The 70620-nt window shown below is 40.0% G+C and overlaps 6 protein-coding genes and 1 pseudogene across 7 annotated transcripts; 5 read left to right on the top strand and 2 right to left on the bottom strand.

The window, feature by feature from the left end:
* The first annotated feature begins 20882 nt into the window (after positions 1-20882).
* On the top strand, positions 20883-35014 carry chrnb4 (cholinergic receptor, nicotinic, beta 4 (neuronal)). The gene is made up of 6 exons (XM_085450922.1): positions 20883-21199; positions 24989-25134; positions 26025-26069; positions 26296-26405; positions 30437-31490; positions 33633-35014. Exons 1-6 carry the CDS (start codon positions 21151-21153, stop codon positions 33795-33797), a joined length of 1569 nt encoding a protein of 522 aa, XP_085307048.1. The 5' UTR covers positions 20883-21150; the 3' UTR covers positions 33798-35014.
* LOC146718370 (uncharacterized) lies at positions 26697-28260 on the bottom strand. Its single transcript, XM_085464363.1, has 3 exons — positions 27812-28260; positions 27594-27774; positions 26697-26723 (listed from the first exon to the last, which is right to left on the bottom strand). Exons 1-3 carry the CDS (start codon positions 28258-28260, stop codon positions 26697-26699), a joined length of 657 nt encoding a protein of 218 aa, XP_085320489.1.
* Positions 35015-35692: 678 nt separating the features above from the next.
* Positions 35693-42191, top strand: chrna3 (cholinergic receptor, nicotinic, alpha 3). Of its 2 annotated transcripts, XM_085450911.1 has the most exons (6): positions 35693-35768; positions 36206-36345; positions 38232-38276; positions 39660-39769; positions 40090-41290; positions 41403-42191. In XM_085450911.1, the coding sequence occupies exons 1-6, from the start codon at positions 35708-35710 to the stop codon at positions 41529-41531; spliced, it is 1686 nt and encodes a 561-aa protein (XP_085307037.1). In that variant the 5' UTR covers positions 35693-35707; the 3' UTR covers positions 41532-42191. The 2 variants fall into 2 exon arrangements, with proteins under 2 accessions (XP_085307037.1, XP_085307029.1); XM_085450903.1 differs by lacking the exon at positions 35693-35768 and having other exon boundaries at positions 36196-36345.
* Positions 42192-44288: 2097 nt separating this feature from the next.
* LOC146718367 (uncharacterized) lies at positions 44289-45696 on the top strand. The gene is made up of 5 exons (XM_085475953.1): positions 44289-44313; positions 44415-44450; positions 44555-44854; positions 44929-45249; positions 45341-45696. Exons 1-5 carry the CDS (start codon positions 44289-44291, stop codon positions 45466-45468), a joined length of 810 nt encoding a protein of 269 aa, XP_085332079.1. The 3' UTR covers positions 45469-45696.
* A 3299-nt stretch (positions 45697-48995) lies between these two features.
* On the top strand, positions 48996-50416 carry LOC146718366 (uncharacterized). The gene is made up of 4 exons (XM_085474718.1): positions 48996-49047; positions 49145-49180; positions 49285-49584; positions 49659-50416. Exons 1-4 carry the CDS (start codon positions 49023-49025, stop codon positions 49991-49993), a joined length of 696 nt encoding a protein of 231 aa, XP_085330844.1. The 5' UTR covers positions 48996-49022; the 3' UTR covers positions 49994-50416.
* Positions 50417-57864: 7448 nt separating this feature from the next.
* Positions 57865-61107, top strand: LOC146718365 (uncharacterized). Its single transcript, XM_085450880.1, has 10 exons — positions 57865-57919; positions 58017-58052; positions 58157-58456; positions 58531-58851; positions 58970-59062; positions 59220-59244; positions 59419-59486; positions 59818-59854; positions 59963-60033; positions 60636-61107. Exons 1-10 carry the CDS (start codon positions 57895-57897, stop codon positions 60752-60754), a joined length of 1095 nt encoding a protein of 364 aa, XP_085307006.1. The 5' UTR covers positions 57865-57894; the 3' UTR covers positions 60755-61107.
* Positions 61108-61523: 416 nt separating this feature from the next.
* On the bottom strand, positions 61524-64814 carry LOC146718364 (UDP-glucuronosyltransferase 2A1-like; annotated as a pseudogene).
* Positions 64815-70620: the final 5806 nt, after the last annotated feature.

The following is a 70620-nucleotide window of genomic DNA, read 5'->3' as shown; positions in this document are numbered from 1 at the left end:
AATTTTAATTTTAATTCAGACGATGTTTTTTTGTGCGCAACGCAGATTTTCTGTGCGCTGAGACCGTGCCAGCAGGGCGCAATTACGCGCGCAGCTTAGAGGGAACATTGCTCCCCAGGGTGGTGGAGAATGACCAAAATAAGGTCCTGTGGGACTTTCTGTTACAGGTGGACAAACTAGTGATGGCTAATCAAGTGGACATAGTATGATAGACAAGCAGAGGAAGGAGAGGGGCCTGAGAAGATGTGGAGTGGGAAGGCAACAATGGTTACTGTGGTAATTGTAGAACCCTGGGCAGTGACCCCCAAACTGGGTGAGTGGCTCCAGCAGATCCCAAGACAGAATGACATCTGAGATCTCTGTCCAGAAGAGTGAAGCCCTAGGAACAGCAAAGATGCTGCGTAGGTCCCTCAAGCTCCCAGTCATCTGGCAGAGGTCCTGACCTTGAAGGATAAAGACCACCCACAGGGCAAGGGGGGTTATTAATTTTATATGACTGGTCACAATACACATCAGAATCAGAATCAGAAAGGGTTTTATTGCCAAATGTTGAGCAGGTTTACAACATTAGGAAATTGCTGCGGTGCTTCAGTGCAAACATACTGTCATAAATTACGCTTAAATAGACATGAAAATAAAAATAAGAATAAGAATTAAAAGTGCTAAGTAGATAGATATATACACATGTCTTTACCATTCTATTTTTAGTAACAATAACCTATGAATAGGGAAAATGCACTGACTACACATACAGTCTATCATCAAAATAATCAGAATGCAACAAAGTTTAACCTACATTTTTATCTATTTATATAAAATGAGGTTAGTGGCAGAAAATGGATGGCTTGTTTCATTTATTTATTTGGAAACGTTACTGTTTAATCTACATACAATATGATAATGCCATACTGAAAACTTTGATTGCACATATGTATTTTAATTGTTACTTACAGTTACTTACAGTTTCAAGCACTATATGATACCCACTAGGGTGCAGTGTTGACTCAACATTTGAAAAACAAGGGTTTACGTTTGGAAGGGGCTAAGCTTAAAAACATACCTGCACTTTTGGATATACTTTCTACTAAATGTTTGTTGCTCTGTTACAGATTTACGGTTTAACTAATGGAAGTGCTGTGTTTAAATCTGTCGGTGTGCTGTGTTTAGACTGTACACGCACCTGCAATGCCTTTGATCACATTCTCTTTTTTTTTTTTTTTTTTTTTTTTAAATATTTGCCACATTTTTATTATTTAAATGTTTTTAAAAGGGTAAATGTAACAAAAATTTGTAAAGAATTACAACTTGATAAGTGGATTTCAATTTCAATTACTGACTTAAAAAAAAAATTAAGAGTTACACAAACGGTGTTCATGAGAAAAACAAAAATTTGCCTCATTTGTAATTTACAAATAGATCAGATAACTTCCAGCTGAGTCTCAAATGCATGATTATATCTACAATATGAGGTAGATGAGGACTGAGTCACATTTAACTCTATGTACATGAGACTTATTGGGCTGGGATTTTGATGCATTTTACAATTAAAATGCATCAGTTTACAATGAACAATTATGACCTTTAATTTGTAACCATTTTTTACTACATCCATCATTTTCATTCAGTTTTTGCTTAAAATGTTATTGTGCTGACAATGTAGCGTTCTCAAAGTATCACAAAAAGTATCAAGTAAGTATCAAGTAAGTATTCAACTATCAAGTGTGACACACTTGGCATCGCAGGGTTTTTTTTTGTTTTTTTTTTTGTTATTCTCTTTTTATTAAACAACCTATATAAACACAAATAATCCAAAATAAACATATAATCAAGAACAGACGTAAATAATAAAAAAATAAAAATAAGAAAAACAGACGGGTGTACCCTCTAGTGTGTATGTACTCGCACACACATATTCACTCACACACCCATATTCTTAAGCATACATACACATACCTACTTACATATGTGTTCACTTGTAGTCTCATACATACTAACATATACATATAAACACATAACGATTCAGAAATGTGGCATATATAGTTACAGAGATTCAAACAAGATCGGGTCTCCTTAACCGGATGTAGTGTTTCCATTTACCCCAAATTTCACTCAATATATCAAACTGGAGTCTTTTAATGAAGGTAATTCTTTCCATTTTAAACATCCCATGTACAGTCTCATGCCAATCACCCAGTGATGGAATTTTCACACTAAGCCATTTCTTGGTAATAATTTTACGGGCAGCCAAACTCAGGATACCATACAACTGCTTAGACATTTTATCTACATTTACTGAGTATAAATATCCAAACAAAAGTTCGTCCCAATTAAAGGGAAGCTGCATACCAAAAATAATCTGCAACTCAGAGTGGCCTTTGATCACATTCTCAAGGAAAATGTAGAGGCTAAAAATATTTTTATCTTTTCGATTTTAGGAAGCAGTCCCTGTAGATCTTGAATTTAATTAGACTAGATAGAGTTGGTTTTGGGGAGCATGCTTAACCTTAAAAGCAAGCTATAAAACCTATTCTCTTTGTAAGTTTCTTATCAGGAGAGATTTGGAAGCAGCAGACTGGCAAACAATAGTGCTGTGCTGTCACCTTTAATTATGCTATCATAAGGTCTTTCTTTCAACAGGGATGACCTTAATTTTGTTTAGCCTTCTTAAAATTAGTATTCCATGATATAGACAGTAGAGGACACAGACAGCTCACACAAACATTACTGACAGAAACTCAGTGGCTAGTATTAATTGTAGCCATATGTGCATATCTCAGTCACCCCAACACTTAAGCCAAGAAATTACTGTGAGCTGTGTTGCATTTTGAGGTTTTATTAGTCTAGAACAACATATGAACAACATATCGCAGACAGCTTGTCCAAACCTGCGTAAGCCACTGGCGATGTGTATGGACCTACAGCAGGATAAGCTTCTGTATCATAAGTTATCCTGACATTAACTTTTTTAATAACGCGTTACTGTACTAAATTTACTAATTACATAAATATATTCTTCCTGCTGCAGTCAGCTGAGCAGAGCTCTCTACACCTTTTCAGGAGTGAAGATATGAAAATTACTTTTTTTGCATAAAAGGACATGAGCGTGATGGTATAGTGCAAAATGCACCCAGGACAAAGACAATAATATTATACTGCTAACACAACTTCAACTCTTTGCAAACGTCTACACAGTCAGCATGCTAACAAAAGGTTTGTTAAGAACCCAGAATGATATTAAAGCCAAGTGTATGTTGAGCCCAGTCCACCAGCCAGATCCTGAATTTTACAGCAGTGGCATGTGGGGACATTTACAGAAATGCGAGCAGAAAAAGTTGCAATAAAGACTATGAAATCCTTAATACAGATAGAACTCTAATATTGGAAAATTGTGCAGAAAATATCAAAAGTAAAAATAATTACTCTACCCCCATCAGTGTTAAATGGATTATCCAGCATAAGATAAATAAATTAATCAGATGCAGCTGATTGAATGTATTACATTTAGTCAACCAGTTATTTCTTAGCAGCTATAGTCCTTTCAGATCTGAAAGGTCTGACTGGGCCTATACCTGGTCAATAAGGCAGTTTTATTAGCCTAGACATGGTCAGATCTGCCATGACCTCTCCGTCATTGCTAATGTACTGAAGAAGTTATTAAGAGTTTTTTTTCTCTCTCGCATGTTATCTTCTCTATGCCACACATGTTGGCTAAGGTGTTCAGCAAGAGGAAACTTATTTTACACTCATTTTACAGCAATGCTAATTGTGATTGCACACACAGCATAGACTGTAACTGATCTCAGAGCAGCTAAAGATAGAACTAGTGGCAATTTGCCTGGCATGCTGATTTTCCATCTGTTTGTTGTTAAAGGGTAGAAGTCAAAGGAGTTTGCAAAGAAAAGCGTCTGGACTTCTTTAAGTTACTTGAAGATGTTTCACCTCTCATCCGAGAAGCTTCTTCAGTTCTAAGGTCAAATGGTGGATCAGAGTCTTCTTTAAGTAACTTAAAGAAGTCCAGACGCTTTTCTTTGCAAGCTCCTTTGACTACGATGACCTGGATGACTGAGAACCTTCACAGACATTTTAAAGGGTAGAAGTTTATTCATGATGTGCATGTGCAAACATGTCTTGATAATGGGTGTTGGACACGTCCCTAAAATGGAGACAGCTGCAGTTTCCTATGAATACATTCCACAGAATACTCCGAGGGATGCAGTCGAACTCAGGACCAACCTCAACCTCGTCCCCAGACTCTGATTCCATTTCAGTGGAATTAAAGAGGTCCTTGAAGCTTCCCTTCCACTGCCTGACAATAGCCTCAGATGAAGCGAAGCATCAGCCTACGGCCCAGGGTGTCCTGGTGCCACGGGCACTTATGGACCCCCTTATGATCGAAGGTGGTGTTTGTTATGGACAACTGTGAAAACTGTGGTTTGCACAGAGTCCAGTAACAGAACACTGCTCGGGTTAAGATCAGGCAGGCCATTCCTCCCAACCACTCCCCTCCAGGTCTCACCTTTGTTGCCCACATAAGCATTGAGGTCTCTCACTAGAACGACGGAGTCCCCAGGTGAAGCACCCTCAAGAATCCTATGAGGGACTCCAAGAAGCACAAGTACTCTGAACAGTAATTCGACAGTTCCCCAATCCGAAGGTGCAGGGAAAACACCCTCTTGTCTCTTGTCCACTCTTGAAAAACTCTGATGTACAGGCTGCAAGTTGAAGGGTAACCAAAATACCCACCCCAGCCCGACACCTCTCACCGGGGCAGAGTCCAGCCCCTCGCCAGGTACCTGGTTCCAGAACTCAAACCACACACTGAAGTAAGCCCGAGTATATCTAGTCAGTGCCTCTCAACCTCACACATTAGCTCAGGCTCCTTCCCCACCAGAAAGGTGATGATCCATATCCCAATAGCCAGCCTCGCTAAATGTGGATTGTCTGCCAGGGTCTTCGCCCTTGGCTGCCACCTGCCGCTCATTGCATCCGACCTCTACAATGTGTCCTGTGGGTGGTGGGCCTACAGAAGGTTCTTTAAAGTTACAGTGTACAAAATCTCACTACTAGATGTCAATAGATTGCATATTTCAGTTATCTGAACTCTATTTTCTTTCTCCCTTTCAATTTAAGTGGATAAACCTGGCTGTGGTGCCCACTGTAGGACAAACAACTTTAACTGCTGTTAACCGAACTTTTCTTTTGGCAAGGTTTTTGGTTGCTTTGTTAGCTACTGTTAGTTGGCATTAGTGAAATGGATGTAACATTATTGGACTCTGACACAATGAATAAACTACCATATAATATGGAAATGTAATCAAACTGTTTATTAGCTGACATTAGTGGGCATAATTTTAGCTTATAACCAGCTGTTGGCCAGTCATTGTCAACTGTCCAAAGTCTGGCCTGCTAACAATAAATAACTATGACAACATTGGAAGTAAATAAGCATGTTTATGCATGTTTTTGTGTGTTAGAGCCCTGACTTCAGTCCAGGCAATGAGGCTTGAGGTGAAGAGGATGAAGTTTTTTTCAGATCCTGGTCACGTTTTCTCTTTCTTTCTCATTTTTGCTTCTTGTGAAGGGGACCCCTTCTCAGATAATACTGCTGGGCCTGAAGGTGCAAACATGAATTAAAACTTGTATGGAAACACTTATAAGTTATTTTCTCCTACACCTTTGGAATATTAGGTATGTGGCTGGTTTCTAACTGCAGACATAAAATGCTATTAGACATAAAGGTAATGTTGATCTCAGCAACGGTATTCAAACTGGTATCCACTCATGTATTTTCAATGAATTAAATCGAAGTTTATTAGAATGCATCAGTTTGGTGGAGTACATTATTACTCAATAATCAGTGTATATTTATGAGTACAATATTCAATAAAACAATAAAAAAATGACTGACTGTACCTTTATTTTTTTCTGTTCTACCCTCACTTGTCTAAATGTCAACATCTTTGTGTGGGTGGCAATTCTTAATTTCATTTTGTAGATTATTGCAAGTGGATGTAATATACTCTCACAATTTACCTGAACTCACTGAGTGTGCAGTGAGGTCAGGGCAATGTTAATGCAATGGTTCCTCAGGAAAGGTCAAGGTTCCACTCTAGCAAACATAATTTATTTTGCAGGTTTTGTGGCAGCTAGACTGGAGGTACTACTTTATGGGCAGGTGTTAGGAACATTCTGACGCCACTCTTTCTTGTTTTGTTTTGTTATTAAAGCACAGGCATTAAAGAGTAATTGTGTGAATAAGTCAGGGGAAATGGCCACCTCCCTTTTGTTCTGTTTGTGCTGCTTTGTTTTTTGAGAAATGATATGATTCTGATGGTAGGGTACTGTTGTAAACCACATTATATAAAAAGCTTCAGGCAAAAAGGGTAGTAAGCTCAGTTTTACCTGCAAATACATTTTTAAAACACATTTTATAATATCTATACCCATTTATATGTCTTAAAAGGTGTAATTTATTTCCATTAAGTATGCGATGAAAGTGTTGTTTTAAAGGTTACTTCTCAACATGTCTTAAACTTAGACCTAGTCAAATGACTTAATTTATTTCTAAGTTAATTTTGAAATTATCTAACCTATGCTAACTAAACTCATAACATCAGCATTGGAGAGATTGAACATCACGCATTGTTCAAAAGGAGTATATGAATATAGCCAACAAAGTTGCAAAGTTTATTGAATACTAATAACTTACCCTTAATATAGGAGCAAAAACACTTAAGACAAATAATTCCAAACACAGCAGCCAGAATGGACACAGGTGACCATGATGTGGAGCACACTGACTGGTAAACAGAGTGAGAGACAAGATTTAATAGAGAGATAGATTTATATACAGGGTTAATTAGGCACAGGTGATAAAAAACAGAACCTGAACACATAACAAAACAAAAAGCAAGTCATTAACAAAATGAAACAAGATTTAACTATAAAGAAAAGTTAAATGGGGGAGACACAGGGAGAGAAGCACAGGACATATACACACAAAGCTCCAACTAGAAACATGAAAAGTAAACCAGAGAAAAATTATAAATATGGCAGATCCAAATATTGAATCCAAGCTTTTAGATAAATTACAGTAATTTTTTTCTTCTGTTAAATTTTTATGAATACTAAATTAAAATTTATAGTAAAAGATACAATGCTGTCAATTATTTCAATCGAAAAACATCATGTTTCTGTCTGTTTTTCATGGGTGCAGGGTATTACATCCATTTCACTGGTAAAGAGGACAAACAACTGAAGGAAAAGGTGATGGTCAAATAAGACATGAAATGTTGACCACAGTGTTGTTTAGAAATTGGGCCGAGTGCACATAAAAACAATTTTGGCGGAGCATGCAGTCAAAAAAAAGTCACAAACCAAACACTAAGATTGTCAGGGGTAAACAAACGAGAAAAAAAAATGTTTAGCTTAATCCTGATTGTCTTTTCAGCCTTGTTTTATGACTGAGCAGCTGATGTGTGGTTAGTCTGAGCTCGTCTGTGTACGCTCTAATAAAGGGGCAGATTGCTGTTGTCCTCTGTGATTTATCCCACTCTTCTGTCCTCCATCTGCACAAGACGAAAGTTAATTAAAAGCATGCCTTGTCACCTCATTCCACCCCAGACAGCAAAAACAAATCATCTCCCACCATTCACATTTTTTATTATTTCTGTATGAGCAAAACAAGAACTGGTGTCAAAAAGGGCAGCATGAAGTGTCAAAAAATCTACTTTTTTTTAGCTTGGCCTCAGACTTCATTACAAGATGTCAATTAATGACTGTTACCATTTGTTTCCATTTGTCCTCTTACAAATTGTTTTGTGTTGTCAGTTTGTAACATCTTTTTCATTCAAATTTAAATGCCTGGCTTGTCAATAGAACTTCACACAGATTTAAATTGTATATTAAATTGTATATTGTGACATATAATTTAACGTCATTTGTAATCTACATCGTTGCTGAAAGCAGACATCTGCGTCTAAGCCACCATGCTGTTAAAAAGTGTATTGTGGGAAATTGGTGGCGTTTGGATGTTCAGCTTTGGATCACTGATGCAATTCCTCAACCACTTCTGCTGCTGATTCACCACATACGGCAGGGCTGTTTGTCAGAGGAGACAGCACCATTCTCACTGAGGAGGAGCAATATATAATTTTTCTCTGGGGAGCAGAGACTATATGAGCAGGGACTGAGATGGAAGTTCACATCCAGGACGCAGAGTCCTCATAAGTGTTTGTATGTCCTTGCATTATCCTCGCAACTTAGAGACATTCCAATTTAATTGCAGAGAATGATTATTTTTTCCATTCAGTGCTGGACAGCAGCCACCACTGGATTCACTCAGAACGCACATGTCTGATCTCTTTTGCTGGCTTATAGATGTTTCAGAGATTTTATGAAAAAGGGAAGGGTGCTGCTTGTGATTGGCTAAAGAGTATTGTTTTCTATGTCTCAGGTATTGCTCCCTTTGAAGAATTTAATTTCTTGTAGAAGTTTGTATAGTCTAAGTTTAATTAAGGTCAGCATGTTGATGGTAGTCCTGTACAGTGGACTCCTAATAACAACTTTTTCATTTTACAGTCTATATTTTCTGAGATCAACCTGATAGCAGACATTGCTATCTTCTTAATACCTGTTTACACTTCACTTCATTGCTTTTCAATGTTTGTTTAAGTAGAGAAATGTATTTGGAGCACTTAATCATTAGGTTATAACAAGGAACTAGATGGAAGTAGGAATTTAGATTTAGTTTACTGAGGATGTATAGAAAGTACATTCTTAAGAATTCAACAGTAGACCCTGCATTTTATGTACGTAGAATACAGGGCATACTGAAATAGCTCGATCAAACAGCTGCTAACCAAAACATCAAATTAAAAAAAAAGAGGATAAGAACATCAGCTAATTCTCTTTAATAACAGAAGTGATTTGTACTAAAGGCAGGAACTTGTGCAACGCCCTCTAACTTTATTTCCAGTATTTAAAGGAAGTTTTTCTCTGAATCGTGGCAAGTATCTTGAGAAATTGTCCTCTAAGAGGATCATGATAAATTTTCGCAGAGGTTTTTGTAAGACCCTGCAAGAGCACTGCAAAGACTTCCTGTAAAAAAAATTGAAATACTGATTCAAGGAGACAGCAATAAATGTGATATAATATATACTGTAATGCACAAAGGAGAACACTAGAAATCATTTTGGTGAAAACGCTAAACTCCTTTATTCCATGTTGCACTGAACATCTACTCAACAGTTTTAGCCATGGGGAGAAAGATGAACCACACCTTAAAGAGCATTTCTCCCATGTGATTTTTCTTTTATTGATATGAGGAAATAAAGAAATAAAGATATGTTAGAAGAGGAATTTTGTGTATTTTGTAGGTTAACTGTGAAATGTATTATACTAACTCTATCGATTTAAGTTTTACACCAGTATCCTCCAAGACATAATTACTTTCATAGGTCTTAGTCAGTTTAAGTGTCTCTCCAATGAGTCTAGAGAGGGCCATTACTCCCAAATAGTAATGAATAAAGAGCAAATGTCACCTTGAACTGCAGCGGTATCAACAAACGCCTCTGAACAATTCATCAGTGAAAAAGTTTCACCTGTAGTTTACATCGCATGTACAGGTTTGACACGGTAAATGTAATAAAATCAAATGTGGTAATTCATTGATTATGATCACATTTACAAAAAAGGTCACTTTCAAGGAAATTAACAAATATGGTAACAGCATTATCACTGTTTCAATAATATGGCACATAGCAGCTATAATAGTTTGTGTTCATTTTGAAATCAGGAGAAAAGCTTTCTGTTTTGCATAAATTATTGCAGGGTAAAGCATAATGTGTATGACGTGCCATATGGTTAAGAATTAAAGAGCTTTTTTGAGGTAAACATTGTTGTCAGTCCAGCTAATGCAAAGAAAACTGTTGGCTTTCCTAACATTTTGTAAAGTCAGTTTTACAATGTAATGGATAAATGGAGTGGGTTGTACCAGTCTAATTTGATAAAAACGATCTGTGGAGCATTGCTGCTCAGTGGGGTCTGTTGTTCCTCACATGGTCTAACTAAGTAAACAGCAGCATAATCACATTCAGGCCAAAGTCTGTTTACTTTCTTGGGTACTGCTGCTTTGGCAAGAAGCAAAGGGGTTAGGTGACAGGGGTCTCATGAATGAGTGCACCATTGCTAATTTATCGATCCTAATGCTAATATAGTTTACAAGGCCAGTGAAAGGCCCTATAGATTGACAATGGGGGAAAGAAGCCCAGCTTAAATCAATTAGCTAAGAGTACAAATATCATGTAAATCATATCTCGTCTGGCCCTGGGCAACAGGCCTAAAATGGAAGGCACATGCAGCCAGAGAGCAGCACTTACTTACCAGAGTTGTCCCTCAGGTTCAGTTAAGCCACACTTGCTGTTTCAACTATCCTTCAGCTGAACTGTTACTGAAAAGAGGTCAAAAGTTAAATATCTGGTTATGTCAGTCAGGATGCCTTATTTATTCTGTATTACCAAGAGTGTGATGTTAATCCACCAAGCCTTTCTGATCTTTGTGGAACTAAACCAGGAGTTTTCACTTTTATCTGGATAACATGTCATTGTCTAAACCTTCCTCTCTGAATTGCAGAATTGCAGAACCTTCTGAACCAGATAATCTAGCAGCCACGACCACTTTACTCATAGATTTACCAGCAATGAGGAAATGTATTTATGGGTCTCTTTCAGCATCACATTTGATTTGTCACCTCACCATTTCTACTAATTTTCTTTTCTTCAGCTAGATGCAGCACTTTGAGTGCCTTATTTTATGATGACATTACTTTTCCTTTTGTCACATTGTGTGGATGTGGTTTTGGTCACTTTATATTATTTGTTGTTTCTTTATGCTCTCATTTTTTGTCTTTCCTTTTCCATCATCCCCACCAGTTGAGGCAGATGACCATCTTCTAGGACCTGGCTTCTGATCCAGTTTTCTTACTGCTAAAATTGACTTTTGCTCTTCTCACCATCACCAAATGGAGAATTCCTGGGTTTCCAATTATAATCAGATGTTAAAATGTTGAGATGATTATGGTTATGAATCATTAAATTTATCTAACTAAATTTAAATTGATTTATATCTCACTGAGACAAATAACATCTCACCTTAGAGTCGATTGGCCTCAGTCACCCGTTCATTCCATGCTTGGCTGCTGTAACTGAACAGTGGCACATAACACTGCAATGAGCTATTTAGGCAAAACACTGCAGTTACATTTATTTGGAATCCTAAACTAAACAGTTTACTGGCACAGCTGCCAGTACTATTTACCCACTGGGAGCGAGTGCAATGAGACACAAAACTTATAACTAATGATTTGTGGAAAACACAAACACACAGTGACTGATGGCATAAACCCTGTTGCAACCATATTTTTTTTAAATCTTACTCGGCATGTACAGTATTTCTGCCAGCTTAACTCTGTATGAATAAAGATATGGAGTTTAGTTTTGCAGACTAAAGTAGTATAACTAAAGAACAGTTCAATCTAAAAAGTTTCTATGTATTCCATCTGCTTGCCTATCCTGTGAGTATGGCAGGAGTCATATCATACAATGAGAAAAGGCGGAGACATATGGTGGCTGTGCTGAGAAGCTGTATGTGGCAGATAACATTTTCCACCAATGATTCTGATCACAGTGGAATCCTGAAGAAGTAGAGGGTCTCAAGGGGAGCAACATACCATCTGGATTCTTGTGAGCTGTGACATCCAATTTACCTCTACCTGTGGCCCAGTCAGTAACCTCTCTGTAGTGCTCACCAGTGCAGAGACAATAGCCTGAGAGATTAGATGGAGTCAAAACGGACAAGACCAACTTTTCAGCATTGTCAGGTTGTGTTTAGGTGCACAGAAGATTTTATAGTAAATAAAGAAACCGCTGTAGCTGACTGTATCTAATGTGTATGGAAAACCACAGGACAGTTAACCTATCAAAAATGTTCATTTAATCTGCTTCCACAAATCAACTACCATATTGTACATGAGGAGAAATAAATTATTTAAATTATTACAAATAATTTAAATGTAATTTTAATATTAAGATGCAATGATAGGCTTAAAATGATCAAACTAAGGATAATGTATCTTTGTGCTAAGCTTGCTGGCTTGTGTCTGTAGCCTTATGACGTCCACAGTATGTCTTTTATCCTGTCTTCCTTCTCTCATCCCAACTTTTCTTGGCAGATGGCCCCGCCCCTCCCTGAGCCTGGTTCTGCTGGAGGTTTCTTCCTGTTAAAAGGGAGTTTTTCCTTCCCACTGTCGCCAAAGTGTTTGCTCATATGATTGTTGGGTTTTTCTCTGTTTGTATTATAGTAAGGTCTACCTTACAATATAAAGCTCCTTGAGGCCACTGTTGTTGTGATTTGGTGGTGTATTTGGTGCACTCTGCTGTAAAAAAGATATTGAATTGAATTGAATTATACAATGGTTATCTAATGCAGTAGAAGTTTATAAATGCAAAAAATGAAATATCATTATTGATATTCCGAAAAAGTGTCTTTCATCTTTTATTTTTATAAATACGATTGTGTAAAAATTACACAATCAGGTTTTGCCTTATTTGCAGTGACAAATATCTCTCCATATCCCATTTTCGACAAAAGATGTTTTAGTCCAAAAGTTACAAAATTATAGTGGTGTAATATACAAGACGCACACAGGAGTAAAGCATCTACACTCGAGAGCCAGTCCACCAATAACAATTATCCTCTCCAACCTGAGGGTATTTGCTTTCAGGTAATTGATGGATGGTTGGATTTCCATGTGGGAAATGCACCTTCACATTCAATCTGTTTCACTTATTTTGGAGTTACTACCAGCCATGCTGCCTGTGGTTAGTTGGTTATCTCTGCCCTGCCTCATTAGCAGCCAGTCCAGACAGACATGCAGCAATCAGTCACTTCATCATCTGAATCCTGCCCCTTAGGATGAGATCTCTGCAGTGATGAGGGCCTCTGTGGTCTCCTGGGTACCATGGATGACCTGAAGCTGAGAGGCGTCATCCTCTCAGCCCGTCTCCCTGAAGAGTTGATTTGATGGAAACCCAGACACTTAATTGAATCACAGAGACATAATCCTGACCAAATGTACAGACGTCATTAACCCGACATATCCACCGAGTAACGGCTAAAAGGATAAAACTGTGTCACGAAAGCACCAGTCATATACACATCTGTAAAATTAGTCAACTGTTCATTATATAATTACGTTTCCAGGTAGTTCGTATTACTTGAGCTGTCTGTTTTAGTGACTGTGGTGTTTTATGGTGGCTATAGTGATGGATTTACATAGATCCAAATTTTGAGAGTTAAGTGTCCTGAAAGTCATGATTAAAAGTATAATTTTTAATATGCGCAAAAGTCATCTCTCTCTTTTGAGAATTGTATTTTTCCCATTGTGTTTAACTAACTGATAAGGAGTTTTTTTGTTTCTATGTTTGGTTTTTACCTCATCTGACACTGGACTTAATCTTGTCCTCCTAAAATGTATCCTCCCATAGGGACCACTCTCATAGTGGTATATTACCCATCTCACAAGGCGGGTCATTTCCACATCCACCATTGATAGGCACTGATTAAATCTCTGCAACTCTGACCCTACTATGAGCCCCAGGAGATGGCTTTAGCTTCCATGGTCCATAACACTAGTGATGCCCCACTCCATCATAATTATATCTAGTCAGGGCCAATGTCTCCTGTTCTTCCTGTTCAACATAAATTAGTTCAGGTGATTGAATTTTGCATCAGGATTTTTGTATGCTATGACAGGCAGAAATTTTATTTGCAAAACGAGCTAAGAGATTTAAAGAAAACCAGGACTAGGTTTTACTCAAGGACACATTGTTGATTGAGCGGCTGATATTGCTGTTCTTCTCTTTGCTGCATAATTTGGGTCTAAGATTTAAAAAGACAGAATGTTAGCACTAGGTTTTATGTAAATTATGTCCAATATTTGACCTTATTTTATAATTATGTAGTTTCAGATATTTTCTCTCTCCATGACTTTCTAACCACTCATTAAATGCCCGATAACATGTAGTTTATGTGGTAATCACGATTCCTCTGTCAGCTAATGTTATGCAGTGATGACCTTGGTATTTCAGTAAGTCAATCTTTATCAGTTTACAGTATTTCTGATCAGTTTCCTATGCATTTTTTATTCCTAACATGCGACTTTTGTTTGTGAGGAAACAGAAGAAAAGCTTTACCAGCAGTCTTGCAGATTTGCATGACTTTGGTTCGACTGGGCTCTTGTCTGGGAGCTTTCAGACACACCTTTCTAAACGCATTAAGATCTCATCCAGGGCAGAAAGAATTGATTCCAGTCAGCTGTGATTGTAGGGATGCATGTCAGTGAATAGTGCCATCCTATGTGATCTCACACTGACAAATGAGATCAATTTTACAGTTTTCTTAAGAGTGGAGACCCATCTAGGTGTTTTGTCATTTAAATTACAAACAGGGAGACACACAAATATTGACATATTTGTATAGTCAGATAAATATATAATTCTGTATGTTGGGTGAACATGTGATTCTATTACGATTCTGTGCCTTTTTTTCTCTTTGTTTTTGCTTTTGGTTTTTATATTTTCTGTCTAAAGATCACCAAAAAAAGGCTGTAATTTATTTCAGCTTAACAACCACACATCCACATCTGTCAGGCTCAGTAATAATTTGTGACATACAATTTGTTAAGGAAGCCTTTCAACTTTCATTCCACTTTGGTGAAGGCTAAAACGACCACACAAGCTCCTTGACTGTGGACATCAGGGGAAGGCCACCTCTAAATCAGGGGCACAAGTAGAGATCAGAGATGGCCCAGACCAATCGATCCAGTCAGGATTTGTGGGGCTCTGTGGGAAAAAAAAGACAGCAATGTAGAGTACATATTAAGTCCTGTTCTATCTGTTCGTGTCACCTAAAACCATTTATCTTCTTCTCTCCCGCTGTATGAGTCAGTGGCCATCACAGTGGCCTCATCTTCTAGCCTGTCACTGAGAAGCAGAATAAGTTAATGAACAGGCTAATCTGTCTTCTCCAGAGGCTGTTCATTAATAACTGCTCTGTCTGACAAAATAGATATGGACTGCTGAGATAAGCCCTCATACTTGCCATGTTTTGCATCAATTTCCTCTTTCTTTCAATCTATATTTTTTATTTGCTTTCTTGGAAAAAAGAAAACTAGACATAGGGCATGTGCAAAATATGCATGTGCAAAATACCAGAATCAGTACTAAATATAGCATGTTTTACCTAATGTACCATCACCCTCTGATGAACTGACTGTAATTTTTGAAATACCTGCACTAATGATATGATAGCAGGATGTATCAATAAGTAATTAATTTCGTGGTCAGTGAGTGGTAGGTATTTTCTTCCACACAGAATTATTTTGCGGTTTTTCAGTGGTTCAGACCAAGAAAAAATTCTAAACACTAAAGGCATGCCAGTGGCCACTCTCGAATTTTAAAGACTGGCATGTAAAAAAACATAAGGAAACTTGCAGTACTATTTACACAAATATAGGAAGTAAATCTACAGTTAAGCAAAACGAAAGTTCAACCGATTGACCAAAGATTTTAGTAGGTTCCTGTCAAAGTGCTATTTATTTATTAAATGCAAAATTAGTCAAAATCTACTTTCAGTTGTGTCCTACCTACATCGGGTAGCTCTGCATGTTTGAGTTGACAGATTTTTTCACTAGATGCCTTTCCTCACTCATCCTTAGAGGATTTGTGACCTCCTTCAAATGTTTTGTTTGCACTACTTTGATCTGCATGATCATATGTTTTGCATATTAATAAATATTTGGAGAAAATAATACCCAGACTTCAAATGTGAGTATTATTTACTATTATTAGGTTTAATTCCACAAAATTTTACTTAATATACTTCACTTTTTACAACTTTGTTCACTAATAGCCCTTCTCCACTAGTACCTACCTGGATTCACTGAACTTGACTTGGTTTTTGGGGTTTTCCATTAGTACCCCATTAGTACCTGTTACAAGCCTCTTTTTTAGTACCTGTTTGGTCCAAGTGAGCTGAGTCGATCTGAAGATGCGATGTCAGCAGACTGCATGCCACCATCGATGGCATCACTCGATGAGTCAGAGAGCGACTCCTTCAGAAAAATCAATACCGCTATTTTTGAAACCAAGCAACAAGGGAAATGGCTACACACAAACCAACACCATGGTTCCCAAGTCTGACAAAAAGCCATAGACTGAGCAGCAGTACGCGGTACTCAGCTGTAATGGAAAACAACTGAAACTAAGTAGAGAAGAGTTGACTCGAGCCGAGTAGCTACTAGTGGAAAAGAGGCTTAAGTACTTTTTGAAGGGGGATTTAGGCTTTCAGTTTAGACTGGAAGTATTCAACACGTTTAATCCAGCAATATTGTGGAATATACACCAAAGATATGGCAAGTGTAATGAAGGATGCATGATAGCGTGATGTCATCCTCTGATACATTTATAAAGATGCTTGTGTATCTACATAAACGCGATGTAGATATCTGCATGCACAAATGCTGACCGCCACAAACAGACAGGCCAAAAACTCAACTTTATTCATAAATTAGCATAACACCAAAACACCTTGCAGATGCAGATGAGCTGATCCCTTTGAGGGCAAAGAAAGTGGTCAATCGATATCCTCACATGAAGCTGAGACTCTGGTAGAGGAGCCAAGCACTCCAGGTAATGAACTGCCTGCATGATATATATCCCTTACGGAGTGGGATTGCAGTGGAGCAACATGGTACTGCAACAGCAGCAATTCTTTGATTAGGCATTTCTCTTCCATCACGCTTCCCTGGCACACAGAAAGTCTCTCACTCACATACACTTACTGTTTGCTGATGTGTCAACATATTCACTGTCAACCTGTCGTGGGGCTCACAGAGCTCATATTACATTTTAATATCGCAGAGTCAACTGTGTCAGAGGGAAGCTTTATTTTAATTTACTTGTTTTTATTTTGCATCTTTAATCTGAAATTTTAAATGCTTACCTTCTGTATAACGTTGGGAAAACATGAGGCTGTAGTTATAAAACCAAGTTCAAAGCTTAGGGATTCCTGAGCTCTTTTTCTTTTGATGCAAATGGAGAATTTGCGCCCAAAGCCCATGTAAAATGAGTCAAAAGCTACTTCATCTTTATCTGTTTAATGATTTTCCTACAATGGTTGAACCAGCCATGAATAACCAGTGAAGTGTTAAAAGTGCTGATTACCTGCAAAACTTATTTACTTATTCTACTAATTTCTTTTAAACTCCACAGTAATGTAAACCCCTCAGATTTTCTAATCTGTTTAATTACTCCACAGAGAAAGTAATTTGTTACACATTACAGTACTTCCACATTACAACAATTTGTCAGCATGGCCTGAATTGTCACATATTTAACATTTAACACTTATGTAGACCCTAGGCTACAGTCCCACACACTGTCGTTAATTCATATTCTAATGAAGACATACATGCAATACTTCTTTGAGATTTATCATAAATCCAAAGCAAAGTTAAGAACAAATGCATTTCAAAGCGAATGCGCTGTCCAGGTAAAAATGGAGGCTACATAATCCTGCAAGCCTGTGTCTAATTACTGCCTTTATTACCTGTTTAAGATCAGGCTCTAGCAGCTGTGCTGTGATCTGCATTCACAGAGTTTTAGTAACACTCTGTGTTCTTTGTTAGCTTTGGGTTGGCATGCGGTCGATAGGGATGTTTGCAAAGAGATGTTGTTGTCTTGCACTCTTTTGTGCAATAAAAATAAAAGTATTAATTTGTATGTATTTCCAATTTATGTAACTTAAATTAACTTTTGCTTTTTAAATCTTCATTTTGTACACACATGCAAAAATACTGCGAAAAGCAAAAATCTTTAAGAAGTTAAACTAGCATGGGAGTCTGCAGCATCGTTAGGAACTCTTTGGGGTCATTCTGGGCCAGATTGTAACCGGCTCTTCTTGCCAAATATTTTTACCCCTGCTAACAGCAACAATGTTAACATCCTTATGCTGCTGCATTTGTTTACCATATATTTTAGTAGAAAACACAGAAGTACCTCTAGGAATGTTGGTCATAAATTAGAATTTTGGAAAAGTTAAAGTTTTGATGTTTCTTCAAGCTAAAAAGTCAAAACATTCCAAGTTGTAAAAATTCATCCAGAGCCAGATATGGATATTTGTGCCAAAACAATCATTTTGTTAGTTATGAAAATATTTCATTGAAACAATCATGTCACTAGCGTGCCTAAAAAAGAATATGTGAACAAAAAGCTCAGAAGTATACTTTTGTTCAAATGCTAAAGCAGTGAATTGTATAATGGCAAAGCTATTTTCTTTGTGGTTGGGCTTTTACTTAGTGGCATTTAAACCACTGAAATGTTTTAGCTTTCTGAAGTAAAAGAAATCCTTGCACTTAATGACTCACAACCAACCAGAGAGGATTTCCCCCCAGGGCCTCATCATTGGAGTTAGTAAAAAGGAGCTGCCAACATCTCACTTGGTTTCCACATAGTCTATATGCCTGCATCACACAAGGTGTGACATGTGCAAACATATTGTTGTTTAGTAGACCTTCTGAGAAACTGGACCAGGACTGAAATTGACATCAAACAAATTAAAAAGTTGTTACAATTTCTTTTATTTATTCTGACGTGTGACTTCTAAGCTACTTAATGAAACTTGCATATTACGCAGTACATTCATTTTGAACTGAACTCGCTCTGTGTACTCAGCAAAATAGTTTGTTTTTTTCTTTTTTTCTTTTCTTGAATTAAAAAGTAAAGAAAACCCTGGAATGGTGCTAAAACCGTGTTACTTTCTGCAAACAATATTTTGGAATGAATTACTTATTTATCTTCTTTTCCATTCAAGTATAATGGATGATATTCTATTATTGATGGGATGCTTGGCTTAAATCCAGTGTTCAAACAGCCTTCCTACTCTCCAATAAGGAATTATATTATCAATATTGAGCATTTCAGAATGTGTCCCAGTAAATTGTCATCACTTTTTAATATAATGAAGTTGTTGGCCATTTGCAAAATGAAATGGCTCGTGGTTCATTTTTGTGACGTGAACGTACTGCAGTCCCTTGCATATTCAAAGTACACTATCAAAGTCTACAGTTGTGTCTAGAGTCAGAGTTTAAATTTAAGTTGTAGTCAAGGTGTTAAATCTATTGACTGTTTAGTTCAGTCTTTGATGGCACAGTGTGAGCTGTAGTAATGAAAAGAGAATGTGTTGGTCAAGGGTATGGCTTGTAAATTTTGCCAGTTCATTTCAACTCCTTTATTTATTCCAGCGTTCTTTTCCTCACTGTGTTTCAGGGCAGCATAGTCCACAGTGAAAGCAAGAGCTAAGAAAAAACGACAAAAATGTGAAAAGATCTCCTGAAGAGTCTGACCTTATCAACATGTTTAACAAAAGGACAAAGATTCACTGAGGTAAAAAGTACAAACTTATATTTTATGCTTGCAAATCAATGCATATTAAACTGTTATATACATACATATATACATATGTACATTTTACATCAGAAAATTTTTATAAGTATTTCCACAAAGACATATCTGCTAATTTAAATATGAACGTAACCTCGTCATATAAAAATAAAATATTTAATTTCTATCTCGCAGCCGTTGTTATTTGTTAATTTCGTTAACTATGAAGACAAACTTGCACTTGTACACTTGAAACTTGCTATGGTAGCTATTATATCACAGTGACCGTCATTTATAAGTTTAACATGCTCTCTAGTTTAGTAATTCATCTCTAAGTTCACACTTAGTCAAAAGATCAAGAGTGCATTGTTTCAAGTCTCTGGCTATTGAAACAGTAATGATACAGAGGTAAATGAACACAGAAAAAATAGCAATCTAAAGCACTATTGTGAAACTTCAGAAATGTATCAGTGCAGAGTAAAAAGTGTGATATTTAAGAAAACATTTATTTTCTGCATGTACAGTTGGTGTACCTGGTCTAACATATGATTTATTAAAAACAAGTGAACAAACTGTTCAGTCCATGGCCCTCTCCCCGTCAGCCTGATAAAAACAAGAGAGGGTCAAAACCTAATCAGGCCCTATTGATCTGCTTGCACTGATCCAGTCCAGAAGTCTTTGGACTTTAAATTTATAATCCTCGGAGGGTCCTTGGGGCTGTTCTTCATGCCTGATACAGTTCCTTTGCTGGTCATTATAATGAGGCTTTAAGCAGCTCGGTGACTGTAAATCTGCTACGCTAAGATTGCATTGCTTCAGATCTGACTGGACCTCACCTCGGTAAATCTCACATACAGAACCGGAGAATAATTTACTGCTCTTCCGCACAGTCGCCAGTGCAGCGCGAAGTCAGCAAATGATCCCAAGACACCGACACTGTCAAATTATGTCGCGGGTCTGGAAGAGTATTAAGTCCAAAATATCAACATCTGTACTTGGATGCTTGAGAAAATATTACTGAGACTGGTGCTTGATTAGTGCTGTTAGTCACATAGGTGTGAATGCTGAAATCAGCCTATTTCCCCCTCATGCTGCTGTCTGTGGAAAAGCTTTAATCTTTAAAAGATGAAAAAAAGGTTTCTTTGAGAATGTTTTTCCTGTAGTTCGCGGAGATACTGACTATCATGGAGCCTAATTAGGGCACAGGTGAAACAGAGATTAAATAAATACATTTGGGTCGTTATGCTGACATTACTGGTTCAATATAACTGCCCTCTAATTACCTATTATCTGAAATCGCTCCAGAGCTGGTGTAAACTTGAACTAACTGATCACAGATCGGTTACAGGCAGCGGCACAGGACAGATCTGGATGAGTTGCAAGTGAGAGCAGCAGCGCACTAGAGCAGGTTGCTCCTTTTTGGCGGAGGGCAAAGTCCTGGTTGCCGATGTGGTCCCAAATGGGGGCTTCAGTGGATTTCAAAGCTGGATTGTTACGAAAGAACTTCACTATGTGACAGGAGACACCGCGCTGTGATGATAAAGTGACTAAATCTCACGCTTGTAGAATCCGGCATGTCCGAAAGCTTTGCTACGGAACAGCGCAGCTTTGAGTCTTCATCACTGACGACGGACCAGATGGTACCGTAAACATGAGTCGCGCACTCTCGATCCTCGCTTATCTTCTGCCTTTGATTCACTGTAAGTGTGTTTCCCCTTTCATTTAAGTAGCAATTTAAAATATTTATAACATTTGGTACTGTGTATGCGTCACCGCCAAATGTATCTCCATGTTGAGGAAACTACAAAAGAATGTATGCTTTTATTGTCCAAAAGTAGAATTTTCAATGCATAAGCTCGTTTAGGCTATTTTCAACTCACCTTTTAATTATTTTTTTTAAAAACCAATATTTCTGTAGAAGACATAGATAGCTAAGCTTTTTAAATGTAGCTGAAATATGATATGAATCTATCTATCTATCTATCTATCTATCTATCTATCTATCTATCTATCTATCTATCTATCTATCTATCTATCTATCTATCTATCTATCTATCTGTTTTAAAATATCTGGTTTCGGGTCACAACCAGTACCATCCATGTTTTAAAAAAAACAAACAAAAAAAACCCAAAACAAAATAAAACAAAACAACATTTATAACATCAGACAATTTAGGAAACAATTAGTTAGCGAACATTTTTGGTTCACACTTTATGTTACAGGATTTGGCGCCATATTATTGCATTTATGAGATAATTCTTCAAGTGTGTCCAAGAAATAAAATGCCCCCCCCCCTTTTTTTTTTTTGCCATTTATATCATATTAGTATATTATGTCATATCTAATAGTATATAAACCGCAGCTATCTTTGGCTCTCCGTTTTGTTGTTGCTGTAGTTTTTAAACTGATTAGATCAAGGTTCCAACTCCATTACAATGTAAAATAATGGGTTTTAAAGGTGTGCTGCACCAAATGACCTTTATCAACTCCAAAACAGCTTACAAATTTGTTTAACATGCCTGACCTCATTTTCAATCAGTGTAGCGTCAACACTATTAATTTCCCATATTAAACCTGCATGCACATATACACTTTAGATGCTATTCACAGCAGCTGCCTACAGTTGGTCTGGCTCAAGCAGTCTTTAGGTCTGAGGAAGAGGGAACTTGTTTGAGTCTGGCTTCCAAGAACTTTGAACGACATACCATCTGCTCAGTGGTGGTATGGAAGTCCTGCTGTGGTGAATAGGATCTTGGTGAGTGTCTGATAAAGGCACAGTCATGGCATTATTTACTGACCTGTTGGGGATAGACTGATATTACGCCACACCTCGCAAAGCTGCAGGAGTCTGTGAGTTGATGATGACACACACAGCTGGATACTGTTTCTAAAACCGCACACCATCATCACATGTAGCTGCAAGAAAAAGTCTGAAATTATCAGGATTGCTGAACTGGCTACACATAAAGTGCCTAAACTAATAAACCATGTACCCTTGTGCTCTCAGTATCTTTATTAAACACATCATGTAACGACAGCAAGAGACTTTCTGAATTTTCAGGACAAAAGTCAATTAATTTATACTTAATTCTTAGAATAATATTGCATAAGAAAAGTGTAAAAGTAGGCTTATTTATTAGTAATTTTTTACGAGACATATACCTAAATCTTTTCTACAGGTCTATCTGTTTATTTGCAATTTAGGTTAACAAAAATGACCCTAATTAGATGTTCCTATACCTGTTTATGAGACTTTTGAGAGGAATTTTGGACAATATGTCACTACAGTGCTGTTTAGTGCAGCTGTGTTTCTAGGATGTTTTAACAGCCCTTGTTAGGTCAGCCCTCAGCATCTCAGTTGGATTAAGGTCGGGTCAGGGCTTTGATTTTACAATTCCAAAATATGGATTTTTTTCCCCATCATTCTGTTTTAGGCTCATTGTCTTGTTGCATTACCCACACTGAGTTTCAGGTCATGAACTGCTGCCCTGACATTCACCTAAAAATGTTGAACTGGAACAGGATAACAAAGAAATCCCAAATCATGAAGTGTTCCACCATGATGTGGTGCACATTTTTTCCTCCAAAGAAAATTTAAACTTTGTCTCATTGCTCTCATTGGCGACGTTGTGTCAGTTAAATTTCCAGATAAGTGTCTGCCATCTTGTTAAGAGGTGTAAAGTTTTAAAACTGTTTTTTTATTATTTTAAGACTAGTGTGGCAGTCTTTCATTCGAGATTTTATTGATTTTTTTGCTGCTACTGTTTTTTCACATTTGGTGTGATCTTTGCTCCTTAGGATCTCCTAAGGAGAATACCATTTGTAGAGCATTTATCTAACTGTCAATAACTGAATGCTCAGGTCTTTAGAACAGCTTTTGTAGCCTTTCCAGCTTTGTGTATCCCTATAATGCGTCTTCTAAAGTGCTGTGAAAAACCGAACTCCCAATAAGCCTTAGAAGAAGTAATCAGCACAGAAGTGCAAATACTTTTTCTAGCCCTGAATGTTAATGATTAGTCAGTGTGTTCGATGAATTACCAGCCATTGAAAGCTATCAGTTTAGGCAGATATATTTTTGTGGCTTTTATGAATATCTGACTACATTTTATGAAAAATCAATGCAAAGATTTACTATTTGAACCTTGAATTTTGCCCTTGTAGTTAGTGATAAAAGTAACAAGTTTTCTTCAATGAGCACATTAGTACAAGTCTTGCTTTACTAGAGCATTCGCCACACATAAGTCAAGTCAGCAACTCCAAACCTTGTGGGGACATCAATAACCAGCTGCAAGTAAAGGAAATAGACGAGGTAGTATTACACGTATCTGCTCTGCTTCAGAAGAGAACTGACCATCTGTTTTAATCAGCCTTGCCTTTACTTAAAATACAGATTTGTGGTTTGCTTTAAGCAAAGCTGTTACAAAAGCACAGTTATTAACATGTTGTGAAAATATCTGCCCTTCTACAAAATGTAATTACCTTTTTGGGAAATGACTTTTTGGGACTTTGTGACATTTTTATGTAATTTCCAGTAACACACAACCTTCCTAGTTTACATATTTGGGTGTTAATAATTGTGCTTTTGCTTCATGTTTGCTTAAAGCAAACCCACAGATGTGTAATTCTACCTTCCTTAAAAACTAAACAAGCAGTGTGACTGAAGCAATCCTCATTTATCTCGCTTAGAATTTCAGAGATTAAGCAAGTACTTAAATCATGTTAATCCAACCCCCCCCCCCCCCCCCCCAAAAAAAAAACAACAACAAAAAAACAAAACAACAAAACAAAACAGGAGTATGGTTAGATGAGTATTCTCTTTTACCAAAATTTAGTGTTAAAGCTGGAAGGTATCTAACAGTATATATAGTAAGTGTGTTCATGCCAGGGTGGTAGATTGTGTATTGTGGCACCATCAGTTCAAGCATTTTTACTAAAAACACAAAACCAATCACATCCCTAATCTTCAACTTCCCATTAAATAGTGTAGCTTTCATGTATGAGGTTTTATAGAAACCTAACAAACTTAATAATACAAGCTTTTAACACAGTTTTAAAAGAAATCTTTCGATTTACACTTTTTTTTAAAAAAAAAGTTTTGTTTCTAAATACTGTACACTGAAAGTACAACAATAATAGAGAAAAATGAATCTCTCTTTTCACCTAAAATGCCCATTTCCTACTACCTTGTTTAATGTGGTCTTGATTTTTTTCTGTTGTATTTAAATAAGGTATTTTGTCTTTAACTGATTTGTGTATTACACTGTATATTGGAGATTATTTATAATGTAATATATCTATATAAAATATATGTATTTAAAAAATGTGATCTCATTCATTCCTCTTTATTATTGATCTAAAGCTGTTAAAGATTGTTTTCCAATCTCTGTTTGAGATTATAGTCTCTCCATTTTATTGGGATTAAGTTGTCTGGACAGAGGTGAGGTGGATGTGTGTACATAAATGTTGAAGAAAAGTGTGATGTCACCAGGTAGCTGCAGCGCTGACTCCGAAGAGCGGCTCATGAACTGGCTGCTGGGAAAAGATCGCTACAATCCCCTCATTCGCCCAGCTGTCAACAGAACCGAGAGAGTCACAGTAAAGCTGCAAGTGTCTCTGGCTCAGCTCATCAGTGTGGTAAGTGTGTACTCTTGCCCATTGTTAAGAAGTATGTATACTTATTTACATTTCTATGTATATTTCTATGTTTTTTTGTTAGAGACTTTGTGATGGTGACACAACAGGATATAAAGAGAAATTAAGTGTGAAAGATGGCGGGTAATAGAAAGCACACAGCAAGAGACAAAAAAAAAGAGCTTCGAGGAAGTAGTTAATTAAAGAGCAAGCTCTGCTGAAGAGCCATAGCTCTAAATGGATGGATGAAGCTGAGGATAGATCTGGTCAGCCGTGATCTCTGCCTCTGTCATGTCCAGATTGAAACTTCAGCACATTGGATTAAAAGGGGCCATAAAACTGTTTTGGCCACAGTGATAGAGGCTCTTCTCTGAATTACAGTGGAGGGTCCTCCCAGCTGCAGACTAAAGTAGCAAGGCTCGTTCACAGCTTCTGTTTATGAGTTTGTATTGTACCCCTTGGGGTAATTACCATTTGGTGTCACTTTATTGGAAGTGTATGTCACGGCAGTTTGATGACAGTGCAATCAAAAACATGTTAACAAGCAATCTGAGATGAAAGGAGTGTTCTTGTGCAGTGCAGTTCTTTTTTTAAAGGTTACTTTTAACCAGAGTAAACATGACAGTAAACAGGAAGGTCCAACCATGACTCAAATCAGTATAGGACTTATTTTTATTTTTTAAATAAAATTGCAGAAGCATATAATTTCCAGTTTTTGTTTAAACATTAATATACCCCAATAGGTCTTCAGCTCTTCATGTTTTAATTAACTAGAACAAAAATATAAAAAGAGTAAATGTCAGACACGAGTTCCTACTTCTCTAGGGCCAGTGTCTGGGTCTTAAACTTGTATTACCAATATAGGTAATTTCCCCCTAATATTTCATTTTCAGAATGAAAGGGAACAGATCATGACCACAAATGTTTGGCTCACTCAGGTAGGTGTGATGAAGCATTTTGTTTTGTACTGAGTGAGAATGTGTGTTAAATGTCCTTCATCTTGAACTTGAATCGTATCCGTATCCATTCTTCCTCTCTCTATGTGGAACAAACCGCTTCTGTAATTGTGCCCCAAACATAATTTACAGATAATGTAGCATGTAATTATAAATGAACTGCTATTGGGAAAGTGCACTGAATGGTTGGGTCCCTCTGTCTCTCCAGCACTGGGTGGACTACAGGTTGTCATGGGATCCTGCACAGTATGAAGGTATTGTCAAACTGCGCATTCCCTCCAGACATGTGTGGCTTCCGGATATTGTCCTGTACAACAAGTAAGCTCGGCTGACTTCTCAGTTTGTATTTTGAAGAGAGTTTCTGTCTGCACATTGCTGGTGTTAAATAAAAAAGATATTATTAATTTGTAAAATATTTGTAAATATCCTCTGATGCCCTTATCAAACATTTTGGATGGAACTGTAACAGCGTTATTGTAAAATGAATAAATAAAATGAAAAAAAGTGAAAAGTCAGTCATATCATAGAGTAAGTTATATTTCATGTTTTCACCCTCCTGGTTTCTGTCCTCTATCAATATATTTACCAGCTGTCTGCATTAATGAATGTCTATGCATTTGCTTTTGTCATGGTTGGCTGTGTGGCAGGCGGGCAAGCAGGAGTGGTGGATCCAAAATGCAGGACTCAGACACAGAAGTTAAACTCAAAGCGCAGCTTTAATGCTGGAAAACCTCTTACTACTAAACTCACCAAAAGACAAACAAAGATGCTGGTGGACTAAAACACTGAAGCACAAAACACTGAACTGGAAACAAAACACTGGCAACACAGAGGCAAAACACACACAGCTTGTTGAGGGTACGACGCAACACTGACTCAGAGAAACACAGGGACTAAATACACTGGGAAGTAACGAGGAGAATGAGACACAGAAGGAGAGCACAGCTGGGGGAAATTAGAACTGACGAGACAAGCAAAGCAGGACACATTCACATAAGACACGGACCTTCAAAGTAAAACAGGAAGGATCACACAGAGACGCGAACTTGACACAGTGGAGACAGCAACTAAGAAACACAGAGACAAACCATAAGGCAGAGGACTCTAAGAACCGAGAGACACAGAGGGGAAATCAAACATGCAGACACAGACTTACACAGAACAGAGGGGACATAGAGAAACATGAAGGGCAAGGGATCGAAACTAGAAACTCACACCAAGTACAATAATACAAAAATCACAAAGAACTAAAACGCTGGGTCAGGAGACCCAGGACCCTGACAGTACCCTCCCCCCAAGGGCTGGCTCCCAACAGCCCAACACAAGAAAGCGAAAAAAAAAAAAACCCCAAAAACCTCCCAAAACAGAAAACAACCCGACCAGGGCGGGCGGCGGGGGCCCAGGAAGGAGGGCACGAAACAAAAACACCAAAGCACAAGAAAGCCCCAAAGCAAAACACGAGCCCAGAAAAAAAGAACAATGCAGGGGGCTGGCCAGGGGGCCGACAGCACAGGAGTCCAAACAGGTCAGGGGGCCAGCCGTGCGGAAGCCAACGGCGGCGACGAAGGAGACGACGGAGCAGTGCAGGGGGCCGACCGCGCGGAAGGCAGCGGCGGCGACGAAGGAGACGGAGCAGTGCAGGGGGGCCGGCCGCGCGGAAGGCAGCGGCGCCCCAGTGTCAAGCGTACTGGCTGAGGCCCAGTGGGCACAGGACCAGGCGGGGCAGGACCAGGCGGGGCAGGACCAGGCGGGGCAGGACCAGGCGGGGCAGGACCAGGCGAAGCACAGGCAGAAGCTGGACCAGGCGTGGATGAAGACACGGAGGCTGGGCCTGGCGAGGCCGAAGGCTCTGATGAGGCTGGGCCTGGCGAGGCCGAAGGCTCTGATGGAGCCGGGCCTGGCGAGGCCGAAGGCTCTGATGGAGCCGGACCAGGCGAAGCACAGGCTGAAGCCGGACCAGGCGACGACGAAGACTCGGATGAAGCCGGACCAGGCGACGACGAAGACTCGGATGAAGCTGGACCAGGCGACGACGAGGCGGCCGCAGGTGGCGGCTGGACAGGCTCCTCGGGCCCTCCAGCTGACGCGGCGTGAGGCTGAACGGGCCCCTCGGACCCTCCAGCGGAGACAGGAGGCTGAACGGGCCCCTCGGACCCTCCAGCCGACGAGGCATGAGGCTGGTGTGGTTCTCCGGAACCACCAGCTGACGAGGAGGGCTGCTGGACGGGCTCCTCGGGCCCCCCAGCGGAAACAGGAAACAAAGGCCGGAGCGGTCCGTCGGACCCTCCAGCGGAGACACGAGACGAAGGCTGGACGGGCCCCTTGGACCCTCCAGCAGAAGCCATCACAAAGCCAGCAGGCATGGAGTCCACTGGCAGACATGAAGGAAATGGGTGCTGTGCTGAGCACTGGCCCTGCTCAGACAGCACTGACACGGGGCACTTCCCAGGTGGCTGCTTAAACTCCAGGGGTCCAGCATCAGCTGAGGACTGGGACCTAGCCTCTGGGGAAGCCCTGGAGCGGCAAACAGTGCCAATGGCGGCTGAACCATGAAAAGCACCTTGAGTAGGACTTAGGCTTTCTCCCTGCATGGAGTGAACGAGTGGAACCGGTAATGCTGGAGCCAGAGCTACTGGGGCCTGCGCTACGGGCGGCACTGGAGCTACTGGGGCCTGCGCTACGGGCGGCACTGGAGCTACTGGGGCCTGCGCTACGGGCGGCACTGGAGCTACTGGGGCCTGCGCTACGGGCGGCACTGGAGCTACTGGGGCCTGCGCTACGGGCGGCACTGGAGCTACTGGGGCCTGCGCTACGGGCGGCACTGGAGCTACTGGAGACTGAGCTGAGGGTGGCTGCGGGGGGGCTGAGAGTGGCTGCGGGGGGGCTGAGAGTGGCTGCGGGGGGGCTGAGAGTGGCTGCGGGGGAGCTAACTGGGCTGAGAGTGGCTGCGGGGGAGCTAACTGGGCTGAGAGTGGCTGCGGGGGAGCTAACTGGGCTGAGAGTGGCTGCGGGGGAGCTAACTGGGCTGAGAGTGGCTGCGGGGGAGCTAACTGGGCTGAGAGTGGCTGCTGAGCCGGCGACACTGGGAGCTGAGCTGCTGGAGACACAGGTGACACTGGTGTACTGGGGTGAAGGCAACGAGGATGCAGTCCCTCTCTTAAGGGAGGATGGAATGATTTAGTGATAGAGCTTGATGGGAACAGATGCTGATGCTGAGAATACCAGGCAGCGAGGGCTTCCAGGAGGGTAGCTGACTCTACCTTGCCTGGACCGCCCATGCCAAACAGTTCGAAGCAAATCCTGGCTCTCAGAGCTGTTATTAATTGTTTTAATCCGTTAATGTCCAAAAAAACCAGCTGTGCAGAGGGTGGAAGACAAAAAGTTGTCAAAAAAGACCACCTGAAGGAGTCTCTTGGGGGTGTCCTCAGCGTGGATTACCTCCCGGCAGTAATTCCACAACTGCGCGAGATACTGAGACCGTGAGTCCGCAGGATCCATTTGATGGTTGCGTCGTTCTGTCATGGTTGGCTGTGTGGCAGGCGGGCAAGCAGGAGTGGTGGATCCAAAATGCAGGACTCAGACACAGAAGTTCAACTTAAAGCGCAGCTTTAATGCTGGAAAACCTCTTACTACTAAACTCACCAAAAGACAAACAAAAATGCTGGTGGACTAAAACACTGAAGCACAAAACACTGAACTGGAAACAAAACACTGGCAACACAGAGGCAAAACACACACAGCTTGTTGAGGGTACGACGCAACACTGACTCAGAGAAACACAGGGACTAAATACACTGGGAAGTAACGAGGAGAATGAGACACAGAAGGAGAGCACAGCTGGGGGAAATTAGAACTGACGAGACAAGCAAAGCAGGACACATTCACATAAGACACGGACCTTCAAAGTAAAACAGGAAGGATCACACAGAGACGCGAACTTGACACAGTGGAGACAGCAACTAAGAAACACAGAGACATAAACCATAAGGCAGAGGACTCTAAGAACCGAGAGACACAGAGGGGAAATCAAACATGCAGACACAGACTTACACAGAACAGAGGGGACATAGAGAAACATGAAGGGCAAGGGATCGAAACTAGAAACTCACACCAAGTACAATAATACAAAAATCACAAAGAACTAAAACGCTGGGTCAGGAGACCCAGGACCCTGACAGCTTTAGTGATTAACTGAATCTTTAACAATTATCTTCTTATTAAAAATAATTAATGCCACTATTACACATTATTAAAAATAGCTTTACCGTAAATTTCTATAATTTTGATAATGATAGCTTTAAAGGCCAATTTATATGCTGTTTTATTTCTATTTCCTCTCTTTCTCATAGTGCTGACGGAACCTATGAGGTAACGGTGTTCACTAATGTCATCGTCCTTTTCAACGGCAGCATCGAATGGCTTCCTCCGGCTATCTATAAAAGCGCCTGTAAAATCGAAGTCAAACATTTTCCCTTTGACCAGCAGAACTGCACTCTCAAGTTCAGATCTTGGACATATGACCATACAGAGATTGACCTGATCTTAAAGTCTGAGATGGCTAGTATGGATGATTTTACTCCCAGTGGAGAGTGGGATATCTTAGCTCTGCCAGGGAGACGGACTGTCAACCCTCTGGATCCCACTTATGTGGATCTGACATATGACTTTATCATTAAGAGGAAGCCTCTTTTTTACACCATAAACCTCATCATTCCATGTGTTTTGATCACCTCTTTGGCCATTCTAGTCTTCTACTTGCCTTCAGACTGTGGCGAGAAGATGACCCTGTGCATTTCTGTACTTCTGGCCCTCACCGTGTTCCTGCTTTTAATCTCAAAGATTGTTCCTCCAACATCATTAGATGTTCCCCTGATTGGCAAGTACCTGATGTTCACCATGGTCCTGGTGACCTTCTCCATCATCACCAGTGTGTGCGTGCTCAACGTGCACCACCGCTCTCCTAGCACCCATACCATGCCTTCTTGGGTCAAGCTGATATTTCTTGAGAAATTGCCTGCTTTACTCTTCATGAGGCGCCCTCATAACAAATCTGCACGCCAAAGATTGCGTCAGCATCGATGCTTAAGAGCTAAAAGAACCATTTTGGGCTTGGGATATCCAGTTGCATCCAAGGCAGATATCACCATGTCAGCTTCTGCGCTGCTGTCTTCAGACTCTGCCTTCTCTACACCAGGACACAAAAATATAACTCCTCCAGCAGGATACAGTCACTCCTATAGGAAGGGAGACCAGCGCTCTACTGATTTCCTTCCCACTAGTTTCACATCCACCCAGGACTTCCAACACAGGGACAACTCAGACTGGGCTGCTGATATCCAGGAGGCAGTGAATGGGGTGTGCTTTGTGGCTGAACACATGATGGGAGATGATGATGATCAGAGTGTATGTATACTTTTTGTAGCACATATTTCACCTGGCTATTATTTCATATTCTATATAGTGACTGTAGCTATTTTAATATTTGTTACTATAGCAGTACGTATACAGTATAACTCGTTTGGGTTTTGAGTGTGTATTGTGCAGTCCCCTGTGAGCCTTAAAATATTAAGCATAAGCATGCTTAGTACTTGCCAGTTCTACAGCTGTCTTACCATTTATATAAAAAGATATTTTCCTTGTACAATTAAGAGTCATGATAGTGTAATTAAAAAGGATCAACAAGGCTCTAACACAAAAGATCAAGTTCAATGTCTCAGCTTAACTCAGGTGAAGCCTAGCAGACGTCTGCTGTCAGTTACTGTATGTATTGGCAATCCAACTGTTACTCAAAGGCCTCCCCCATTAGAATGCAAACTTTATAAACTTAACCTGATGAATTATTAAAAAAAATACAGAAAATACTTTGTCATGGACTCATAACTTAGCCAGCGACAGAGACCAATTATTTTGGGTCCAGACTGTAAGCATAGTTTTTGCTCTAAACTTGTGCATTTGGGATCTTATTAGATTTTTCTTTAAAATCCCCAGAGTTTAACATTTGGGCTGGACCCAGAAGGCAATTAGCTTAGCTTACCATGTGTGGCAGCAGAAGTAAACAACTTGGGCCCTAAAGTTTAAATATCTACCTGCAAAGAAATTTACTAATAAGGTGCAGTTTTTAAGTTTACTCTGGTTGCATATGTTAATATCATAAAAGAGACAATCGGTTATAAGCTGTGTGCTGTAAAGATGTCACGAGCAACAACAGTGCAACACAGTGACAAGGCAACCTGTGGAGAAACTTGACAGATGTGGGTGCTCAACGGAATGTGATGTTTTTAACTGAGTTGAGTTTTTGTTTCGAGTCTGCTAATATTTCAGCATTTAATAACCAGCTGAGCGTCTTTGTTGTCGGCATCTAGAAGAGCTTTATATTGTCCTTTTTTCAAAACATTCTTAATCAAGAGAGTAAAAAGGTGAAAAAACATGCACCATAAATCATAATGCAGGCGTAGACCTCACAAATCCAATTGCTGACTAACTAAGCTAACCTATATTGATCTGTTCACAGAATGGGTTTATAATGCTAACAAAAAGAGTGATATAAAGGTGACATTTCTGACAGTCCACATATGCGTGTTACTTTTGAAACAAATGACACAGAATTTACATGCAGATAAATATAACTTTATAAGTTTAGTTTATACTAATCTGTGTATGTGAAGTGGATGCTTAGATTTCATGTGATAGAAAGACTCATGCATTTGTTATTCTCTTTATTGGAATAATATGATGGTCCTGATGGGCCTCTGTTGTGGGAATAGCATCACCATTAATCTGTCTACAGTGCCATTATTGCTATCACCAGTTTTGCCAAGGGAAATAACGTTAGTTCAACCACATTTATTATGAAGTTAATTGCAGTCTACCTCCACTTCATTCATTAGGTGAGGTAAACAGAATATGGAACTATTTTAGTTGTTGTTGTTATATATAATATATCAGGTGTCAGATGCCAGCACGTAGCCTGGTCACAATAAACTGGGTCACAGCCATTTGTACTCAAATTATAACATTTTCCTCACACTCCAGGGCGCTTGAGGTGTAGGAGGGAAAACTACTAACCCTAAGTAGTGGCTGTAACTCACCAAACTGAAGGCAGATTTTGATTTTATCATTCACTTTCTCCCTTCAAATCAATAGATACCAGCAAATCAATAACAGATCAATAGGGAGGAAACCAGGAATGAGAAATAGCTCGTTTCAAGAACCACTACAGACAGCACTGATGATGAGGTGAAAGGGTCAATAGATATTCCAATGTACAGAATGCAGCACTATGGAGACCGATCCTTTAAGGGTTTTGCCTTGTTCCATGAAATGCATGAAGAAATGTTTTATAGAATATTATGTGTTCCCATTAAAACTAACAAGCATTTGCTTTTTTATTTATTGTCTTCATTTGGTTTCTATATTTCAACACGTTCTAACAGTATTAATTAATCTTACTGCTCTGCAATATTATACTTTGAAAAAAATATCAGCATGAAGAACCATGTACATTGACTAACTGAAATTATTTTATTGATTTCTGTGTTTTTGCAGGTTATAGAGGACTGGAAGTATGTGGCCATGGTAGTGGATCGTCTGTTTCTGTGGATCTTTGTGATAGTGTGTGTGGTGGGAACCCTGGGCCTGTTTCTCCAGCCTCTTTTCCAGAGTCAGATTGTTGCCAACCATGTGCCCAGTTCGGACATTCCTCGCATTTGATCCTCATACAGAAAGACTGAGCTACTTCAGGGTTTTCATAAGAAACTGTGCTATTAGGACAATATTATGTATGAGGGTATAGAGGCTTGTAAAAGTTTTGATGTCTTTTTAGTTTTTGCTTAGCACTGTGCTGGCAGGTAACAGAATCACTGATACAATGTCGTCTGTGCCAAATCGTACCCAGAGGGTTTGATAAAGTACTTGTAAACATGTAAGGTATGGTACAAAATAAATAAAAGCCACTTATTATCATATAGTATTTAAAACAATATGCCCTAAAACAGTAAATCACCCAATATGTTAAGGAATAGTTACATTTGCATATGTTAAAATGCAGCATCATTCACTGAGGCTGCTGTTTCTTCAAAGGATGGGTGTAGCTTTCACTGCACTGAAGTATGCTGAACTGTTGCAGTAATATACATAATGTGATAAATATACTGTATGACTGCTCTCAGATGTAGTGTGACCTGTCATCTGTGTTACTGTGTCACTGAAATACAATGAAGAGCTGTGTGCTCTTTTAGTTTGATTAAATGCATGAAATTGCCTATAAAGTCTTAAAGATGTCAGGGTTTTGCCAATGTGCTTATTTAATCTGTACTGCTGGTGATAAAGATCAGAGCCAATGTGTTCATTTAGGGTGAGCCAGTTAGGATGGTTTATCATATAGATAAAACAGTTGTTCACTCTCAGTGCAAAAAAAAAAGCAAGACAACGCAAAAAATACTGACACAACAAAACTTTTAGAGCTGGTCTTTATTTTAAGGTGTTTTAAGGTTGAGTACTTTCCATAGCCATTCCATATCACTGACATGTAACTGTTAGTAACTATTTCTCCTAAATTTATATATATATCAAGGGTCTAAATAAACAAAACAAAACAAAAAAAGAAAAGAAAAAAAGAGATACTCTAGAATTTGTTTGTTTCATGCTGCAGTAATATGAAGGCTCATTTGTGCATTGACACTAAAAGCACCAAATCTTTGATAAGTGCTCATTTTTTACAGATGGGCAATTGTAAGCACACACATAAATGGAATAAAACAAAGCAGACAAACGCAACCTACACTAACACACAAATGAAACGACACAATGCTTACAGCTCACTAAACAGTGCTGAGTGTGCTCATTAAAGGTTCTGCAGACTTTGGGTATTTTGTGAGCCATGCATGTAAATCAAGAGATAGCAATAAACATCTGTGTTTATGGATCGACTGGCTTTATTTTAATCTTAGTTTACAGTTTTTCCAAATGGTTAACTGTTTTTTTCATGCGCCTGTTAACTTCCATTTATTATTGAAGCAGGATGTTGCAATTCCACGGCACATATCCATAAAAAATATTTCTTCTGGTTCAGACCAAAAGGAGTTTTGTTTTCAACAATCATTCCCAGGATACATATGCAAATATATTTAGCAGAGTATTTATTTTAATGCTTGTGTCTCCCAAGAGGATTTAATACACTGCAGTCCACTCATGGAATAAATAAATACACATATTTCCAGAGAGATCATTTCAGTTTTATCTGTTATATAGCTGTTTGGGGTGATGTGACTGTGTGTCAGATATGAAGGACAATGGCTGTTAAGTCTTGGGAAGCTGACCATCCAATGGTGTGACTGGAGGTGAAAGATTTGCACCACTCAACATTTTACCCCCGTTTACCCGATTAAGTCGCCATATTCTGCATATTTTGTATTATTATTTTTGCAGTGCATGGCTCCTGACTGTGACTGGTTGTATGCCTCAGTGTGGCTCTGCCTCCCTCACTCGCTCGCTCCCTCTGCTCGCTCGTTCTGTCGGGTGATGCGGACGAGCTCTTATTCCTCCACTTTCCTCCTGTGTGCTCCGTGGATCGTTGCTGCAGCTGACCCTGGAATTATCTGGCATTTGTCAATTTGAACAGGATGAAAACCAGGTTTCACTTCTTATCTGGTCCCTGTGCTTTCTTTCTGTGTCTTCTGTCAGGTGAGTAAGAAGCTGGTAGCATGAAATCTACTTGTTGCTTTAGGGAAATGTAAAAAAAAAAAAAAAAAAAGCAATAGATCTAATTATTTTTGAAGGCTACGTCTATTGGGTTATGTAAAATTTAATGCAGTGCATCAAGGAATCATGCATGTGTTCAAATCCTTAATCTTATACAATCAGGATAACAGTAATATGTTGATGTAGTTGCTGTTCTCTGTAAGAGACATACTGTGTTAAGAATGATGCCAAATCACTCAAGTTAGAAAGAAAAGAACTTGAAATTAAAAAATGACAAAAAAGGTTGTGAAACTGTCAAATTTAGAGTTCTACTTTGGGTGGTAAATGGTAAAGCAGAAAAAAAATAGATCACAGTTAAACTGTATAATCATTTAAATATGCAGTGAGATTTCCATGGCTGACATTGTGCTCCTGTCCAGGAGGCACATGTTCAGATGCAGAGCATAAGCTCTTCTCTGGGATATTTTCCAACTACAACCAGTATATACGGCCGGTGGAAAATGTATCTGATCCAGTCATTGTGCAGTTTGAGGTGTCCATGTCACAGCTGGTCAAAGTGGTAAGTAGCAAGAAAATGTTTTTCCTCAGTGTCGGAGCTGATGCCCGGAGTGTTTGTGATTTATGGGGCAGCTATTTCACCTCTATAAAACAAATATCACTCTGCTTAATAAACATGACCTTAGATTACTCTTGCCTATAAAGAGTAGAAATTGTAGAAGATCTGTGTGTATACAAGGCTTAAAACTTGTGTTTTTACATCTCAAAGATATAGTTTGTGTGCTGCTTTGCAGACTTTTACTGAAACAAAATTTAGGGGAAGGTGGTAATTTAGACACCGTATCATAAGCTTGAGATACCCTCTCATGTTACACAGTAGCTCCTGGGACCTAGATGAAAGGGCGGACAATTGGGCTGTTTTTCTGGCCAAGACAAGGTGGGAAATGTCAGCTGTCTGAGTACCTCTCAGGCACCCCCTATCACTCAGTCACTGCCACTTCAGATGGGCACTCCTAGATTTCTCTGCTAGAGTTTGTTGACTGCAGACTGCCGTTCCAGACAGACGACTGTGTCACTTGACGCAGACAGGTTGAGCGCAGGTGGTGTTAATAAGCATAGCAAAGGACTGTTTGGCAAGCAATACAGCTTCATTCACACAATAAATTGTTTGGAAATACAGAATGTACTATTTATTTGCTTTTTTAAGGAATATGTTTTTTTAGTGTTTGCCTCTTTTTTCTTTTATTGTTACCCTTATTGCACCATTGCTCTCTTTTAACCCTTTATGTCAAACAATACTTTGGTGCTATAATGGTCTAACAGAAAGAAAATGCCGGTCAAAAACAGGTAACAGTATTTCACTGTGTATAAACTAGTAACCATCAGGTGACACCTTATGCATCTTCTTTTGCCTCTGTGCAAACAAGGTGTTTTTATTTTTTCAAAGGATCTAAATAAATATTAAAGATCTGTCTGATCAGACAATGATGATATGGAGAGAGAGATATTTTGTTACATGATCCTTAACTCATTTAAAGTAGCAAGCCAAGCTAGAGTGCTGATGGATGACTGTTATTCCCTCTGCACACCTGGTGCTCCAAACTCAGAAGCATTTGGTTCACCTTCAACAACTCCAACATGGCTATATGAGCTAATTTAGAGCATCAATACCTTATGGGCTGGGCAAACTAACATTATCTCACAATCAGGGATCAAACCACATGATCACTTGGTAATGGCAATGTGCATTTTGGTCTCAGAGGCTGTTCTGCTAAAGATAGTAGATGTAGTATATGATCTACAGCCAACATTCAGTTCTGCATCCTTGTTAAAACAAAATCTGCAAATATTAATTTAATCATCTGATTTTGACTACAAAAAATTATTTTGCGTCTTTTAGGATTTTGAGTGATTTAATTATGAACCACAGAGTGTGTGTCTTATCTATCCAAGTGACATGAAATAACTGTTCTCCCAAAGATATTCAGAAGAGGTTAAACTAAAGCCTTCTGTCAACCATTGAATCTAAGAGCTATTCTGGATACAAGATGGTCACATGAATGGTTAATGTTTGCGCTCAGTCATGAGATTGGTTCATTCACGGTCTAAGTCACACAGAAATCTGACCCTCAGTTGTTTTGTCTCCCATCTTTAGTCCCTCTGCTCCAGCTGTATCACTGAATTGCTAGTAAAAAAAAAAAAAGTTAAAGGCTGCGACCTACAAGCCCCAGCTGTCATGTGTATTATGCTCCAGGCATGCAGGACTCAGGTGCAGATCTCTGAAACCTTTTGCGCTGATGCTACAGAAGCACAGACAAAAATCTCAGCAGTGAATTGGATGATTGCCTGTGACAGTTATTATTACTGTTTTAACTTTATTAATAACATGTACTTAGTTTTCTTTGCTTCAGTGTCCTCATTATCTATTATCTTCTACCCTCTTCTCAGGATGAAGTCAATCAGATCATGGAGACCAATTTGTGGCTGAGACATGTAAGTTTATTGTTCAAGACTGTGCAAACAGACCTTGAGCAAGGACACCAAGTCTAGATCCAACCTTCTGTCATGCGTGATTCTTTGGAGCTAGACTGACAGGTTGAATTATTCATAGGAAGAAGCTTTTTAAACACATTGATCCGTGTGATCATATTTTCTTTCAAAGAAAATCAAATAAACTGAATGCACTTACATTTCATAACCAATTTGCATTTTAATGCAATGACAGTAGTTAAGAAATCTAGAATATCTGAATATGGAATATTCATCCATTATGGGTTCGTACAGTTAAAGTGAATCTGGAAGAGAAAGTTCAGTGATTATCCGCTATTTTTCTTTTTTTGCAATGCTGCATAGTGCAATGAACTAGTAATGAGTCAGATGAGGTAGGGCGGGTCTCCTGTTCCAATTTTACATGTACTGAGCAAGCACACATCTGTGACAGAGCCAGTCTTCTACTAAATGTTGAGCTTTAATTGTTCTTAGGAGTTCAGGGCTGGAGCATTGCTTCTCTTATGTTAATCTCATCTGTTGTTTTTAGCATATCTCTGGGAAATACTCATCAGGGGCGAGACACATTTCTCCTGCTCTCCATCCCATCTTGCAATACACTCTGGATACATGCTGTTTTGTAATTAAGTCAAATTTTTTACAGCTCTCTGGGGTTGCTTTGATGTACTGGCTTCATGAGCCTCATGAGGATCACTGGTCGTCCTGATGAGCAGTGTTCAAAAGATCCATAAAACACACTATAAAGTGTGATTCAAGTCACACGTGTACTATATATCCTTGTGTTTATGTGCTACCTTTGGAGATAGTGACATTATTTCTTTATTTTATGTGGAGCATTTTACAAGCAAATGCATATAAAAACGGACAAGAGATAATTACCAGGAGGAAGCATTTTCGGACTCATTATATTAACTTTTTTTAACTTTTCAGCACGCACCTCCATGGCTAACACTGTGGTTTTTCACTATAGTTTATCACAAAGATAGGCTATAATACTTATTATGATACATGCTGGCTTACTGACATTTCCATTCATGCCAAAATCCTACTGTGACACAACTATAGACTAGTTCTTTTGATATACCGCCAACTGTTGCTTTGTATTAGTTGTTTCTTTAACATACCGATGTTTTTGTAACTAATATGTTCTAGCGATTAAATATGTTTAAAAACATTTTTGAATGAACAGGGTGGAAGGTAATTATTGAACTGTCACATTCTGTTTCAAGCTTTAATCTAACCAAGCAGATCTCCAGAAAACTGATTTAAAACCCCTTTACACATGCATCAAATTGACTCTGAAACTCATACCTGTTAATTCTCAGACTTTTTTTTATGTAAAAGAAATTTTTCTGCTTTGTTTCTCAGATCTGGAATGACTATAAACTTAAATGGAACCCAAAAGATTTCGGAGGCGTCGAGTTTATCCGAGTGCCGTCCAACAGGATTTGGAAGCCAGACATTGTGCTGTACAACAAGTGAGCATAATAACAAAAACCTGGCACAGAGTCTTCATTGATTGTTTATTGCTGCAAAGGATGTCTGTACAGTAACAAAATGTTATCGATCTACATTGTTCATTCAGCATGGGTCATTTCTTCTTTTGAAGATTCTTAGGGAAGCTATACATAACATCACATGGTGCATTTACTGAAACCCCAGGGCATCTTTTTAATTGATATTTTCATAACTCAATAGTTGCTTATATCTATCTGGTTAGTATTCAGTGGCTCAGTTGTCTTTTACTGTCCTTCCTTTCAATGTTCCATTCTCACTCTTCTTTTGTCTTTTTCTACAGCGCAGTTGGAGATTTCCAGGTTGATGACAAAACAAAGGCCCTGCTTCGCTACAATGGCGATGTCACCTGGATCCCTCCAGCTATCTTCAAGAGCTCCTGCAAGATTGATGTCACATATTTCCCATTTGATTACCAAAACTGCACAATGAAATTTGGTTCATGGACCTATGACAAAGCCAAGATCGACTTGGTGCTGATTGGCTCAACTATTAACCTCAAGGACTTCTGGGAGACAGGCGAGTGGATGATCATTGATGCGCCTGGTTACAAACATGATATTAAGTACAACTGCTGCGAGGAGATCTACACTGATATCACATACTCTTTGTACATCCGTCGTCTCCCTCTTTTCTATACAATCAATATGATCATCCCATGCCTCCTCATCTCCTTCCTCACAGTGCTCGTCTTCTACTTGCCCTCTGACTGTGGTGAGAAAGTAACACTGTGCATCTCTGTCCTGCTGTCTTTGACCGTCTTCCTCCTCGTCATCACAGAGACCATCCCTTCCACCTCACTAGTGATACCCTTGATTGGCGAGTACCTCCTCTTCACCATGATTTTTGTCACTCTCTCTATTGTCATTACTGTTTTTGTGTTGAACGTCCACTACCGCACCCCGAAGACACATACAATGCCCTGCTGGGTAAAGCGTGTGTTTCTTGAACTGCTGCCCAGGGTGATGTTCATGACCAGGCCAGAGAGAGATCCTGAGAAGGTGACTGTGGCTGGCAGTGTTCAGACGATGCATTCGAAATCCTGCGCCATTCATTCATTAGGTACTCTACAAAAGCAGCACAAACCTCAGGCCCTTGCCAACAGCTTGGTGTCAAGTTTAACAAACCGGCAAAGACTTTTTAATAACACAGAGCTTTCCAATCTCAATAACTTGGGTGGAGACTCGATCAAATGTCCTAGCTCTGGGTTCTTGTGCTGTGAGGGCCGCTGCAACTGCTGCTGGCAGAAGAGAACTGGCAAGTTGCCTGCAGATTCTGGAGGAGGGAGTGGAGGACTGAGCAGCCTAGGACCATTGAGTGGAGGCAGTGCTGTGGGTGTTGGAGTGGGGAGTCAATGCTCCAGCTCAGAGTCTTTGGATGGAGGAATAATGCCTCTTCTGTGTCTTTCTCCTGAGGTCAGGGAAGCTATTGAGAGTGTCAAATACATAGCAGAAAATATGAGACTACAGAATGAAGCAAAGGAGGTGAGTACTCAAAAAAGCAAGGCTAAAACCATTTAATGTCATAAAGCTTTCAAATAAAGAATTACAATATTGCTGTAACATTGAACATGTTTTTGTCTTGATCCTCTCATAGGTTCAAGATGACTGGAAATATGTTGCCATGGTTATCGACAGGATCTTCCTATGGGTTTTTGTGCTCGTGTGCATCCTAGGAACAGCTGGCCTTTTCCTCCAGCCTCTATTACTTGGGGAAGATATTTGATTCAGTTTGACAAAACTAATACTAATACTGCAGACTGCTGAATTCCGAGCATATGTTTCACAGATGCTTAGAAAAGGTTTCAAAGCCAAGTCGAAATCATGACAAATGTTGATGGTATTTCAATAGAAGTGTTTCGTTTTCTTCATAGATTCATAAATCCTAAGGACATGGCTGCATTTAGGGTGATTTTAACTGAAAATGTTTAAGTGTCTTTAAAAATGCTAAATGTTTCCCAAAGCCAAAGCCAACACAGACTCAGATACTCTGATCATTCAACAGGTAAGCTTCACTAGAAGTGAAGACTGGGGCACATTATTACATGAAAATGACATAACCTTTCTATAGCTGTGATATTTTGTTTTGATTGGCTGTTTTACTTAATAGTCTCACTAAAGTGATGTATAATATCATGTGTGACAGACTTCTGTGGTCGTGTATCCTTCTGTATTTATCTTCTGTATGTAGTTAAGCTCTGCTAATGTTTGTGACTATTATAAAACCAGCTACAAGAAGTCAAGACAAGCCAAATGGCTTTATGACTTGTGGAATGCTTCAGTCTCAGAATGAGACTTGAATGGGATGCAGCACTTCACAAGGTACTGTCTACAGAACTGTTTTGCAATCGACCTGTGATTTTTGTTTGGATTGATAAATAGTGAGTAATTATACCTGAAATATGTCTATATAGATAGACATATTTCAGGTACTTGCTTTGAGCTTTTTAACAATAAAAATCAACTTTAAACAAACCTTTTTTTTTTTACTTCATACAAAGGTTAGTACAGTAGAGTGGGAGGGGAAAAAATCAAATTCACCACTGCGGCAGTATACTTGGAATAATTGTCATCAATATTGGGTAAAACCATTTGCAGGGTATCACATATAAGATGGTCTTCTTAGCGTGATGGTCCAGGGTCACCTGGCACAAGACGATAGTGGGAGTTGAGCCACCTGAGAAGAGATCTCAAAACTTCCCTGTAGGTAGCCGACAGTTGGTGTTGTAAGCCACCCCCTGTGTTGTGGGCCTCTTTCACTGCTCTTTCAGACCATCTGTCTTCTCTGTACAAAAATTTGAACATTGGCTGGGTTTGAAGTGCACCGGGATGACGTGCTCGGGAAAAACAAAACAAAACAAAACACCTCCTCAGTTTCTCCGACAAAGCTGCTATATAAGGGATGACAATATTGTTCTGTTTGTCATTCTGTTTCTCCCTAGTTGGTGTCCGACATTCTTTCCTGTGTATCTTTGCTGATTTAATGAAAGCCCAGTCAGGATAACTACATGTTTTAAGATAAGGGGCAGGTGCCACTGGGATTTAAATGCCTGGGACTCTCCACCATTTAAAGAAAGATTGTAGGCTAATTCTTACTTCTTTCTTAAAGTAAGTATATCGAATCAGGCCACAGACAATTCTAAGTTGGGTTCTTTATGCTTCCAGATATCACATCGAACTGTCAAACATTATAAAATTTAATGGAGATGTTCAGGTTTGAAAATCAAGCAGTGCAGTCTGTGTTTAAAGACTGCCACCCTGTGGTAAATCTTTGTTACTACAAATTACTTCCTGTTCGTTTTATAAAGGGATATATATTTGTTCTGATTGTTGCTATAAAATATCTTTATTTGATCACACATCTGAAGTCACTACAAACAGCTGCTGCTTACCTTTAAAATGGTTGCTATTCAGAAAGTGTAAAACCTATGAAAATGTCATTTATGAATTGTGAGGATACTGGAACCATATGACCACACCATACACACACACATACAAACACACAACTTTAGGTTGCATTTGTAGGAAATAAGTGGCATTGACAAACATTTACATGCAATTAAAAGCAAAGAGAAATATTCTTTGAGTTTATTCTCTATTTATCTACCTCTGAATTATTGTCTGTAAATCCAGAGGTAAAGATTTGGTCAAAGTTAGTTTGGTCAGCTGGATCAGAATCTTTCTTTAGTCAGTGTCAACCAGTGCACTCTTCAGAAAAGCTAACGTGTGTGTCTCTGTGTGTGGTTGCTTTTTAGTTTGCTTAATTTGTGGATTAAATTTTTATGGAGATTGTATTGCATTTGAATCGCTATAGTTATTTTCACTTTTCATTGTATATATATGTCCTCCATTGTGCCATAGTCAAAGACATACAGTTAGTGGAGGTTAGCTGGTGATCCTAAATTGCCCAGAGGTGTGAGTGTAAATTGCCACCTGTTTGTCTGTGTTAGCCCCGTGACAGACTGTTGACCTGTCCAGGGTGTACCCTGCCATTGCCTCCACCCCCCCACTACACTCCCACCCAAACCAAATTGCATAAGCAGAGGAAAATGGACGGGTGCATTTCCTCAGTGCAAAGTGAAAAGTGAAAGAAGATAAGTATCCTGTATTGGGTATAGTTGTCAGTACGTCAGACTGACTTATTATACAGAATCAGAGTAAGGTAAGATAACTGAAGAAGCAAATTATCTGACAAAAAGAGAGAAATAGAGTGTTAGCAAAAGCTAAATGGGTATATAATGTATATGAGAGTAAAATAGTATAACAGTACAGTGTGGTAAGTATTATTTGTTTGTAGATATTATTTTTAATCCTAACAAGTAAATATCTCTTGCTACCATACAAGGAGCAGGTAGGGGTATGTTATAATTGCATGTTTGCATATGGTTATTTACTCTTTAACCACTCTGTGGTTTTGGACTTTGAGAAGCTTTCAGAAGATATGCTGCAGAGGGTCTGTAAGGGTGGCTCATTTTCTATAATGATGAACATAATAATCGCTCTTCTGTGTGAGTACACTAACAGATAACATCTACATCTTTAAGTGAAACTGTTTTCTATCTATTTAATCTGAAAGGATTCATTTAATTTTTCACTTCTTTTCTTCAAGGTGTTCTGGCAAACCAAGTCATAAGCCAAACCGAAGGTAAGTTCAGTTTCCTTCATTACAAGATATGTCTCTTCTGTATTCCTAAATGTTACTAGGTTGCGCTCATCATTACCTATATTGCTCACTATGATGTCACGCAGATATTTTTCCTGCAAAGATCCTGGCGCAGCAGACGATTATAAGTGAAAACAGTGACCTTTATGTAACATGCAGCACATTTGGGAAAAAGAAAGACTCCATGGTTTTTATTTATTTGTTAATAAACGAGTGCGGAATCCAGTATCTCGCCCAGAAGAAAGATCGAAGTGACACCCTGTTCACCATATCCAGAGCTAGTCTTAATCACAGTGGAAATTACAGCTGTGTTTATTCCCCGAATCATTATACACTTTCTGAAGTAGCCAAGAAAGGAGACAACATCATTCAGATTCTGGTCATAGGTAAGTGTTTTGACTCCTGAACATATGATGTCATTGTTATTTCTTTCCACTCATTTTCTCCTGTTTCCATGCAGCCAATTTTCTCCCAGCAGATATTTCAATAGTTGGGCCATCCACTCTTCATGAGGGAAACTATCTTGAATTCCAGTGCACAGTGTCTCAACATATTCAAACTCTTGGTGGATGTAAATTCATCTACGCTTACCTGAGGAAGAATGACACGATTCTGCTAGTGCAAGTCTTTAATGTCTCTCAGATGCTGACAACTTTCATCATCGATGGTGCAGTTTTGAGGGATTCAGGTCATTACAGCTGCATAGTGCTGCCATCAAAATGCATCTATGAGCATGAGTACACAGTTCATGGAACAAACAAAGTATTTCTTCAGGTCAAAGGTAAGAATGTCTGTATGCTTCAAAAATCTTTCAAATAGATAATTTTTAAATTTTTAAATTTTAGTTTATTCTGTCTTTTTGTGCTTTCCAGTGAATTTAATCTCTTCAAGGTTACTACGTTATGGAGTGATAACCTTGATGGTATTACTGGTGGTGTGCCTTTGGTGGATCATACAACAAACAGGCAAATGCGCACATGCTGGAGGAACGGCAGGATGAGAGAGGGGGACGATCTAGATCAGGAGTGTCAAACTGATTTTATGTTGCAGGCCACACACAGCCCACTAGTTAAGTGGTGAAACTCCCCTTTCTGTCAGTGGAAAGAAGTTATATATTTAACTGTTTTTCTAAATGATAAAGAAAAAGCTGCTGTAATGAAGAAATAAATCCCCCAGGACAACTCTTTGGACTTATGGTCTCTGTGATGACAAGAAGAAAAACAGTCAAAGACAGCAGGACAGAGATACACAGTGTTACTTTCTCACCACAGTTAGAGGGCAAATATTTATATTTATATTGTAAGATATAAATAGCTCATTTTTGTATATTTAATATTAAATTTCATTTTTTTAATTTGAGAAGAATTTTCTAGCAATTTTTTCAAGGTTTTACAGCAATAATACATTTTGACAGTCATTGAGGTGACTTTGATTTCTAACACACAAATAAGAGATCTTATGAAGATCATGATCAGCAGTGTGCCAAATAACATGTTTTTTTTAACACTAAAGGCACTGTAAAATATGGGTAACTAATTGGTTTTCTTATCTTGATCTGTAGAATAAAAAGGCTGGATTGATCACATCATTCACAAGAATAATAAAACTAACATTTTCAGCTTATTATCACGATGTTTTTGTTCTTTTGCACAAGCAGGGTTGTATCTGTTAGTTCACTGAGTGTCACCGGAAGACCACAGGGTATATATGGTGTGTGTTTCATGCTGTCTGAATTAGAATAGTTAATTCTGTCATGAAAAATGGTGAACAGAAAAGAGGCAAGCTTATGAGTGTCTAAACAGAGATGGCCATGGCTGCTACTTAACTTCAAACTGTCAAACCACAGATGATCTGCCTGCAAGATCAAGCCCACAGTTTTCTTCCCCTATTTGCCCTTCAGTCCACATTCCAGCTAATTCATGACCGAAGCGAATGCTAATGCAATTAAAAATGAAAGGGATACTTTTCATTCTGACTTATAGCATCAAGTCAAATACATTTCTGGGATGTTGATTTGGTTAATTGATTAGCAGACCGGTGTTGTCGGCTTTAGCTACGCTGGATGAGCAACAATAAGGTAACCCCCAAAGCACAAAAGGTTTCACAGGTGCAGGCCACTTACCTAGCCATTTTATTCTACAGCAGTAGGGTTACCACATACAAAGCTGTGAAAGAGGTTTTTTGCTTTTGCTTTTTTGCAAAAACTGCCTAAAAAGTCTGATGTCAGTAGCTATTCCCCGGTACAAACTTCTGTTCCCAAATTCAAACAGACTCTGTGGCACCACTGAGAGTTTAAAAGAGCCCAGAAATTTAGATCTCCAATAAAATGATTGTAGTGGCTTCTCTCCCATGTGTTACAATAAGGTTTAACATACATGCATCCATAGAAAAAAAGATTTTCAATGTTCAACAGAGTTAGAAGTTGAAGAAGCAGGAAGTTAGCTCGCTATCATTTCTATCTAAAGATGATTTGCCATGTACTGACCCAGAGATTTCTAAAAAACTAAAACGTATGGCTTGTCAGACATTAATAAAGACAGAAAGAAATTAAGTAGTGTCAGTGTTTGTATTGAAGTTGGGCTGGCATGTAATGATATGCTACCTGATGGCTAGCTACAATGCTATGGTTAGAATAATGAAATAATAGAACATAAATAAATCAGCACAGTGAAGATGGGGGATGAAGGTAATTTTTTTTTTTTACCCAATGGGCAGAAAAAAATGCAATCGTATGGCAGGGCAAAGATACTGAAAACAGACCAAACCTCAGTCAAAATATCACCTGAGATGATCCATCCAAAACATGTGTTCAGTCACTAATATGACAGATTATGGCCACTCTTGGTAGGTTTATCATTTTTATTTCTTTTAAAATAATAAAAAAGGATATGCAATGTAGATTTTCAGCATGATTTTGTCTGTGATTGTCTTTTGATCTATGACCAAGCTCAAATTGATTTGGTGCTGATAGGGGCTCCTATTAACCTGAAAAACTTCTGGAGGAAAGGTGAATGAATTATTAATGATGCACCTAAACGTGATAATAAATACAAGTGCTGTGAAGAGATCTAAACAGATATCACATACTTTTTATACATTTGCAGTTTTCCTCTTTTCTATGCAGTCACCATGATTAGTCCTTGCCTCCTCATCTCCTTTCTCACTGTGCTTATCTTCCAGTGTTGGGGAGTAATGGAATACATGTACCAGCGTTAAGTATTTAAAATACAAATTATTTGTTAATTACCAGGGCAGAGAGTGATCCTGAGAAGGTGACTGCTGGCAGTGTTCAGACGATGCATTTGATAACCTGTTGCTATAAAATCAACCTAAAGAGAAGTTGGAAGTTAATTTATTTTTAGTTTCCAGAAACCACATCAAACTGTTCCACTTTTTAAAAAAAATTTTTAGTTTCATGTGAGACTCTTTGACACTTTGCTCAAAGGCTGACATCCTGTGGTAAATCTTTGTTACTACAAGTTACTTCCTAGTTGTTTTAAAGAGATATGTAACTTAATTTGTTCAGCTTGCTGCAATACATGCGCCCTTATTTGATTGGACATTAAAAGTTACAATTGCATTATAAGAGGTCCTGCCTAACTCTGAAGCAGTTACTTTCTGGAACATGTAATAATTAAGAAAATGTAATTTGTGAATTTTGAGGATATTTAAACACTGTGTACAAAGACAAAAAGGACCTTTGGAAAAAGTAGTGTAACCATGTGACCCACTCCTGGATACACGTTAATCTAGAATTGTAAGAAGATAGATTTGAGTGCACATCTGTAAATTAGAGTATATTCATAGAACACGCACACACACACACATACACACACACACACCTTGCGCAAGTTCAGTAAATTGCAAGTTGCATTTTTCTGAAACTTTTTATGAACACCCCACCACTCCCAGAGGAAAAACTGAAATTGTCAAGCATTTGAATAAAACAACACTGGATCCTTTACAAAAATGCAAAGCAAATAATATTGTTCTTTTTCTGGATATCCAGAGGAAAAGGTTTGGCCCAAGTCAGTATAATCTGTTGAAGTCAGCCGGATCAGAATCAGTCAAAGTGCACTTTTAAATCGGTGTTCAGCTTTGTGTTATGGTCAAAGCCTCACTTTTATGAGTGTATATGTGTGTGTTTGAAAATCTATGGAAATCTTTTACATATATTTACGGTGGCCCTGAGAGGCCAAACAGACTGCAACTTCAGAAGTATTATATATTTCCTCAGTGAGCGCGAGTGAAAGAAGATAAGCATCCTGTATTGGGTATAATTGTCTGTATGTCAGAATGACTTATTATACAACTAAAGAAACATCAGTGGAAATCAATTTGTGATATGAGGTATTTGACAGTAAAATGGTTTATTTTTTGTAGATATTATTTTTTATCCAGTCAAAAATGTTGAACGTGTCACCTTACAAATAACAGGAAGTGGTTCAATCTAGTTTCTCCATATTTACTCTCTGTGGTTTGAGCAAGACTTTTGAGAAGCTTTCAGAAGATACGCTGCAGAGAGTCTGTAAGGGCGGCTCATTGTCTATAACGATGAACATAATAATTACTCTTCTGTGTGAGTGCACTAACAGATAACATCTATGTCTTTCAGTCAAACTGTTTTCTATTTAATCTGAAAGGATTCATTAGATTTTTCACTTCTTTTCTTCAAGGTGTTCTGACAAATCAGGTCATAAGCCAAACCGAAGGTAAGTTCAGTTTCCTTCATTACAAGATATGTCTCTTCTGTATTCCTAAATGTTACTGAGCTGCATTCATCATTACATATATTGCTCACTATGATGTCTCACAGATATTTTTCCTGCAAAGATCTTGGCCCAGCAGACAATTATAAGTGAAAACAGTGACCTTTATGTAACATGCACCACACTTGGGAGAAAGAAAGACTCAAGTGTCCATGTTTATTTGTTAGTAAATGGGTGCGGAATCCAGAATCTCACCCAGAAACAAGATCAAAGTGACACCCTGTTCACCATATCCAGCGCTAGTCTTAATCACAGTGGAAATTACAGCTGTGTTTATTCCCCGAATCATTATACACTTTCTGAAGTAGCCAAGAAAGGAGACGACATCATTGAGATTCTGGTCATAGGTAAGTGTTTTGACTCCTGAACATATGATGTCATTGTTATTTCTTTCCACTCATTTTCTCCTGTTTCCATGCAGCCAATTTTCTCCCAGCAGATATTTCAATAGTTGGGTCATCCACTGTTCATGAGGGAAACTATCTTGAATTCCAGTGCACAGTGTCTCAACACCTACATACACTTGGTGGATGTAAATTCATCTACTCTTACCTGAGGAAGAATGTCACGATTCTCCAAGTGCAAGTCTTTAATGTCTCTCAGATGCTGACAACATTCATCATCGATGGTGCAGTTTTGAGGGATTCAGGTCATTACAGCTGCATAGTGCTGCCATCAAAATGCTTCTATGAGCATGAGCACACAGTTCATGGAACAAACAAAGTATTTCTTCAGGTCAAAGGTAAGGCTCTCTGAATGTTTCAAAAATGCTTTTTTAAATTCTTGTTTATGCTGTCTTTTTGTGCTTTCCAGTGGATTTCATCTCTCTGGGGTTACTGCGTTATGGAGTGATAACCTTGATGGTATTACTGGTGGCGTCCCTTTGTGGATCAAACAACAAACAGGCAAATGCACACATGCTGAGGAAATGACGGGATGAGAGAGGGGGACGATCTAGATCAGGAGTGTCAAACTGATTTTATGTTGCAGGCCACACACAGCCCACTAGTTAAGTGGTGCACTGGCGTAAGTTTGTGCTGGGGGGGGGTCGTCAATATCTCTGACTAAATAAATCTGGGTATATTCCCAGATGATTAAACATGCAACTATTTTGCTGGTAATACCCGAAGTGAGTAAAGAAAATCAACAGCCTATTTATGCAAAATAATTCATAATTTTATGGGGAGGTGAGGTGGGGTGGGGGGGTATATTGGTTGAGTCTGATTATTGGAGGGGGGGGGGGGGGGTCATAAACCCTCTGGAAATTACGCCCCTGAAGTGATGAAACTCCCCTTCCTTTCATTGTAAAGAAGTTACGTATTTAACTGTTTCTCTACGTGATAAAGGAAAATAAATATATCAGCACAACTCTTTAAATTGTAAAATATAAATATGTAAATTTACAGAAAAAGTTCTGGTAGCTCATTGCCCAGATTGTCAAGTTCTGGATTTTTGTTGTTGTTGTTTTAAACTGTAATCCTCAAAAATAGAAATTTCAATAGTAGAAGATTTATAAAAGAAATCTGTCTTCTTTTTTTTTTGCCTTATTACTTTGTATATTTAATATTAAATTTCTCTTTTTTTTAATTTCAGAAGATTTTTCTGGCAATTATTTCATGGTTGAAGGCTTTACAGGAGGTGTGGGGACCTCCAGGCCTCAAGGCCCGGTGTCCTGCAGGTTTTAGATATCATTCTGGGTCAATACATCTGAATCAAATGTTTAGTTCATTACCAGGCCTCTGGAGAACTTCAAGACATGTTGAGAAGGTAATTTAGCCATTTAAAGCAGCTGTGTTGGATCAAGGACACATCTACAACCTGCAGGATACCGACCCTTCAAGTCTGGAGTTCCCCCACCCCTGCTTTACAGCATTAATGCCTTTTGACAGTCATTGAGTTTTCTAACAATAACCTAATAAGAGGTCATGAGTTTGCATACCAAATAACATATTTTTAACACTAAACACTGTAAAATATGGTTATCATTATAATACAATATACAAATACATGAGAATATGAGAAGTCCCCTTGCTTATCAAATGCAAAATGTTGCTCATTATAATGCTGTTTTTGCTGTTTCACGCCAGCAGGGTTGTGTCTGTTAGCTCACTGAGTGTTACAGAAAGACCACAGGATAGATGTGGCGTGTCTTTCATGCTGCCTGAATTAGAATAGTTAATTCTGTCTTGAAAAACAGAAAAGAGTCAAGCTCATACGTGTATAAACAGAGATAGCTGCTGATGACTGCTACCTTTCTTCAATGAATACAGAAAGACAGAAACAAGGTTGTGTCAATGTTTGTAGGGTTAATGAAGTTGTGCTATCTGGCATATAATGCTGTGCTACCTGATGGCTACCTACAATACTATTGTTAGAATAATGAAATAATAATACATAAATAAATCAGCACAATGAAGATGGCAGGTGAATGTAAACATTTTTCCCCGATGGGGAGAAAAAATGCAATCATATGACAGGGCAAAGACACTGAAAACAGACCAAACTTCAGTCAAGATGTCACCTAAGATGATCCATCCAAAACATGTGTTTAGTCATTAAACAGTATGCACACTATGCTGCTGTGTGGTTTGGATTACTCACTATGACAGATTTCCACCCTCTGTAGGTTTATCATTTTCATTTACATCAAATATTTGAAAAAGTATATATAAAATATGTAGATTTTCAGCATGATTTTGGGATTTTTTTTTTCTGATGTGTTTTCATGGATCTACGACAAAGCCCAAATTGATTTGGTGCTTACAGGGGATCCTATCAACCTCAAATACTTCTGGGAGAAAGGCGAACGGATTATTATTGTAGGTGCCAGACATCTGCTTTATATTTTTGTTTACAATTGAGTTCGTGTTCGTTTCATAATTCATAGATTCATTACATAAGTCATCTTTACAGGATTAATTATGTGTTTACATAAAGTAATGTTATGTCACTGTTTGGGATTGGAACCTAAAAAGGGGTACCTCTCACTTTAAGTATGTAAGTGCAATAGTAGCATGAAACCCTGTGTGAGGGGGAAGGGGAGGAGCATGGACAGAGAGGTTAGGAGTCACATGGTTTTTCTGACCGTGTGCACAGGTAGTTCTGGATAACTGCTTATTTTTTGGAACTTTCATGCTTACTTAGGAAGGAGTTCATTGTTATATCTTCAGTTTGCAATAAATAAACAGTCTTCACATCATAATGCAACTGGAAGCATTTCTTTTGGAAACCAGGAACACGCGTCAGCCATAGACTCTCTTCTTGAACTTGGTTTATTGGAAATTACCCTACAATTATTGACACACCTGCTTATAAACGTGATAACAAGTAAAAGTGCTGTGAAGAGATCTGAACAGATCTATCACATACTTTTTATGGATTTGCAGTTTCCCTCTTTTCTATGCAGTCAGCACGATTAGTCCTTGCCTCCTCATCTCCTTTCTCCCTGTGCTTGTCTTCTACTTGCCCTCTGACTGTGGTGAAAAAGTAACACCATGTATATATGAGAGACCATGACACCAAAGATGTATAACCATGCAAGTGGGTTTCTTGAAATGCTGCCCAGAGTGATTTTCATGACCAGGCCAGAGAGAGAAGGTGACTGTTAACAGTGTTCAGACTATTAGATAAAAAGTCTGTACCATTCATTAAGTCCCATGCAAAACCAGGACAAAACATCAGGCCCCGAACAACAGAATGATATCAAGTCTCTGTTGGTTGGTTTCTTCTGTGTTTCCAGATACCACATTACACTCTTCATTTAGAAAAAACTTGATTTAGATGTTCGTGTTTGGAAATCAAGCGGCACAAACTGTGTTCAAAGTATGAAAGTACCATCCAACGGTAAATCTCTGTTACTTTAAGCCACTCCCAGGTTGTTTTTATAAAGGGATATGTAACGCAGTTTCTTCAGATTGATGAAATAAAATGTCTTGTAAAGACATTTGAAAAAACATGTAAAATTTCTGTAGAGATTATTTTACATTTGAATAGCTATAGCTGTTGTCAATTTTGATTTCCTATATAATTTCCCAGAGCAGTGAGAGTGAATGAAGATAGGATCCTATATTGGGTACTACTGTCGGTATGTCAGACTGAGTTACTGTACAGCAATAGAATCAGAGCACTTGAAGAGGCTGAGTCAACTCTGGGTCCAGGGTTAGGGTTACAAGGTCAAGTGTAATCAAATACCTAATAATCAAAAAAAATTTGGTTCCATATTTTTTCTATATGGCGTTCCAGGGTAATAAGACAGATCACATATTGTACTTCAGTAAACCTGCATGTTTTGTTTTCTTTTAAAATCTTATGTTTTAAAACAGTTCATTCAGTTTTGTGCACACCACGGTGAGCTTTAATTTAGTCTGATGTTTTTAAATACTTATGTATCGTGTGTACATGGACATTTTAGTAGAAAAATTATTTGTTATGACTGTTGAAGTGTGTGTTAATGTGTTAGTGTGCCTATAAACACCCAATGCAAAAGTGAATGTACCACTGAAATGTGTTTTCTTACAGTGCAATGAGTCAGCAGGCAATGCAGACATATTGGAGGAACAGCAAGAGCAGATAGAGGGAAGCACAGGAAGGTATAGTGAAAATAGAATTACAGTAAAGACATAGTCTGGGGAATTCTTAATAGAATTACACACGATGACTGAAATAGAAAACCTATCTATCCGAGATCTGTTCTTTTTCAAATCCAAAGAAAGACAACAGTCTTATTCCACTAACATTCATACGCTCAGTGCTTAAGAAAACATTTAAAACTATTACTCCTGATAATATCTGTTTCCCAAAGCTTAAATTTCATTTAAGGTAGCTACTGTATATACAGCTGTTAGGCTGGTTTAAAGTTTGTGAGTACAAGAAAATTATGATTAGAATAAAATGTGCTCAAGTTTGTTTAGATGGTAGGGTGCAGCTGTCATCAGATCAGAGGAATGGGAAAGGATTTGGGTGTGTGTAATTGTAGAGAGAGAGGAATTTATTGACAGTGGGGGTCTGCCTGTCATAAAAGGAAATATGAAGAATAGTATGCACAGAATAGGGTAAAAGCAGACAGATGTCATGAGTATACAATCTTTCAGTAAGATGTTGGTTACATGAATGGTTTTTCTCATGACTAACCGTGCGTCCAACATCCACTCTGCACATGCTTACGTAGCACATATATATACACACATACTCAAGTATCAGCACAGGCTGGTACCACACAGACACACACACACACACCCACACACACCACTCTGGCCATGAGTTGCTGTTGTTGCCATATAAGGGAATCCCCAGGGTTTTATAGCATATTTTAAAGCTCATGGGGACCCTCCCCCAAAGTGTGAGGCTAAATGTATATATGTGTAGGACTGAGGGATTGACCCTCAGATCTGCTGGTTACAATTGCATTAGTTCCCTCTGTGCAGAGGTTCGGTTTAAATAAATGCAAATAAATACAAGTGTTTGTGATTTCAGAGTGTTTCTTTACAGCTGGGTGACAAATGGACCAGAAGTATAGAGTGATTTACATCATTTATATCACTCCATACTTCTATACCAGAAGTATAGAGTGATTTATAACAGGTATTACCAGTAACAGGTATTAAAAGTATTACCAGTATAAAAATACTGGTAATACTTTTATGTACACTTTACAAAACTCAAATAAAAAAGTATCAAAACAATATGGAAAGGTGAGTGCTCAACATATTTTGGCAGTCGTGAATCTGTGTATACTATGATTGCATGGCGTTTGACTTCCTTATACTGTAAAACTCATAGTTATGATATCTTTTAAAAATTACTGTCTTCACTGCTAACATGCATAAATTGGCAGTATGAGGAATGCAGTTGTCAAATCCAACATTTATCACCTGTCACTAGCTGTTTTGTCATTTTGAGTTTTACAGCTCAATAAGGTTAGATTGAGGACAAGTTTGATAAGAATAACAAAAACAAACACGAGCAGCTTATTATAAACCTTTTTTGTCCCTTCAAACCAGCAAGTTTGTCTGTGTTACTTCACTGAGTCTTACAGGAAGACCACAGAACAGGTGTGCTTCTTGAATTAGAATAGTTAATTCTGTCATGAAAAACGGTAACCAGAAATGAGGGGAGAGGCAACCTCACAAGTGTCTAAATAGAGATGACCGTTTCCAACCACAGACAATCTGCCTGTAAGCTGCCAGCATGCCTGTGTGCCGCCTCCTTCAAACATTAAAATAAAGGCAACAGCTTTGTCAGCCCCATATTTTCTTTAATCCATGTTCCAGTTAATGTTAGTCCATTCACCAATTTGATCAACTAAACTGCACAATGAAGAAAAGTTTGATTCTTGGACAAACAACAAAGCCAAGGCCAACTTGGGGCTGATTAGTTCAACTACAAGCCTCAAGGACTTCTGTGAGACAGACAAATGGGTTATTGTTGATGAACCTGGTTATAAACACAACATTAAGTAGAACTAGTGAAAGGAGATCTACAAAGATATAACACACTTTTTGTGCATCCGTCATCTCCCTCCTTTCTTTGCAATTAACATGATCATCCCATGAATCCTAATCTCCTTTCTCACAGTGCTTGTCTTCTGCCTGCCCTCTGACTGTGGTGAAAAAGTTACACTGTGTATCTGTCTATCACGATGTGTATGACTCTCCTACCCTTTGCCATCAGATATACCTCGTCATCTACTGCTTTCTGTTGAACATCCGCTACCATGCATTGCTGATTAAAGCATGCGTCTTAACCTCCAACTGTTGCCAGGCTGATATTAATAACCTAGCAGAGAGTGATCCTGAGAAGGTGACTGCTGGCAGTGTTCAGACGATGCATTTGTTAACCTGTGGCTTTCATTCGTTAGATACTCTGCAAAAACAGCAACACCCCCCATTTGAAAAAAGAAAATGCAATTTCATATTGAAGTTAGGATTCTGAAATCAGGCCTTTGCCATAAGCTCTCTTTTATGATATTCTTGTCACTAAATTGCCCCCTGTGGCTTTTTGTGTGGAATCACTGGCCTCAATAGTGGCTAAAACATTTGCCCAGTACCACATGCAAAGTGGTTAGCACTATTCTTCACATTGAGACAGTCCTGGGCTTAAACCCAGGCAGGCTGAGCTTACATGAGTTTTATCTGGGATCTTTAAATTATCCTGTAAATGAGATGACGAGATGAGTTAAAGTTCCCTGTCTTGACCTAAGACACACTTGGAAAAAAGATGCTAAATCAGATCTACTGCACTAACAAAGAAAGACTGTGACTCTTTCTCCTTGCTTAAATTAAATATATAAAATCAACCTAGAAAGATGGTGTAAGTTAATTTATTTTTAGTTTCCAGAAACCACATCAAACGATTCCACTTTTTTTTAAATTTAGAGTTTCATGTGAGACTCTTTGGCACTTTGCTCAAAGGCTGACATCCCATGGTAAATCTTTGTTACTACAAGTTACTTCCTAGTCATTTTAAAGAGATATGTAACTTAATTTGTTCAGATTGCTGCAATACATGCGCCCTTATTTGATTGGACATTAAAAGTTACAAATGCATTATAAGAGGTCCTGCCTAACTCTGAAGCAGTTACTTTCTGGAACATGTAATAATTTAAGAAAATGTAATTTGTGAATTTTGAGGATATTTAAACATTGTGTACAAAGACAAAAAGGACCTTTGGAAAAAGTAGTGTAACCATTGTGACGTTTACAGATATTTTATTTCGAAAAGGTCGAATGTAAGCCGGAAAGGGGGTTAGGAAAAAGGAAGGAAAACATTAGAGCAACAAGTTAGTGCTGCAGATTATGTTGCCGCTGCAAGCCTGAGAATTAAAGAATGGAACTGATAAATACTGAAGTTGTTATCATTAATGTTTGAGGCATGCAAACGTAAGCATGTGACCCACTCCTGAATACACGTTGATCTAGAATTGTAAGAAGATAGGTTTGAGTGAATCTGTAAATAATATTATATTTATGAAACACACACACACACACCGCAAGTTTCATTTTTCTGAAACTTTTCATAAATCTTTTATGAACACCCCAGCATGCCTGGGGTAAAAGCTGTAATTGTCAAGCATACAGACACACTGGACACTGGATCCTTTACCAAAATGCAAAGCAAATAATATTGTACTTTTTCTGGATATCCAGAAAAAGAACCAGTCAGTCTAATCTGTTAAAGTCAGCTGAATCAGAATCAGTCAAAGTGCACTTTTAAATCAGTATTCAGCTTTGTGTTGTGGTGAAAGCCTCACTTTTGTGAGTGTATATATGTGTGTTTAAATATGTGTGAAAATCTATTATGTATATTTCCTCAGTGAGCGCGAGTGAAAGAAGATAAGCATCCTGTATTGGGTATAATTGTCTGTATGTCAGAATGACTTATTATACAACTAAAGAAACATCAGTGGAAATCAATTTGTGATATGATGTATTTGAAAGTAAAATGGTTTAAGAACACACTCCTCTGAATTTTATTTTTTGTAGATATTATTTTTTATCCAGTCAAAAATGTTGAAATATCACGTGTCACCTTACAAATAACAGGAAGTGGTTCAATATAGTTTCTCCATTTTTACTCTCTGTGGTTTGAGCAAGACTTTTGAGAAGCTTTCAGAAGATACGCTGCAGAGAGTCTGTAAGGGCGGCTCATTGTCTATAACGATGAACATAATAATTGCTCTTCTGTGTGAGTGCACTAACAGATAACATCTATGTCTTTCAGTCAAACTGTTTTCTATTTAAGCTGACAGGATTCATTAGATTTTTCACTTCTTTTCTTCAAGGTGTTCTGACAAATCAGGTCATAAGCCAAACCGAAGGTAAGTTCAGTTTCCCTCAATACAAGATATGTCTCTTCTGTATTCCCATATGTTACTGAGCTGCACTTATCTTTACATATGTTAATCACTATGATGTCTCACAGATATTTTTCCTGCAAAGATCCTGGCCCAGCAGACAATTATAAGTGAAAACAGTGACCTTTATGTAACATGCAGCACATTTGGAAAAAAGAAAGACTCAAGTGTCCATGTTTATTTGTTAATAAATGGGTGCGGAATCCAGAATCGCACCCAGAAACAAGATCAAAGTGACACCCTGTTCACCATATCCAGAGCTAGTCTTCATCACAGTGGAAATTACAGCTGTGTTTATTCCCCGAATCATTATACACTTTCTGAAGTAGCCAAGAAAGGAGACGACATCATTGAGATTCTGGTCATAGGTAAGTGTTTTGACTCCTGAACACATGATGTCATTGTTATTTCTTTCCACTCATTTTCTCCTGTTTCCATGCAGCCAACTTTCTCCCAGCAGACATTTCAATAGTTGGGTCATCCACTGTTCATGAGGGACACCATATTGAATTCCAGTGCACAGTGTCTCAACATATTCAAACTCTTGGTGGATGTAAATTCATCTACGCTTACCTGAGGAAGAATGTCACGATTCTCCAAGTGCAAGTCTTTAATGTCTCTCAGATGCTGACAACTTTCATCATCGATGGTGCGGTTTTGAGGGATTCAGGTCATTACAGCTGCATAGTGCTGCCATCAAAATGCTTCTATGAGCATGAGCACACAGTTCATGGAACAAACAAAGTATTTCTTCAGGTCAAAGGTAAGGCTCTCTGAATGTTTCAAAAATGCTTTAAATAGATGTATTTTTTATAATAATGTATTATTTTTATACTGAAATATATTTTTAAATAAATTAATCATCTTATTTTACTTTCCAGTTGATTTGGTGTCTACAGTATTACTCCATGTTGGAGTAATAACCTTGATGCTATCACTCGGGGCATGTCTTTGGTGGATTTGCAACAAAATAGGTCAAATAAGTATAATTAAAAATAATTTTAGGCTTCACATTTTTTTCACAAGTCATTGTTTATTGTATGGATTAATCAAACCAACCACATAATATAGCCGAATATACCTGCATGCAATATTTTGCTTTAAAATTATATTTGTTTTGCGTTTCAACAGTTCGCTCAACTTCTTGCAGACCACGGTGAGCTTTAATTCAATATGCATAATTTTTTGGACACTTCTGTGATTTTTATTATTAGGAAAATTATTTTTTTATGTTTTGTCTTTGTGTGTAAAGTTCTATATACTGAATGCACTATATCACTGAAAAAGTGAATGTACCACTGAAATATGTTTCGTTTGTTTTGTTTTACAGTGCAACGACTCAGCAGGCAAATTCAGACATGTTGGAGGAACAGCAGGAGCAGGAAGAGTGGGAAGACGGTATGGTCAAAATGGAGTTACAGTCAAGACATACTGTAGGGAATTTTTGATAAAGTTACATATGATGACTTAGAATGAAAATCGTATCTGTGTTCTGCTCTTTTCTAATCCAAGAAAGGATTTCTGTGTAATTTCACAAACAGTTATACATTCATATTCTTTCAAACAAAAAAACTATTTAAAACTATTCAAATCACATCTGTTTCATTAACGACTAAATTTTTCAAAGCTTTCAAAAGTGAGCTATATACAGCTGTTATAAATAGAAATTGCTATGAACTTTAATTTTTCTCTGTATTTCACTGTGTTTTTGTGTGTGTGTTTTTATCAGAAAAAGAAGACTCTTTCAGCATAGAGTATGATGACGCGTAAGAATATATTTTTATTTTCAACATCTGTACACTTAAAAAATGTGTAATAACAACAAAAGCATGAGCAGTAATGAAATCTGATCATTAACAACATTTTATCATCAGGTGTCCAAACAATCTGGCAGCTGAGGTTTCATTGCCTTCTGAAAATTTTGAAGACGCGTACACTGTTGTAGGTAAGCGATCACATTGTGTTTCATTGTGCTATAATAGACATAGTTTTGATGCCTTTTAACAGTCATTCAGGTGACTTTATTGCCTAACATGAACATAAAAGAGATGATAAGTCCCATAACATTAATCAGCAGCATGCCAAGTAATACATTTTACTAAAGTACGGTACTAAAAGTACTTTAAAATTAATATATTCAGTGAATCACAATTGGCAATGTAAGATGAATGCAACATGATGACATGTTGCATTATCAAATACAACATGTATTACCTAAGAGTAGTTATTATGTCTTCTAGTCTTGAGCTGGATTGAGCATGAAGTTATTAGAATAAGAAAACATATTGTTGGGAACTTATTACAAATGGTGTTTTAATACTTGAAACCAGAAGGTTTGTCTTTGTTGCTTTACTCAGTCTTACAGGAAGACCACAGGAAATGTGTGAAAGAGTGTTTCATGCTGCCTGAATTAGAATAGTTAATTCTGTCAGTAAAGATGGTTACCGGAAAAGAGGCGAAAGGCAAGACCATGAGTGTTGAAACTCATTAAACACATGTCTAAATAACACTTGCGACCACTATTTAACTGAAACTTTCCAACCACAGATGATGTGCCTGCAGATTCAAGGCCAGAATGCCTATATAGTTCATCAATGAAACGTAAAAAGAAAGACAACAGCGTCCCCACCCCCAGTTCCTCTTCATTCTATGTTTCAGCTAATTAATGACTGCAGGCAATGATCATGTTCAGAATGAGTGGCAATGTTTTCTGAAAGTGTAGTGGCTGCGAAGCATCGGCATTCACAGATGTTTATCAGCAACACAGCGGAATTGAAAGACTTGCTCCAACTTGCTGTTTCTTGTTTCTTCATAAAACATTTTGATCAAAGGCATAGATGTACTTACCATGCTTTATAAAATAGTCTGCATTTTGCTTTCACTCTAGAGCATGCAGACATTAGTGTTTTATATTTTTCCTAGAGATGTGTTCACATTTTTGTGACCCCTTATTTCCATCAATCCATCATAAAAATGTATATAATATGTATATAATACAATAAAAAATACTCACTGTGTATAGCTTTCAAATTTACAATTATTATGTTTTTATTGTGGTAATTAGATGTATTTGTATTCAATAAATTGTTTCTAATCCATACAGAACATGTTTAATAAATTTGAGGTTGGGGTTTGGGAAGGCTATCACATTATCCTGCATAATTAAATAATTAAAATAGAAAAAGCACATTCTACTGTTCACCATGGGGACATACAGACTGTGGACACAGGGATCAGAGTTTTATGGTTGTAATTTTTATTCAGTTGAATGAACTTTCACATTTGACAGTAGCTTTGATTTGTAACATAACTGGGGAAAACTACACTGAAATCTGCAAAATAACACAAACCATGTCTTATCATTTCTTATTCAACCTATTAGTTTTAATTTTTAGGCATTTTTCAAGACATACCAGCCTAAAGAACACAAGAGATTTAAAAAAAAAAAGTAATTAATGCACCAGCAGCTAAAAAAGATAGTACTACATCTACAGAGTGGTAGGAATACCGGGACATTCTGTAGGACTCTGCTTTCAGGTGAGCTGCTCCTTTGTGCCTCATGACAAACTCTATCAAGAAGAGAGCGTTATCCAGTGACATTACTGGTTTATCTCTGTGTAGCCTGGAAAGTCTCTGCATGTTCGCCCTGTAGGAGGGATCATTCATGACTTCATGTAAGGCCTTCAGAAAATTATCATCTTTATCCACAATGGCTAATGTAAGAATTTTAGCTGCTCCTTTTTCTTTCAAGCGAAGCAGGTTATCATACTGGTCAAAAAACACAGGTAGGCCCACAATGGGAACTCCATGATAAATAGCTTCCTGGACTCTGTTTGTTCCTCCATGTGACACAAATAATTTTATTTTAGGGTGTCCTAAAAGGTCATTCTGTGGCATCCAATCAACAAATAAAGTGTTATTACCCAGACCAATTGGCCTGTCACCTTTATACTTCCAGATGACTTTCTGTGGTAGTTTAGCAAAAGCTGCAGCGATCTCATTTGTTATATCAGCAGGAAGTTCAGTCACAAAAGTCCCCAGAGACATGAGGATGAAGCCATGCTCTCCAGAACTCTGCACAAAGTCCTCCAAGTGTTCAGGAAGTGGTTCTGAAGGTTTACACTGAAATCCTCCTATATAGATAACATTAGGCATGGTCGGTCGAGGGAACTCAAACACAAAGTCCACTCTCATGAGCCACAGGTCTGCTCCTTGTAATAAGCCACAATATGTAACATCTGAGCCAAAGAATTTATTGAAAACAGCTTGATACTGTCACGGTCCGCTGTGACAGACCGTGTGGAGAGTGCGTGGAGGACTCAGGTGCAGACACGAGTGACACGGGAGTAAACTTTAAACAAAAGCGAGCCTTTTATTGTGGCTGGTAACGCAAGAGAAAAACAAGAATAAGGGCAGCTCAAAAGCAATAACTAAACAGAAACCTAAACTGGGAATGAACTAAGTTAAGACTATGAATACAACAGACCGGGCATGGAAACATGGAGGGTGGGAACACAGACGACGCGACACAGACTGTACGAAACACAGAGACTAAATACACATGAGGGAAGATCAGGGGAAGTGGATGCACATGGGGAACACAGGTGACACTGATAATCATAACAAGACACGGCAGGAGTGAACGTAACACTGATGGGAGATGGGCGAAGTAAAGCAGGAAGTACACCGAGGTTCAAACAGGAGGAGAGAGAGCACGGGGAGAACGCAGACATAACGGGCTGGGGAAAACATAGAATAAAGCACAAAGAGAGACGAGGGCTCATAAATACACAGAGGGGCACACAGGGGGTAAGAGTCACGAAGGGAAAACACATAAGGAACAACGTAACAGATCAACCCAGGAAGCATGGCCTAAATAAAGAACAAAATACAAAAATACATGAAAACTAAGAATACTGGGCCCACATGGCCCAGGACCATGACAGATACTGAGGATGGATTAAAAATATGTCCTGTGCTTACCAGATGACATAGCAAATTAGATTTTTGACTGTCTGTATGAAAGTCATGCTGTCTGTCAGCCCAGAACCAGTTATTGGGATATACGATAATGGTGAAGGTGCAATGGCCAAGTGTCCCTCCCCACTAGTTGCGAATTGTACATTATAGATCAGAGGTAATTTCAGGCGATTAATATACCTGCACCCCATGCTGGGTCAGTGAGGACTAGGTCATATTTGTGCACCTTTAAATTACTCATCAAATTCTCATCTTCAAGCATGATAGCCATTTTGCATATGATTCCATCATATCATTAAACATTTCAACCTGCAAACTCAAAAAGCTAAAAACCTAGCTTTGTGCTAATTAATCCTTTTTCACCTGCATTTTTAGCTGTCCTTATTCCTAACATCCTTTACCCCCCTCCAACTATGTTTATTATTTCAACTTATAGTCTCTGTATTTTAGTGGTGTAGTGGAAAATCAAATGTCACTCATCAATACGCTCGCATAGCTGTAATGTGAAAATAAGGCCATGCGGGGGCAGTGCAGGCTCAACTAAAGGCCGGAGACAAAAGCAGTCTTCCTGGTTTTTCAAACGTTTCCAGAAGTGAAGTAAACCTCCCCACCATTTTTTCCACTTAGAAAGAATTATCTGAGGTATGAAAAATCAGTCATACAACAAAACAATCTGGCGAGACATCCTCAAATAGCTTTTAATTCTGTAATAAATTTCAGTGAAATAAAAACATCCCGTCCCTGAAGCGTCTTTTGTGCTGCGACCATGGATTGTCTTACAGTCTCCACAAAGTATGCAGTAAATGTCCTCAAGGTGAAAGGAAGTGCTGTGAAATTCAAGTCCTGGCAAGAGAGTCTGCTGTTACAGGCATGGTCCTTTAAGGGTGAAGCCTGATGGGAAATGTATGCGGGTGTGTGTAGCGGAACTGCCTGTCGGGTGTGTGAGGGTGAGCGGAGAAGGAAAAGAAGAGTAACGGTTAACTACAGAAGAGACGAAGAGAAAGTAAATAAAAGGAATATAATAACTCCCTCGGCAGCCAAAGTTGTATCGGCGATGCCCGCTGTGAGTAAACTGTTTCAGCCCACTGTACGCGGTGTTCGTGCCTTGGAGGAGAAATAAAGGTTCGGTAAAGCAGTTTCCTACGCCTCCCTCGATCTTCTTGCTAGCGGAGTTGACCTGTATAGTAAGCTGTTGCCGGCTGCGAGTCAAGTAACTGCCAGAGGTTTCCTTACTACGGTTCGGGGCCGCGGATCTGGCGCGGTAACACTGGGGGCTCTTTTCCGGGATAAAACTCCGCAAAGCGCCGAGAGAGAGGGAGCGAACTTTCTTTTTCTCTTTTCCCTCGGACGACAGAGAAAATGGCGGCTCCGAGAGATGCTGAAGGGGATGGCATGGGAATGTACTTCAGTAAGAGCAGCAACCCATTTTTGCCAGAAACCCCAGAGAGTGGCACAGCTAATGTGGACCGTGCCACTTATGTAAACAATAGAATCCACAGCAGCAACCCCTTCATCACGGACATAGAGTTAACGCCAGCGGCGAGCATAGCAGCAGTCTATACGACGGAGTTTGAGGCTGCATGGCATCTCACCCCGCCACCTTCAGCTCACACCAACCCTTTCTTAACACCAATAGCGAAGCAGAATGCAGTGTGCAGTGAGTTTAAGCAGTTGCAGTGCTCAGACTGCGGAGGCCCTGGTAACACTGCATCTACACCGCTCACAGTGGGACAGCATGGCTCGCATGATCACCCACCTCGGATTGTTACATCTCGGCCATGCAGCCAGCTATTCACCGCCATGAACTGTACCTGCAGTGTCCCTAGAAAAACGCCGTTTACTGAGCCAGCGAAGCTACACATTATGCCGGGTATACCCCAACCTGCGCAGTACAGCTATGAAATGCCAGCTCAGGGCTATTTTTCCCCAACAACTCGCATGGCAATACCAGCACCAGATGGGGGGTGTGGGCTTTGCAAGCATGACCAGGGTCACAGTTCAAAACAAGCCATGCCAGGGCCAAGCGGGTGTTTTCCTGGTGTAGTGCAAGACGGGGGTTTTGCAGATTGTAGTGCTGATGGACAGACGAGGGGCAAGGAGAAAATTCCCACATTACAACCAGACCATTTCGATGGGTCAGGGTCATGGAAAGACTTTCTCTATCAGTTCGAGACCTGTGCACAGGCCAACTGCTGGACGGAGAACACCATGGCTGTCCAACTGAGATTCAGCCTGAGGGGCGCAGCTGGAGCCATAATCCACAAAAACCCCAAATCTGCTCGCTGGAGTTACCAGAGGATTGTGGAGGAGGTGGAGGCTGCCTATGGGCCGTGTTCAGAGCATGCAGCAGCCATTGGCATTGAGCTACGGCAGAGAATCCGGAAACCAGGTGAGGCCCTGCACACCCTCAGAGATGATATATACGAGAAGGTTTCCATTGTGTATGCCAACCGCTCCGAGCTGGAGCAGGACTGCATTGCTGTAGAGATCTTCACTAATGCTTTGGCAGATGCTGAAATGGTCCAGAAATTGTTGGAAGAACAACCACGCACCCTGGCAAGAGCCTATGAAATCGCCCACAGGTTCGAGACAACGAAAAGGGCCGCCAGGGCAGTCACACAGCTTATGCAGCCAGGGCCACGAGTCTCTACAGCACAGGGGACCCGAACAGCTGCATTACGGGAGAGTGTTCATATGCTAAGTTATGAACCACCGGAGAGGGCCCAAAGACCTATCCAGCGTGGGCGCCAAAGCTGGAGCACATCTAACAGGTCAAGCAGGAAGGAGGCTGTTTGCCATAACTGCTCCGGCATAGGACATCTACAGAGGAACTGCCCCTCTCCTCGCTCACCTGCCCAAAAGCCTGTAAAAGCTGCTAGAGGCCCAGCCCCTGACCCAGGCACAGTGTTCCACAACGGAGGCCAAGATGTGATGTGTGTCCAGATAGCAATACAGGGACGGGAAATACGGGCCTTGCTGGATTCTGGTGCACGGCGGAATGTGCTGCCCCTCCACTATTTTAACACCATCCCCGCAGAGTCAAGACCTCAGGTGCAGGCATCCATTGCTCAGACTCTACAAGGCATTGGTCCAGAGGGATTGGCCGTTCTGGGCGAGGTCATCCTGCCTGTACAGGTGGGGAGCGGTGTTGAAAATGTAGACTTTCTTTTGGCCGACATGGCTGAAGGCACTGAAGTTATTCTGGGGCACCCTTTCCTGCAACAATCGTGCGCTTGCTTAGACTACGGCCGCCAAGAGATAACCCTGTTTAATGAAAAGATACCATGTTCTGGCGTGGGCCCTCGACCCCAGGTGCTTGTTGTTAGGGTGGCACGCACTACGGTTTTGGAACCAGGCTGCGAGTATGTGGTCCCCGGGTTTTCCAGCTCCCACTGTGCCGCCCATAGAGACATGATGCTAAGCCCTACAAAGGGCTTTGTGGAGAAGCACCAAGTACTGGTAGCTCACGCAGTTGTGCAACCTAGTAAACCCTCTAGCATCCCAATCAGAGTCTTTAACCCTGGGGCCGCAGCTGTCACCTTAAAGCGTGGTGCCGTGGCAGGGGTTCTTCAGCCCGTGCAGGTCCTGGAGGGGTCGGGGGGTCGCCCACCAAGGGTCCTGGCAGCCCTCGAACTTAATGGTACTCCCCCTGCTTCTGTACCAAGCCATTTGCAGGCCCTTTACGCCGAGAGCAGCCCCGGTTTGACTCACGTTGCCCGCTACGATCTGGCAGGCCTGCTGAGGTCCTACAGTGATGTCTTCTCCACTGGCCCGAATGACCTTGGTCGCACTGGTGTTGTCCAGCATGACATCCTGACCACGCCAGGGCCACCAGTTAAGCACCCGCCGCGCAGGATGGCAGGGGACAAACAAATAGCGGCCGACCAGCAAGTACAGCAGAGCTTGGAGGCTGGGCTAGCTCAACCTAGCAATAGCGGCTGGGCTGCTCCAATTGTGATGGTGAAGAAGAAGGACCAGAGTCCCAGACTATGCGTGGACTATAGACCACTAAATGAGCGAACCCTTAAAGACGCTTATCCCCTGCCACGCATCCAGGACACCCTTGACACGCTTTCTACTGCCAAGTACTTCAGTACACTAGACCTGACTTCAGGGTACTGGCAGGTAGAGATGACCCCCAGAGCCCGAAAAGCAGCTGCATTTTGTACCCGTAAGGGATTGTTCGAGTGGAATGTGATGCCGTTTGGACTGTGCAACGCACCGGCCACATTCCAAAGGCTTATGGACAGAGTCCTGGCTGGGCTGCAGTGGGAGACATGCCTAGTGTACCTAGATGACATCATTGTCCTGGGCCAGGATAGCACCCAGATGCTGGAGCGGCTCGAGCAAGTGTTCATCAGATTACGTGGAGCCAACCTAAAACTGAAGCCATCTAAATGCTGCCTGTTTCGGGAGCAGGTGGCCTATCTGGGCCATATCATCTCTGCTGGAGGTATTTCCACGGACCCCCAGAAAGTCCAGCAGGTGACGGACTGGCCTGCACCGCGGACCGTCACAGAAGTGCGTCAGTTTGTTGGCTTAGCCTCATACTACCGCCGGTTCGTGGAGGACTTTGCCACAGTGGCTAAACCCCTCCACGAACTCACTAAGAAGTATGCCCGTTTTAACTGGACTGCCGACTGCCAGGGAGCATTCCAGGAATTAAAAAGACGGCTTACGGCAGCCCCTGTCCTGGGTTACCCACTGGACCAGGGTGACTTCTTCCTCGACACTGATGCCAGCAATTGTGGGATTGGAGCGATTCTCTCCCAAGTGCAAGGGGGCGAAGAGCGGGTCTTGGCCTATGGAAGCAGGCGGCTGTCGGCTACCGAACAAAACTATTGTACGACCAGGCGAGAGCTTCTGGCGGTTGTGGCGTTCACTTCCCACTTCAGACAGTACCTGCTGGGTAGGCCGTTCACTGTCCGGACTGACCATAGCAGCCTCCGCTGGCTGACCAGGCTGAGGGAGCCCGAGGGCCAGCTGGCCCGCTGGTTGGAGAAGCTGGCAGAGTATAACTTCCAGGTGCTGCACCGACCTGGGAAAAACCACCAGAATGCGGATGCACTTTCCAGGAGACCCTGCCGCGCTTCATGCCCGTGCACACTCCCAGAGCCCACCATCAACAGCGACCGGTTCGAGCATAAAGGTGTGCAGTGTAACTTAGAGGACTGTGGTACCAGCATGACCCCCCCAGGGCAGCCCCCAGTGGGGGTAGTGGGGCCTGATGGTACCGATGGGAAAAGCCGGGTAGCAGAACCAGAGTGTGCACCCGTAGCAGCATTGGACTGTTGTTCCAGTAGTAGCCACGACACCTGCCCAAATATCCACCGGGTGGATGAGTCCCATCACACTAGCTTGTTCAGTGGCTGGACCCCAGAACAGCTCTTGGCTAGCCAGAAGAACGATGTGGATATAGGCCCAGTTTGGGAATGGAAGGAAAAAGGGGAAGGTCGGCCCGTCTGGGCCGATGTAGCGGCATGCAGCCCCGCAACCAAAGCCTACTGGGCGCAGTGGAAGAGACTGTACCTAAAAGATGGAGTGCTGGTGAGGAAATTCCACTGTACAGAAAGTAATGTGTTTTTCCCCCAAATCCTTCTGCCTCACGCCTATCGTCACTCCGTAATGCAGCAGATGCACGATGGCCCAGTGGGTGGCCACTTTGGGGCAGAAAGGACCCTGGCACGCTTGAAGAATAGGTACTACTGGTACAACATGAAAGATGATGTGACCCTGTGGTGCCGCACTTGCACCAGTTGTGCTGAAAGGGCGCGGCCCCCAAAAACCCCCCAGGCAGCGATGGGCACGGTACGTGTTGGCGCCCCCATGGAGAGGATTGCAGTCGATCTGATGGGACCGTTGAACGAAACAGAAAGGCATAACCGATTCATATTGGTGGTACAAGACTACTTCAGCAAGTGGGTGGAGGCTTATCCAGTCCCCGATGCACAAGCGCCCACGGTGGCAGGAAAGGTTGTTGCGGAGTGGGTATGTAGATATGGAGCCCCACAGTCTCTGCATAGCGACCAGGGCACCAACTTTGAGTCGGCTGTGTTCCAGGGGATGTGTGAACTGTTCGGAATCAAAAAGACACGCACCACACCCTTTCATCCACAGTCCGATGGCCAGGTAGAGCGTTTTAATGCTACCCTGCAGAAGGCCTTAGCCACCACCGCGGAGCGCTGCCACTGGGACTGGGATATAATGATCCCCTATGCTGTCATGGCTTATCGGGCAACTAAGCACAGTTCCACAGGATTGACCCCAAACATGATGCTTCTGGGCCGAGAGATAACCGAGCCTATTGACCTGGTCGCGGGTCTGCCGGCCGACGACACCCCCAACTGCACTACACCACAGTATGTGGTGCAACTCAGGGAAAGGCTGGAGCTTTCCCACCAACTGGCACGGGAGGCTCTCGGGAAATCTGTTGAGCGCGCTAAGAAACAGTACGATAAGAATATCTGCCAAGTTCAGTATCCAGTCGGCGCTGCAGTGTGGCATCTGATCAAAGGGACCAAGAGAGTGCGGCACAAGGTTCGCAAGTTTCTGCCTTCCTATGAGGGCCCCTACTTCGTAGTGGGCCTGTTGGATGATTTAGTCTACTGCATTAAAAAGGGGCCCCGAGCAAAGGCTAAAGTGGTTCATCACGACAGACTCAAGCCTTATCACTCAAGAACGCCGCTGGACAACAGCTGGGTCTTCCAAGACTCCGACCAGGCAGCACCCACCGAGGTGCCTCCTCCAGCGCTCGACGAAAGCGATTCTGACATTGATTTCGGCCCCTTCGACTTGTGGGAGACCCCAGCTGGGGCAGATCAACCAGATACTGGTGCTTCCCTGAGAGCTGGCTCTCCGCCACCCGCTCAAGGAGATGGTAGTGGGTTGCCAGCCAGCCCTGTTCAGCCTTACGTGGATGGGGCTGAAGGACCAGAACAGCACCCTTCCTTCAGGTCCACACCCCGTTCCAGACCACAGCGTGTGCGGCGGGCGCCGGACATGTTTGGTGACTGGGTCAGTCACTAGGCTAGTATGTCCTAACTGAGTCGGGGTGTAGGCGGATCGCTGCCCTGCTCAGTAGTTAAAAAAAAAAAAAAAAAAAAATTGTTCATGTTACATATGTTAAGTGATATGACTGTTGTAAATTGAGTTGTTACAGGGGGCTATTCTTACGTGTACTGTTGGGCTTGTTTGTCTTGCTGTTTCCTGGCAACATGGCTGTCGACGGGCTGCAAGTTATTGTTTGAACTGTTTATACTAATGAGGTAAAGCTGGATATAGGGGTAAACGTTCAGCTGTAGTGCCTTAATGTCTTTCTTTATGAATACTGTCTATGTGAAGGGCGGGATATGGACATTGACTTGCACCCTCCTCAAAGTGAACCCTGTACATCCTATGTTTTCTTGTGCTTAAAATATGGACAGTTGTCTACTTCAAGATTGTTCCATCCTAAGGATCGCCATTTTTGGACTGGGGGCACGAATGCTGTATGTTTCCTTGTTAATGGGGGGTTCATGTGCTGGAATGATGTTAAGGGTTTAATTATCATCCA

Source organism: Copadichromis virginalis, linkage group LG1, assembly GCF_057382275.1.
Source record: "Copadichromis virginalis isolate Kocher_CV1m ecotype Utaka linkage group LG1, C_Virginalis_male_GT1.1, whole genome shotgun sequence".
Taxonomy (NCBI): domain Eukaryota; kingdom Metazoa; phylum Chordata; class Actinopteri; order Cichliformes; family Cichlidae; genus Copadichromis; species Copadichromis virginalis.
Note: the sequence above shows the minus strand (reverse complement) of the source record. Positions and strands in the feature narration are given on the sequence as shown.

Excerpts from the sequence above, each read along its gene's own strand:
- chrna3 (XM_085450911.1), top strand. The coding sequence starts at position 35,708 with ATGAAAACCAGGTTTCACTTCTTATCTGGTCCCTGTGCTTTCTTTCTG. Across the intron at positions 38,277-39,659 it reads CCAATTTGTGGCTGAGACAT|ATCTGGAATGACTATAAACT; the intron begins GTAAGTTTATTG and ends TTTGTTTCTCAG. Across the intron at positions 39,770-40,089 it reads GACATTGTGCTGTACAACAA|CGCAGTTGGAGATTTCCAGG; the intron begins GTGAGCATAATA and ends CTTTTTCTACAG.
- LOC146718367 (XM_085475953.1), top strand. The coding sequence starts at position 44,289 with ATGAACATAATAATCGCTCTTCTGT. Across the intron at positions 44,314-44,414 it reads CATAATAATCGCTCTTCTGT|GTGTTCTGGCAAACCAAGTC; the intron begins GTGAGTACACTA and ends CTTTTCTTCAAG. Across the intron at positions 44,451-44,554 it reads AGTCATAAGCCAAACCGAAG|ATATTTTTCCTGCAAAGATC; the intron begins GTAAGTTCAGTT and ends GATGTCACGCAG.
- chrnb4 (XM_085450922.1), top strand. The coding sequence starts at position 21,151 with ATGAGTCGCGCACTCTCGATCCTCGCTTATCTTCTGCCTTTGATTCAC. Across the intron at positions 25,135-26,024 it reads TGGCTCAGCTCATCAGTGTG|AATGAAAGGGAACAGATCAT; the intron begins GTAAGTGTGTAC and ends TTTCATTTTCAG. Across the intron at positions 26,406-30,436 it reads GATATTGTCCTGTACAACAA|TGCTGACGGAACCTATGAGG; the intron begins GTAAGCTCGGCT and ends TCTTTCTCATAG.
- LOC146718366 (XM_085474718.1), top strand. The coding sequence starts at position 49,023 with ATGAACATAATAATTACTCTTCTGT. Across the intron at positions 49,181-49,284 it reads GGTCATAAGCCAAACCGAAG|ATATTTTTCCTGCAAAGATC; the intron begins GTAAGTTCAGTT and ends GATGTCTCACAG. Across the intron at positions 49,585-49,658 it reads CATTGAGATTCTGGTCATAG|CCAATTTTCTCCCAGCAGAT; the intron begins GTAAGTGTTTTG and ends GTTTCCATGCAG.
- LOC146718370 (XM_085464363.1), bottom strand. The coding sequence starts at position 28,260 with ATGCCTCGTCGGCTGGAGGGTCCGAGGGGCCCGTTCAGCCTCCTGTCT. Across the intron at positions 27,775-27,811 it reads GTCCTGCCCCGCCTGGTCCT|TACGCTTGACACTGGGGCGC; the intron begins GCCCCGCCTGGT and ends GGCCTCAGCCAG. Across the intron at positions 26,724-27,593 it reads CCTGTTTGGACTCCTGTGCT|CCAACCATGACAAAAGCAAA; the intron begins GTCGGCCCCCTG and ends CCTGCCACACAG.
- LOC146718365 (XM_085450880.1), top strand. The coding sequence starts at position 57,895 with ATGAACATAATAATTGCTCTTCTGT. Across the intron at positions 59,245-59,418 it reads TCAACTTCTTGCAGACCACG|TGCAACGACTCAGCAGGCAA; the intron begins GTGAGCTTTAAT and ends TTTGTTTTACAG. Across the intron at positions 60,034-60,635 it reads AGACGCGTACACTGTTGTAG|ATGATGTGCCTGCAGATTCA; the intron begins GTAAGCGATCAC and ends TTCCAACCACAG.